Below are 63,042 nucleotides of genomic sequence, written 5' to 3'. Positions count from 1 at the left end.
GGTAACTGTGCGTGTCGGAAAAGTCAGACCAATTCTTCATTGCCTGTCTGGCACTTCCGGTCTCACAGCCAGGATAGAAGTCCAAGTGAAGAGTATTAACTAAGTGGTTTGGGATCGGTGGTGATGGAGAACAGCATCCAAATCACAACCCAGATTCTGGTGTTTTTTTGTTTTATCCCTCAAATTCTTTCCATTGTAAAAATAAGATTTTAACCACATTAAATAAAAAATTTTAAAGTTAAAGTTTACCCAGTCTCCATGTCCAAACAATGTAACCATACTGCAGACCTTAACTGCCTAAATGTCATACCCGTCCATTAAAAACCTACTACAGCTGTTTTTGCCCGGGTCACTAATGACCTCCTGATTGCCAAATCTGATAGATACTTGTAACTCCTCGTTGTTTGCCCTCACTCCTGTCTAGTCCTACTGTCTGGACGCTGGTTCAGTCCCTAATTGACGTTCAGCACGTTTGATTATTACGGGGCTCTCCCTGCCTCCTTGTCTTTAGTCCCTTCTCTCTAGCCTCTTCCCACCTTCACAGCAACGTGATCATATTATTCTGCAGTTTTAAATCCCTTCATTTCTCTGGAAGAATATTTTATGGGTAACATGGGCAATTTGGTGGTAGCCAATAAATCTTTTATTGCACATACCCTGTGACCCAGCAGTTTCTCTTCTTGGTATCTGCCCAGTGTACAGTGTGAAAGAGATGGAAAAACCACCATCCAAGAGACAAGAAAGCACCCACCCCCCAACAGCACGTTTTTCTGGGTACATTTCTACCTATGTAAATGCATAGAACAGGTCTGGAGTATTTCTCACCGAAACTTGTAATAGTCATTCCTCTGTTTGCGGGGGGTTGGGGAGGCAGGGGGCGGAGGAGGAAGAAGGAGCCAGGACTGGAAGAGTGGTCAGAGGGGAAGCTCACCTCGTCTGTGGTCATTTTATAAGAAGCAGGTGTAAATTAACTAAGTATTATATGAATAATAAAACTTGCTTCAGCATCCTTCATTCTCCCAGACAGATGTAAGCACTCCTTTCTGTCTACTTGGCACCTTGTAATACGTCTAACATAACACGTGACACAGTGTTTTCCATTTAGTCTCTTTGCCTCTCTCTTTTTCCTTCATAGGTTTCTGGAGGATGAGAGATTATTTTTTCACCTCTAACAGTCGGTGCTTAATAACTATGTGGTGAATGTGTGAATGATCAAATGTCTGAATGAATTAATAAATTAATGCTTCATCCAGTTACTATGCTGTAATTTACTGAACTCTTTATTCCCTTTTTTTTGGCATTTTTAATGTTTCCAGGTTTTGACTATTAAAAATAACCCCTATTACAAATACTTGGGTATGTAACTTTTTCTTCTTTTGAATTATATTCTTGTAATCTATTTTCAGGAATAGAAATACTGGCCCAAAGAGTAGGAACATGTTTTGGCTTGTGGTGTAAAGCCTTATTGCTTTCCTGTTCTTGATTTCAACTTAGAATCAAAGGCTTTAACTCGAGATGGGGCTTTATAGATCACCTAGTCCCAATAGTCTGCATACTCTTTTCAAATATCCTATATATTGCACCAATTTTTTTAAAAGATAAAAAGCTGAGCTGCTGTGTTTTAAGCAGGTGCTGGAGGGTCCAGGGCCTCTGCTTGTCCTGCCTCACCCTCACACCCCTGCCACTGTGAGGACCCCGAGGCACCTCTGTGGAATCCTGTGGCTCCATTTCAGTTTGAAAACCCCAGATCTAGGCCCACCCATGTTTTACAGCTGAGAATAGACTGATTTGCCCCAAGTCACCCAGATAATCTGTTGCAGTGGCAAGACGAGGATTTCGTGGTCTTTGAGAGGTAATACAAGTAGCAGTTACAGGTACATACTTTGGATTCAGAGAGAGAGCCTAGCTGTGTGACTTAGGAAGGTTGCTTAACTTTCCTGAACTTATGTTTTTCCATGTATAAAATGGGAATAAAACATCTCACAGATTGTGTGAGATAATATATGCATATCACAGGTTTCTTTTGGTTCATTTGTTAATCCCATAGCACCTAGCACTTGGAGATGCTTAATAAATATCTGTTTAAGGAATAAATGAAATTTTCAATTTGAGGAAAGAAGATTATTCAATGTGCTAGACTATGCTCGATTTCTCTTGTGGGAAGTATGATTTTGTGTCTAACATTCTCAAGGATAGAGATACATGGATATTTGCATACAGCTGGATTCGGAACATGTAAACTCACTAAGAATCCACTTGTAAAAATCGGCCTTTAGGCACCAGTGAATCTGAGAGGTGTTTCTCCTCTCACCTTCCTCTTGTGAATAGATTACCTGCTATGCTGTGGCCTGCACAGAAACTGCAAGAATTGCTCAGCTTGTGGCTCATCAGAGGAGTTCTAAAAGGAAAACTAGGTGGCAAGTTAATTGTCAGATGAGAGTTAAGAAAACAATGCCCTTTTTTCTAGAAGGTAAAGTCTTTTCACATGCTAAAGCTTTTAAACCCATCTATGAATACATTGTCATATAGAATTATGGAAATAGTGCTTATAATCATGATAAACATCTTTATTTGTTAACATTCATTTATCGAGCGAGAAATACTGAAGCTAGTATTTCCATTTGAAATTAAGTGAACATGATAAGTATGACTTACTGAGTGAAGTAATTACACTGTGAAATAACTCAGAGTAGATTTTAATTAAACTTATTATGGTGAAGTGTGGATTTATTCTTTTAGGTTATTTGGGGGAAAGCCTCATCCAGAATGTTGGATGAACCAAAAACTATGCTTTAATGTCTTATTTAGCAAACCATGTCTTTTAGTATAAATCCTTTATTTTCAGAAAAACATAAGTTATATAGTACACAAAGTTGTTATAGACAACTCGGCCTGCGTTTACTGAATGCTTACCTCAAGGAGCTTATAATAAGTTCTAAAACTAAATTCTTAAGAAATAGTTTAATGATAATATAAGAGCAGGTGCTCACTGTGGCCAGTGAGCATTTTAGACAAGGGAGCAATGATTGTGAGTGAGAATGGCAATGGAGAACTTTATGGCAAAGGGGAGACTTGAACCCAGAACTCAAACAATGGGAAGAATTTAAATGGATGGAGAAGACATGGGAGGACCGAGATGTGGCTGTGTGTGCTGCATTTGTAAGAATGGAAGGTGGCTGCCACTGAAGTGTTAGTTGGTGAGTAGAGGGAAGGTAACTGGCTAGTCCGGCAGATGAAGCCCACCTCTTGAAGAACCTCATCTGCTAAATACTCACCAATCTACTCTCTCCCTATTGACCAACCCTCTAGTGGCAGCCTCCTCATGTTCTTAGAAACTGTTCTGAGAATAGAGACCCACAGAAAACATCTGGACAGGGGAGTGACGTAGTGAAACTAGGGTTTCGGGAGGTTAATTGATTCCATTATGTATGCCTAACTTCATAGGAAAACCAAAAGCAACCCTCAGACAACCAGGATTTTCTTCAGACTTTTCTATCAGCAAAAAACCTAATCCAACACTGTTAAGAGACAAAGGAAACTCTCTTGGAGTTAAGTCTGATGCTGAAATGCCGCCTTACGCATTACACACAACTGCTGGAAGTGAAGTATTCAAAGATGCTCCAGTGCCGAGGCATGTGACCATGTCTGCCAACAACAGGTACTTGGGCTTTGTCTGGCTAAAAGGAGAAGTTTGGTGAACCTGGGATAATAAATGTTAAAAATGCATGTTCAGGGTAAGAAGGAAGTACTTTCTGTTTTGTCTAATGTAAGTTCACATGTAGTAGAGAAATGCATCATTACTAGTAAGTCCTCTTTTCCTAGGTGCCCGAACATCGTTCTCCAAACATATCTCCATTTTATATTTTCTCTGAATTGTTGGCAATCTCTGCTTATAAAATTCATTTTAAAAGCTCTCACAGGTTATTCTAAGATGCTATTTCAGCATAACTTACAACTTTTTCTGAAAACCTTTCTTATAATTAATTTTGTAAGTTTTAAGTAAAATCTGATTGATTTGAACATTCCACTATGCTCCAATGATCTTATTCATAATTATACAGTAGCATGATACATCCATGCATCAAAATACCGGACTCGCAGTAATAACACAATCTTAAAGTCTTAGTTTGGGTGCTGCCATTCACTAGCCGGGTAAAATAAGTGAAATTATTTAATCTTTTGGGGCTGTAGTTTCCTCATTTGTCCAATGAAAATGTTAAACTAGGTGATCTCAAAGTTCCTTTCTGGCTCTAAATTTATGGTTTCATAAGGTAACTCAGGTCTGAAAACTATGACCCATGGGCCAAATCTGGCCCATTGCCCATTTTTGTAAATAAAGTTTTATTGGAACCCAGCCACATCCCTTTATGTATTGTCTGTGGCTGCTTTTGCACAACTGGAGAGTTGAGTAGTTGTGCAGAGACCATATGGCCTGCAAAGCCTAAAATACGTGCTATTGGACCCTCTACGAAAAAGGTTTGCCAAGTCCTGATATAGAAGAATCAGTATCACATTCTTCCATCCTATTTGTGGTTTTACAAGACAAATTTTGTTATGTAATATCCCTTTAAATCAGTGTTCAAAAATTACATTTTGTGTAAAAGATAGTTTCTCCCAATACTAGAACATTTAGAAAGAATTTTTTTAAAAAGTGAGCTAAAAGGGTACTAACTTTATATATTTTGATTTTTTTTATAAAGTAACCCTAAAATATTTTTCATAATGGTATATATTTAATGTAGTTTATGGTTAGTTATTATAATTTTGATAAGGTCTAGAAAATACATAGTTAAAACTTGGATTTTGACCCAGAGCACTAGTTGGGTCCAGTATGTGACTGAGGTACCATTGTCTTCCCTGATTGTGTGTCTCAACTTCAAGATCCCGTTTTGAACTGAGTCTATAAAATGACAGCAAAATCAGCCATCCTGGATTGTGGGCCGAGGGGAGCATTCTCCACCCTGCAGTCTGATGTCTCCTCCCTCTCACCTAGTAGCACTGGGTGGCCCAAGTAAGTGCCTAACATCCCTGCAGGCAGCACCAGTAGGGACTGAGCGGGGGCCCTGCCAGCACCAAGTAGCCCAAAGAGCAGGTGCAAGGTGATGCTCTCTGACCTGAGCCTAGTGTGTTTCCACCTCACACCAAGCAGCACCAGGCCCAGGGCAGTGCATTCTGCTCCTGTGGGCAGCACCCGCAGAGATCAAGCAGTAGCCCCAGCAGCAATAGGTGAATGTGCCAAACCAGAATAACAGTGTAAGGGCTCTGAAAACTAAATTATCATTGGAACCACAGCCTACAAAAGTGGGCCAGAAGCTACGAGCTAAACATAAACAGGGCAACTGCCTGCTAACATAGGAAATTTATATAGGATCCAGGGTCTCCTAACTATGTCCAAATGTCCAGGATACAATAAAAAAAATCACTTGTTACACTAAGCACCAGGAAGATGACAACTTAAATGAAGAAAGACAATCAAGAGATGCCAACACCAAGATGAATCAGATGTTGGAATTATTTGACAAGCATTTTAAAGCAGCTGTCATAACAAAATGCTTCAATGAGCAATTGCAAATACTTTTAGAAAAAATTTTAAAAATGAGAAAATTTGCCAAAGAAATAGAACATACTTAAAGAACCAAATGAAAACTGTGGTACTGAAAAATGCAACAACCAAATAAAAAATGCACTGGATGGGCTCAATAACAGAATGAATATGACAGAGGAAAGAATCAGTGAACTTGAAGATAGAACAATAGAAATTACCCAATCTGAACAACAGAGTAAATAGACTTCAAAAACAAAACAAAACAAAACAACTAGCAGAACCTGAGGGGCCAATGGGAAAAAAACAACTAGCAGAGCCTTAGGGACCTGTGGGGAAAATACGAAAAGATGGAAAATCTGTATTATCCAGACTCAGAAGGAGAAGAGAAAGAGTGGGGCTGAACGAATATTTGAAGGCATAATGGCTTAAAACTTCTCAAATTTGTCTAAGGACATAAACTTACAAATTCAGGAAGCTGAGAAATTCCAAAAGAGGATGAATCTAAAGAAACCCACACCAAGACAAATCATAATTAAACTTCTGAAAACTAATAACAAAGAAGAAGTCTTGAAAACAGCCAGGGAGAAGTGACACATCACCTATAGGGGAACACCAGTTTTAATGACAGTGGATTTTTCATCTACAACCGTGGAGGATCCATGGAGGAAGGAAATGGCACATTTTTCTAGTGCTGGAAGAAAAAAATTATCGACCACAAATTCTATATCCAGCAAAAATGTACTTCAGGAATGAAAGGGAAATAAAGACATTCTCAGATGGAAGAAAACTAAGAGAATTTGTCACTAGCTGACCTACTCTTAAAGAGTGGCTAAAGGAAGTTCTCTTAATAGAAAAGAAATAATATAAGGTGGCTTGAAACTTCAGAAAGAAAAGAACAAAATGAGTAAAAAAAAAAAAACGGTGTAAATATAATAGATTACCCTTCTCATGAGTTTCTTAAATCATGTTTGGTTGAAGCAAAAATTGTAACACCATCTATGGGGTGTTCAACATATGTAGAGAAAGAACTTAAGACAATTATATTTATAAAGTGGAGAGGGTAAGGAGACCTAAATGAAAGTAAGGTTTCTACACTCACTTGAAGTGGTAAAACACTGATACCAGTAGAATTCATGTTACTATATATAATATTGAATGCATAGAGCAACCAATAGGAAAACTATACAAAGTGATATACTAAAAAACACTATAAATAAATTAGAATGGAATTCTCAAAAAAGTTTAAGTAACCCACAAGAATGCAAGAAGAGAGGAATAGTGGAATGAAAAACAGGGAACAAACAGAAAACAAATAATAAAATGGCAGGTGTAAGCCCTAACATAGCAATGATTACTTTATTTATTTATTTTTTATTTTTCCCCCAAAGCCCCAGTAGATAGTTGTATGTCATAGCTGCACATCCTTCTAGTTGCTGTATGTGGGACGCAGCCTCAGCATGGCCGGAGAAGCAGTGCGTCGGTGCGCGCCCAGGATCCGAACCCGGGCCGCCAGTAGCGGAGCGCGTGCACTTAACCACTAAGCCACGAGGCCGGCCCACAATGATTGCTTTAAATGTAAAAACTCGTGAAAAGATGTTCCACTTCATTAGTCATTAGGGAAATGAAGATTAAAACGAGTGAGGTATCACTGTAACACACCTATCAGAATGGCGAAAATAAAAAATAGTGATAATACTAAGTGCTGGCAAAGATGCAGAGAAACTGGATCACTCATACATTGCTGTTGGCAATGTAAAATTGAACAGCCACTCTAGAAAACAGGTTAGGAGTTTCTTAAAAAAAAAAAAAAAAAAGCTAAACATGTAACTACCGTATGACCCAGCACTTGCACTCCTGGGCATTTATCCCAGAGAAATGAAAACTTATGTTCACACAAAACCTGTATGCAAATGTTCATAGTAACTTTATTCATAATAGCCAAAAACTAGAAACAACTCAGACATCCTTTGGTAGGTGAATGGTTCAACAAACTGTAATACATCCTACCACAGAATACTCTCAGCAATAAAAAGGAGTGAACTACTAATACACACAACAACTTTGATGGATCTCAAGGGAATTATGCTGAGTGAAAGAAGCCAATCTCAAAAGTTACATACCCTCCGACTCTATCTATATGACATTCTTGAAATGACAAAATTATAGAGATGGAGAACAGATAAGTGGTTGCCAAGAGTTAGGGGTGGGGGAAGGGGGAATGGTGTGGCTATAAAGGGGTAGCAAGAGGGAGCCTTGAAGTGATGGGGCACTTCTGGATGTTGATTGCCGTGGTGGTTACATGGATTTGTATGTGTGGTCACATGGCACAGAGCTACACACACACACACGTACATGTAAAACTGGTGAAACCTGAATAAGCTCTGGATCGTACCAGTGTCAGTTGCCTGGTTTTGATATTGTGCTGTGCAAGACGTGACCATTGGGGGAAACTAGGTGAGGGGGACGTAGGACCTCTATGTCCATTTTTTGCAACTTCTCATGAATTTATATGTATTTCAAACTAAAAAGTTAAAAAATTGATAGCAAAAGCCTTATGTATCATTTTAGTTTTGAGGATTTTTGAGGATTAATGTAGTATATACTTTTGTCTTTTGCCTTTCACTGCAAGAATTTTAAATTCCATATGGTAGAATGTCTTATGTAGTTTCTAGAACTACAGACCTAGCTGTCTTCACCTGTCTTTATATGGACAGACTATTTTAATTATAGACTATTAAAGATATTATAAAACATCTTCATCAAATCTTTTTTTAAAGAGCATAATACAATTTGAAAGATACCTTTTAAGAGAAATCTAAATACCACCTGGTGGCACATGTTATGGGCAGCCTTTCTAGTTATAAAATCAAAAAAGTTACTCTTATCAAAATAAAATAGCAAAAAATTTTATTTCTACCTGTGAAATATTAAGCAGTAATCTTAAGTAGTAAAAGCTATTATGACCTTAAGCTTTTTGAGGTCCCCAAATCTTGTCAGGAGGATAAAAGCTATAAATGATCTTCCCAGAAAAATGTGTGCACGTATACACGCATCTTTGTATACTAACTGAGGAGATTCATGGGCCCCAGAAGCCTGTTCTTAAGAACTCTGGTTAAAAGCTCACGCCTACCAGTTAACAAACTGGCAGACTCTGGAAAAATGACATAACTGATATTCTCTGATATTGTAGATATCAATCTAAGTTTACCATGTATCTTCAGTAAAATAGAAAAAGGGGTCAGGAGTGCAGATATGTGATTAATTTGTAGTTTCTCTGGTTTATATGAGGGAAGGAAATGTTTATCTTTAGAATAATATGGTTCATGACCATTGTATTTTGTTAAAGTGTTAAGATTACTAAATGAGGTATTTAATATATTTATGCATAAAATATAGATGAGTATGGAGCTGGAGGCCCAGGTTCCCCTATTAGGCCTAGAAAAAGAGAAGAAATTGCTGTATGTTCATTGTAGTGAGTAAGATTGTGGACTTTGGATAGGAGTGACTGTCTGGCATTAGCCAACAGGGACATGATTGAAAAGGCATCTTTCAAGTATTAAGCTAAAGTAAATGAACATCAATTTATTGTTGATTTCTGAGTTTTTATATGATTAAAACATGTACTAAATATTTGTAGGCAGCACTTTCTAAAATATATTTATTGCTTTGTTCTGATTACAACAGTACTGTTTGTACGGTCTAGAAAATTTGCAAAGTATAAGAAAGTAAAAGGAAGAAAAAAATCACCTCTAATCCAGACATAAATGTAAACATTTAAAAGTATCTTTTTATTATTTTTATTTATGCATATGTAAGTTTTTTAAAATACAAATTGGGTCATGCTATATGTCACTATTTTATAACCTGTTTTAAAAGGCAATGTATTGTGAACATTTTCCACATGATTAAGTACACTTCTACATTATCATTTTGAATGTCAGGGTAGTCCATTGTCCAATTACCTATTGTTGAATATAAGTGATTTCCACTATTGTGAGCAATTCTATAATGAACATATTTGTAGAACAATCCTTACATATATTCACAACTAGTTCCTTAGAATAAATTGGTAGAAATAGAATATCTGGGTAAAAGGGTATACACACTAAGACTATTACTAATTTGTGCTCTAAACAGATTATACCAACTGTATTCTTCTAGAAGCATATGGGAGTGATTGTTTTCTTGTACCTGTGCCAACATTGGACATCAGTTTTTTATTTGATACCACAGAAGGTGAAAAAAATGTACCTAGGTTTTAATTTCTATTTCTTTTATTTTGATTCTTCTGGAAGTTATATTTTTGTCATATGTTTTTTAGCCCATTCATAGTTCTTTTTTTTTTTTTGTAAGGAAGACCAGCCCTGAGCTAACATCCATGCCAATCCTCCTCTTTTTGCTGAGGAAGACTGGCCCTGGGCTAACATCCGTGCCCATCTTTCTCTACTTTATATGGGACGCCGCCACAGCATGGCTTAACAAGCAGTGCGTCGGTGTGCGCCCGGGATCCGAACCAGCGAACCCCGGGCCGCTGCAGCGGAGTGCGTGCACTTAACCGCTTGCACCACTGGGCCAGCCCCCATTTATAGTTCTTTTATGAATTACATTTCTTTGTCCTTTGCACAATTTTTCTGGTGTTTTTCTCTTCCTAATTTGTAAAAGTGATATATAAATTAAAGATTTGACTATGTTGGCAGTATTTCCTCAGTTAGTTTAATTATGGTATTTTTGGTGTACAAAAACTTTAAAATTTTGTATAGTTACATCTATCAATCTCTTCCTTTCTGGCTTCTGCCTTTAGGTGTTATGCTTAGAAAAGCATTTCTACCTCCATATTATGTAATATGTCTTCTGTTTTCTTTTAGAATTTTTGTGGTTTCATTTTTTACATTTAATCTTTAATTCATCCGGAATTTATTTTGTTGTACAGAGTGAGAGTAGGAATCTTTTTCTTGTTAGCCAGATGTCCTAATATCAGTTATTACATAATCCTTCTTTCTCTGCTGGTTTGAAATGCTGTATTTACCCATGCTAAGTTGTTTATAAATATTTGACTCAGTTTCTGGGCTTTCCATTGGGAATCGTTGATTACCTGTCTGTTCTTTTGCAGAGCCAACGAATTCAGATTATTAGAACTTTATAATAAGTGTTAATAACCTCTACTCTCTCCTTCCTCCTCTCTCTACTTCCTAGTTTGGTTTGCTGGTTCTGTCAGTGCTGTTGTTACACCTACTGCCGCTATCACAGTACTTGGTAGACTTTGTTCTTACATAGAGATTTTTTTTGTGCATTTGTTGTCTATTGCTGTGTAACAGATTACGACAAATTTAGCCGCTTACAACACATATTTATTATCTCCTGATTTCTGTGGGTCAGGAATCTAGGCACCACCTAGCTAGGTCCTCTGCTTCACTTCCTTTTGAGTTGTTCCTTAGTTCTGTCTGGCTGTTGGCCAAAGACCACCTTCAGTTTCTTGCCACATAGGCCTCCCCAACATGGCCACTTGCTTCATCAAAGCCAGCAAGGGAGAGATTATGCTAAAAAAGTGGAAATTAGAGTCTTTTGTAATCTAATTATTTGTAATCCCCTCAACCTTGAAGTATTCTATTGGTTAGAAGCAAGTTACTCAAGGGGAGAGCATTACACAGACTGTGACTATCAGGAGGCAAGAATCTTTGGGGGCCATCTAATAGCTGCTTACCACAGTCAGTTTTCTCGACTATATGTATAGTCCATGAGAGGAGGGGTATGTTTCTATGATCATTACTGTCAGACACAGTGCCTGACACATAGTAGGTCCTTAAATAAATATTTGTGGGATAAGAGTGTGTCTCTAATAAATGGCATATGTTTAGATTTGGGTTTTTTTTGGGGACAGTCTAACTATTTGTCTTTTAAGAAACAAAATAAATCTTTTATACTTACTGTTATAAAATTGGTTGGACCTCTGTCATATTACCACATTTGTTTTTTGTGTCCCTGTGCTTTCCCTTGAATATCTTTCTCTTGCTCTGTTGACGGTTTTCTTTCCTTTCCGTTAGACCTACCAGTGCTTGAACCATAGCTGTCCCTGCCATAGTCTCCCTGTACTCTCACTCTTTGCTCATAACCCTCTGCTTCTACTAGAGCCCTCAAAACTGCCTCAAAGCAGGGGAAGGTTTCAGTTTACAGTTTTAGGGCTCTGGTGCAGGGGAAGGGAGTGCTGTCTCCCTGTCAGTTTAGTGAAAATAGGAGTTGGATATGTTTTGGCATCTTCTGTTATTTCCCAGATGCATTATATACAAATGTGATGCTCTTATAATTGCATAGCATCATACGCTAAGTAAGCGTTTATTAGTAGCCTACAATCTAATCATTTCTTTCAGAATTAAAATATTATGAGGAGATGTGCTTCATTTCAAAGAATTGATCTAATTTTTAGAGTATTCTATACCATGCAAAAATTGGGAAATGTGTGTACTGTGTCACTATCACCCACCCTTGTCCCATACCCACTGCCAGGCAAGACGTAGTCATTCATTCATTCAGTAATCCCATTTATTCTTACAACATTCACTCTCCCTTCATGTACCAGGCACTGGGAACACAGGTAATTAAGACATTGGGAGTCTGGTGAGGGAGACAGGCATGAATGCAAAGGATTTGTGCGTGTGTATGTGGGGTCGGGGGGTTATTTCTTTGTCCTCATATTTGGAAAAAATCGTCCTACATATATCCAGTGTAATTCATATAAAAATTATTTTGGTGAGGGTATGAGGTGAGGAATCTGTTTCTTCTTTTCCAAGTGGTTATTTGAGCAATCTCCTCTCTGGTTTGAAATGCCACTCTTTTTTTTTTTATTTTATTTTATCAGTGCAGTTTATTTTTTTATTTTATTTATTTATTTTTTTTGTGAGGACGATCAGCCCTGAGCTAACGTTCATGCTAATCCTCCTCTTTTTGCTGAGGAAGACCAGCTCTGAGGTAACATCTATTGCCAATCCTCCTCCTTTTTTTTCCCTAAAGCCCCAGTAGATAGTTGTATGTCATAGTTGCACATCCTTCTAGTTGCTGTATGTGGGACGCGGCCTCAGCATGGCCGGAGAAGCGGTGCGTTGGTGCACGCCCGGGATCCAAACCCGGGCAGCCAGCAGCGGAGTGCACACACTTAACCGCTAAGCCACGGGGCCGGCCCATGAAATGCCACTCTTATCATGTGCTAAGATACAGTGTAAATTGAGTGTTTCTAAGGTCTCTACCATTTTACTTAGCTGTCCAACAATTTTAAATGTTGTAACTTTATAACACATTTCAATATCTAGTGATGCAAGTCCATCATTTTTTAGTTATATTTCAAAATTTCCTTGTGTTCAGCCGTTTATTCTTTGCATGGTTTTCTTTGTTTTGTATTGCTGGTTCCTTAAAGGTGATTAATTGAAAATCTGACTTCCAAGTTCTTTAAAGTCCTAGTTTAAATTTAACTTTTATATTTCTTTTTTTGTGTGTGTGAAGAAGATCAGCCCTGAGCTAACATCCGATGCCAATCCTCCTCTTTATGCCGAGGAAGACTGGCCCTGGGCTAACATCCGTGCCCATCTTCCTCTACTTTATATGGGACACTGCCACAGCATGGCTTGACAAGCGGTGTGTCGGTGCATGCCCGGGATCCGAACCTGCGAACCCTCAGGCCACCCGGGATCCGAACCTGCGAACCCTCAGGCCACCGCAGCAGAGCACACGCACTTAACCGCTGTGCCACCAGGAGGGCCCTAAATTTAGCTTTTAATATACTTTTCTCTGGGTGAATATGAAACATGAAAGCTGATACCAGGTATCATTTTCATTTTTGCTCATTTTGAAATATTTTAGTGACTTCTTTTGCTGTTCAATACCACTGAGACTTTAACTGAAAAGTACAGTGTTTAAAAGTTGGTACAGACTTTGCTATTTGAAATTTTTTAATTTCTTTTTTTATTGCAGTAACATTGGTTTGTAACATTGTGTAAATTTCAAGCGTACTTCATTATACTTCTCTTTCTGCATAGATTACATAATGTTCACCACCCAAATAGTAATTACAGTCCATCACCACACATGCTATTTGAATTTTAATTTAGTTTTTTTTTTATACCTTAGGTTTAGCCCAAAGTCGTCTCTTCCACCACCTTTTCAGATGCATCTCTCAAGAACCTGTACTGAGGAAATGAGTGGTATGTTTTCTAAACATTATCTTCATGATACATTTTGGCTTCTGGAGCCTCAGAACCCTAAGAAAAATGTCTGCTGGTGGCTTTTGACATTTGCTATCACCTTCTCCTACTTGGAATATATCTCTCCTCCTCTCTGTCCTAATTTCTTTAAATTTTGAATTGAAGTGACTAAAGAGAAAATAATACCTCCAAGGATATCATTATTATATCCTGACTTGAGGCCTTCCTCACACCAAACCTATTCTGTTTTACTTCCATTGTCACTTGCAGAGATACTTGTGTCCCTTGTCACCCTCTCACTCATTAGAGGGTAGGATTTAAAGTACATAAATATGGGACATCAACTCATAAAATAGGTTCAGATACTCCGGCATTTAAAAGCTGGGACCCTAAACTGTGCAGTGACCACGAAACATCTAAGTGTGAATACAAATGATTCCTCAGGTTATAAAATCCCAAAGAGCTGTTAAGAAAATAACAGGAGACATAATAAAGTCAAAGAATCTGAAGATTAGAAATGTACCCACTTGCCATCTTGTCTCTCCAACCAAAGTGTAAATCCCCTGTTCATAGACCCACTGAGGGATACAGTGTTTTCAGAATTAGTATTTGTGTTGCATGAAATTTAAATGTGATTTTAGATAGCTTGCTGCTTTAAGTGTGATTCTTACTGAGTTGAAATCATTTTTTCTATAAAAACATATCTCCAATATTGCTTATGAAAATTAATTGAACAATATGATTTTTGTTTATATCAGTTACTTTTACATATGCTATTTCTGAAACATGACTACTCAGTAAAGTTGTGTACTTTTTAGAGGTCATAGATCCTTTTAAATTAGAATAAGCTTTTTCTGCAGAACCAAGAGGACTTGTTTCGGGAGGATTGCGCTTCACCTGGCAGCTGATATGCACACACTTATACACAACCTCCCCTACCTGCTGGCAGCCTAGATTACTTCCTTTATTTGTTTAACAAAAGGTACAGAAGCTTGGGTGACTCCAGTGGCCCCACAGAGCAGGTGTGTTTGCAAAGACTATGCATCAGCTGCTGACACTCTCTCTTTAAGGGGGTTCTGGCCAATTCTGAGAAACTCGTCTTTTCCTTCCTCCTGGTCCTTTTATATCATTATTTGGGAAGAACTTAAATAAATTAGTTATGCCTTTAATAGGAAGTATATATGGACATCCTGGACCCTTCTGTTCTCTGAGCCAAACTAACTCTTAGCAAGGCCAGGTCTCATTCTCTGTGGTGGGTAAAGCAGAGTCAGCATCCAGCCATCCTCAAGGAAGCTCACCCTTTGGCTTCCTGGCATCCTCAGAAGCCAGTGTTCCCAAACCAGCCTGTGAGTCTCTACCAGGCGGTTAAAAATAAAGTTGTTGAATCCCAGCAGAAATACTATCTGATTAAAATATGGACATATATTACTTGTAGATGGTAATTTTTAATATACTCTGATCTGTATCCCATTGAAATTAAGAAAAGGTTTGGAATGAATTTCATAGTTCTTAAAATTCCAGAACTGCTATAATGGACACTCAGATTTCTTTATTGTCTCAGGATATTAACTCAGGCATTCTAAGTTTTAAATAAAAAATAAATGTGAGTAAGAGAGCTAGCCAAACTCTCTAAATATTCACTTATGAAAGATAAATGATTTGGATTGGAGAAACAAAAACAAATCATTAATCTGTGGGCACCAAACTTTTTGTTTATGTTTATAACCCGAGGCTAGGATGATTATTGTAGGTGGATCAATTTTCGAACATCTGTGTATTACTAAATTATTTTTTCTCATTAATAAAGGGGAAAATTGATTACATTTTAAAACTTGAACAATTTTTTACTTTCTATAAAATGTTCTTTGATCTTACTATTAAGGCATTATCTTTATAATCTGTGGAATATAGCTTCAAATTCAGCATTGCATATATACCATTATTGTCTAAAATTTAACCTTTCTTTGTTGCAGTTAGAAAATGATTAATTATATAATGTTTCATTATTCTTTATGCAGCAAGATCATCCTGATGTTTAAATTAAACTGTGAGGCACCCTTGCAAAATAAAGGGGCTAGGTTTCCTCTGCTGTGGCTGTTGACCCTGCTCGTTATTTCAGGGTTAAAACTGAGACTGAAGCTGTCATGGTCCTGCTTTGCCTAATCCTGCTCCTTCTAAGTCCCTTGACTCCCCACAAGCCTGAAGTATAACAAAGCCTAAAGACACAAATACCAGGTAATGAGAATAATCTAAAATGTTAAGCATTTTGGTTAATTCTATCATTTTTTTAATTTAAAGATAATTTAAATCAGACTGTTGAAAAACCAAATGTCATGCCTCCTGCCTCTTAAACTTATAAAACGGATAAGGTTTAAAACCACAGAAAGGAAATACTAAACAAGCATAACAATGGCATTTGGATATCTAAGCTCCCACATTTTTACAGAGTTATATAAAGAAGAACTTAATCAAGGAATTTTACAGCAATTCAAACACTAGCCTCATCTTTGCACGATATGTTTCTCCTTATTTCTCTCTCCTGATGCCTCCTCCCTGCCTCACTTTCAGATTTTGAGTTATTAGTCATATTACCTTTTATCCAAGGAGCATGAAGCACTTTCTGTAATATTGCTTCATTAATTTTATCTCTAAGATTAACACATATTGGTTCTCATTTATAGGAGAAGTATGTCAGGGTTGAGGGCTGTGTGTGTTATAATTGCTGTTTTTATATATTTTGTTTTAAGTTACTTTTAAATGTGTTTAATGTGTATGCCATTTTGCATTAAACTGCTACCAACAGATACTGATAGCTTTGCCATTTTAATAACTTGAACTCACTGGTAATGAAACCTATTTTTTAGTCTCACATTTTCTGTGCTTGTTCCTGAGGATTTTTAAGGACTTTCAGCTGAACAGTTTTTAGTTATTTTGGCTAATTATAGAGTACCTGATTTTTGTTTTAAAATGAATATAGGGTTCAGATTTAAAATTTTTACAATCTTTGGAGAAAAAAATTGAAAAGTGAGCTGACATCAATTTCCATACCTGTTCCTACTTGAGAGTCTATTATTATAATAAAATGATGGATCAGAATAGTTTATTAGAAATCTTAATTCAGCTAGAGATAGAGACAACTAGATTCTTAAACCAAAGTAACTGACTTTTAGATGTTTCTTAATGTTTTTATTTATATAGTATATATTCAATGACATAACTATTTTAAATGGTAGCACTGGGGGCCGGCCCCATGGCTTAGCAGTTAAGTGCGTGCGTTCCGCTACTGGCGGCCTGGGTTCGGATCCCCGGCGCACACTGACGCACTGCTTGTCTGGCCACGCTGAGGCGGCATCCCACATATAGCAACTAGAAGGATGTGCATCTATGACATACAACTATCTACTGGGGCTTTGGGGAGAAAAAGGGGGGAAAAAAAAGGAGGAGGATTGGCAATAGATGTTAGCTCAGGGTCAGTCTTCCTCAGCAAAAAGAGGAAGATTGGCATGGATGTTAGCTCAGGGCTGATCTGCCTCGCAAAAATAAATAAATAAATAAATAAATAATAAATGGTAGCATTAACAGCTCTTGTTGCCTCTAAGCTTGTAGAATTAAATATGCATGATGATTATTGTTTGGTAGAGGGCTTTTATTTCTTTAATTTAATATATGTTTTGGCCCCAACCTTATTGGGCAAAGTGTAGGCTACTCCCTCTTTATAAGCACCTGGCCCAAAGACAGGTTCTATTTTTGTAACCACTTTTTCCTCCAGGCCATTGACACCCGCACAAGTCTCATGCACTTTCCAGACAAGAGTCATTCATTCATCCATCCATCCTACTTATTCATACAACATTCACTATGCACCTGCAGGTACCAGTCACTGCCTTAGCTGCTAAGAACATCTAGGGCTATGTGACGTGTTAGATTATACAGTGTGAAGTGGGAAAACAAGAAGAAATATCCAACTCTGGAAATATGGCTGTTTCCCTACTTATAAAGTCAGGAATGTTTAATGGTCACAGGAATGTTACCTGTGATTTATGTGGAATGTGGGGTTTGTTCTTATAATGGGGCTTCTAAGGTTGCTATTCAATTCATTCCACTTTTACTCATTTCTGGGAAGAATTTTCTCTCTGGATGCAAGTTTAGCAGCGTCGATGTTGGTGATGACCCCCTCAGACTTCTCTAATCTTGAGGGGACTTTTGACGTTTCACCAGACTGCTCAATTTGAAGGTTCAGGGCATCGAGCTCCTTCTTGGAATGCATATGCTTCTTTTATTTTTTAAATCAATAGACATTCTTGAACTAATATCATATCTTCAGTGAACATAGAGCCTTTTTTTGTTGTTGTCAAGATACATATATAACTCACTATTAAGCTTTGATAAAGAAGTCATCTTTGGAGTAAATATTTTAAAAATTAACTTCACAGATTCTTCTTAATGTATTATGTTGCTGGTTACCTTAATATTATACTCCATGATAATTACTGGTATTTGTGTAGCTTAATTTATAGCTTTTTGCAGGGAGAAATTTTCAACCTTGCTACTCTACATGTCTGCAAAGCCCCAAAATTTTTCTTGCTAGGATTGTAGGTGAGAGAGTATCTATCTCTTTGATGTTAAAACTTGACCTAAAATGAGTGGTTTCCTACTAAATTTCAGGTGCTGAAACAACTGACTTTTTATTTTCTGGTTGCTCAGATTCATCTTTGTTGCATGCTTATTTTCTATCCAGGCAGTGAAGGTGGAAGGTGAAGCAAAAATATAATAATACCTTTTTTATCTATCTGCTGTCTCTCTCAACTTTGGATGGGAATGTTTAGATGCAATCACTATCAATTATTAGGTATGAGAATTTGCTTAGTGAACATTGTATCTAGGATGCCAAAAACTGCCAGTCTTATTAATAGCCATTGATATTTTTCAAAACTGTTTTGAATAAAAACCTCTGAATATTTCTTAACAGCCTACTGCTAAACAGTTTTAAGCAGTTACACCATTGTTTATTTTCCCTTTCTTCTTACTTCTTGCCTTTTGCCTTGCTGAAAAGCAGAAACACTGATAGCATGCCCAGGGCTGATAACTACTACAAGCAGGGTCAGACAGTCTCAAACACAGTACAGAAAAGTTAGGGTAAGAAAGACTTGGTAATGTGTATCTCTCTATATGGCTTGTTGTGTAACTGAAGAAGAAATCCAAGTGCAATGTATTTCTTTCTCTAAAAAAAGAAGTGCTTTCTCTCCCAGTCATATAAACATTCTATATAAAAAACATTGAAAAATGAAGTTATAAAAGAAATAAAAGGCACCCATCATCCTATCACCCAGAGATAACCACTTGCAGGGATTTCCATTGGAATATAAGAATGGGCAGCATCAGCTTCAGGGACCAAATAGCAGCTCTGAAATTTTACCTCCATGGAGGTTCTAATCAGCTGCCACTTCACAAGGATGTTGGATGACATTTTGATGCAGGCAGAAGGATGCTTTGAGTCTGTTGTTCTTAATCTTCTGGATCTCTTCAACAATAAAATGTGGACTGAGAGTTCTGAAAGCTAAAGAGACTGTAGAGTCATATTAACAATGATGAACCAGTTCCATAGTGTTACTAGGCAACTTGTGAGGGAAATGGAAATTGTACAGAAGCTGTCTTGGAAAGGCAAAGAGCCCAAAATGGTAAGCCTCTAGACCAAGGATACTGGAATCTAAGGAGGCCCATTGGGTACAGTATTTACAAAATGCTTCTATGAGCCAGCCACCGACCTGGGTGCTAGGATAAGAGCAAATAAGACAGGGGGCTGGCCCCACGGCTTAGCGGTTAAGTGCGGCCGCTCCGCTACTGGCGGCCTGGGTTCGGACCCCGGGCGCGTACTGACGCACCACTTCTCCGGCCATGCTGAGGCGGCGTCCCACTTAGAGCAACTAGAAGGATGTGCAACTATGACATACAACTATCTACTGGGGCTTTGGGGAAAAAAAGGAGGACTGGCAATAGATGTTGGCTCAGAGCTGGTCTTCCTCAGCAAAAAAAAAAAAGAGGAGGATTGGCACAGATGTTAGCTCAGGGCTGATCTTCCTCAAAAAAAAAAAAAAAAGTAAACAAGACAGAATCACAGCCCTGTGAGGTAGGCACTATTATTATGTCTTCCATTCTGCATTAGGAAACTTGGACCCGGAGAGGTGAGTTCCATTGCCCAAGGTCACGTAGCTAGTCTGTAGCAGAGCCAGAATGGGAACCCGGACAGTTTGGTTGTTGAGGCTCTCTCTGAACCACTCACTGTTCTTTTTCTAATTCCTTGCAGTATAAAGCTAGGTTGTTTATTTGAGATCTTTCTTTTTTCTTAATGTTAGCATTTACTGCTGTAAACTTCCCTCTTACATATCTGCAATATATAAGATTTCATCTCATAGCATATGCAATTTACATATTCAATATATGTAGTGAAATTGATGACTATTGTGGAAAACTTATCACACTTGGCTGAAACATTTCAATACATACCATTGACGTATATTTCTTTAAATACTGCCAAATAAGAAATGAGCAAAAGAAACTCCTATTCATAAGAAGTAAAAACATTGGGTTTTGGAGTGTTTCATTCCTGAAACAATGTTTTGAACTACGAAGGGAAATCACCAAATCTCAAAGGGAAAAAGGACTTCACGAAAGAGTGCCTGTGCACTCAGTAAGCAGAAGAGTCACGGAAGGCCAGACCTCTGGCGTTTCATGAAAGCAAGTGCTTGGTGATCAGGAGACTGGACCCTGCCCCTCTCTTCAAGAAATGACAGATGTCTGGGAATGGCTCAATCCAAAAGAGCAAGTTTTACCCAAATTCCTGCCCTCTGTGATGACAGCCCCTCAGAGACCAAAACTCTAACAAGAATTGGTGAGCCGAAGCATAAACTTCTCTCTTTTCTCACAGGAAGAAAAGCCTTTCTTGGAAGTTCACCAGGCCGAGCATGTCAAAAGCTCCTGAGGAAGTTGCAGTGAGTTGAAGATGGATTTATTCACCCCTCGGTGTTTGCACCAAAACTGATGGGCCCTGATGGCGTGAGAGACCCTGAGATGACTGGAAGGGCACTTGTTTGCTAATCACAGAAACTCAGCTCAAACTGGATGAAAGACAAAAATGAAATGTATGGCCTTACATGATTTAAAACATGAGATAGTCAGTTTCAGACACAGATGGATCCAGGGGCTTAATTGATATCATCAGAACTGGATCTCTTTCCCTCACCTCTTCTCAGCTCTGCTTTTTTTTGGTGAGGAAGATTGGCCCTGAGCTAACATCTGTGCCCATCTTCCTCTATTTTGTGTATGGGACGCTGCCACAGTATGGCTTGATGAGCAGTGCGTAGGTCCATGCCCTGGATCCAAACCTGTGAACCCCAGGCCGCCAAAGCAGAGTGCTTAACTTAACTTAACTGCTACACCACTGGGCCAGCCTGTCAGTTCTGCTTTTATCTGTGTTAGCCTCATATTTAGGTGGGCTTCCTTCCTGTGGTGACCCCCAGAATCTCAACTTATACCCTCCTGGTTTAAGCTCACAGGAAGAAGAGAATTTCCTTTCTGATAATTCAAACAAAAGTCCCATGAATGTGTTTCATTGGATCAAATTGGACCACATGCCATCCCAGAACCAATTCCTGTGGCTGGGTGATTGGAGAAAACTGATTGTTAAGCATGGGTTACATGTTCACCACTAGAACCGGGAAGTGGTTCAGCCTCACTGAACCACAGGACTGATGGTGGGGAAGAGTAGATTCCCAGAGAAAAACTCATATGTTGTTACCAATAAAAGAGGGCATAGCTTGTGGCCAGGCAAAGGCACCTGGGTCTTCAGTGATCATACAGATCACCCCACCCCTGCCACTGCCACTATGTACAAGTGGATGTGCCTCAGAGTAGGGACTTATCTAGTCCAAGGTCACACAGTGGCAAAGCTAGTACTTTGGTTGGAACAACATTTGGCTACATATGGCAAAAAACACAAAATAATAGATTTATTTCTTTCTCATGTAAAAGAATTCTGGAGCCGGGCAGTCTATACTGACCCTAGATTGTTCACTACGGCAGTTTACCGACCACCTGTCTTTCTGCTCCAGTATTTTAGTGGTTTCCAATATGAAAGCTGTCCATGGTCACAGATAGATGCTGGGGCTGCAGCCTGAACCAGCCACCATGTCTGCATTTCAGATGGCAGGCAGGAGAAAAGAAGGAAGGGCAATGGGGTCCTTCTCAGCTGTGTTGGTTCCCTCTAAGCACCCTTCCACACCACACTTCTGATCACAGCTCATTGGCCTGTACTTCTTAGTCTTGGTCATTCTTAGCTGTAAGAGAGGTCAGGAACTACAGCCTTTTAGTTTGGTGAACTGCTGCACTGAATAAAACTGAGTCTCTGTTCTTAAGAATAAAGGGAGAATGAAAACTGTGGAATCTCCCAGTGTTCTTTCTATTCACTCAACTCTAAGACGAAGAGGAGGAGATGAGGTTATTTTCAGAAGAATCAGGCATTTGTTTACCAACCACAACCTGTTTTTTCTTGGTGTTTATTCACTCACAGGGAGAAAAAAGTCTTGGTTCCAAACCAGGATATATGAGTGGGACCCCTGCTTTCAGTTCCCAAGGAGAATGATCGGAAACACTGCATTGGCTTTTATCTGCCTGTACCTTGTAAGTAGATCTGAGCAGATCCTTTTCTGTTTTATAAATGAGGTGGGGCTAGGGCAGGTTCTTAAAAAGCTGGATCAAAATTGAATCTCTGTAAATCAAAGAAGTACAATCCTTGGACCCTACCATTTTGACTCCAAGGACACTTTAACCCACGTGGTGAATGTAACTAATAGATATAATCGAATTATTTATGGATACTTTCCAGTTGCCAGTTCCACACATAAAGTGCTTGAAAGACACCACTCCATCCTAACAACAAGTAAAACTCTGAACTGAAAAATCAACAACTCTTCTTGGATCTGTAAGAGAAATGAGGTCATGGGGCAAACCATTGCCCCTAAAATTGGAGAGACAGACAGGTGGATATAGAGAGTCACAACAGAATGGAGCAGAAACCCCTTGGGAACTAGTACCAAAGCAGGAAAAGCTGAACTGTAATTGACACCATCAATCAGTTGGATATTTTGGACATCCATAGACTACTACATCAACCACAGTGGAATATACATTCTTCTCAAGATTATATGGAAAATTCACCAAGATAGACCACACCCTGGATCATAAAACACACCTTAACAAATTTAAAAGAATAGAAATCATACAGTGTCTGCTCTCAGACCACAATGGAATTAAACTAGAAATCAGTAACAGCAAGATAATTGGAAAATCCCAAAATAGTATAAATTAAACAACATGCTTTTAAGTAACATATGAGTCAAAGAAAAAATCTCAAGAGAAATTAAAAATGAATGAAAATGAAAACACAACTTATCAAAATTTGTGGGAGGCAGCAAAAGCAGTGCTTAGAGGGAAATTTATAGCACTGAATGTGTCTGTTAGAAATGAAGAGGGGCCAGCCCCGTGGCTTAGCAGTTAAGTGCGCACACTCCGCTACTGGTGGCCCAGGTTTGGATCCAGGCGTATACCGATGCACCACTTGTCTGGCCATGCTGAGGCCGCACACAGCAACTAGAAGGATGTGCAACTATGACATACAACTATCTACTGGGGCTTTTGGGAGAAAAAGGGGGAAAAAAAAGGAGGAGGATTGGCAATAGATGTTAGCTTAGGGTCGGTCTTCCTCAGCAAAAAGAGGAGGATTGGCATGGATGTTAGCTCAGGGCTGATCTTCCTCACAAAAAATAAAATTAAATTAAATTAAAAAAAAAAAAGAAATGAAGAAAGATCTGAAATCAATCATCTAAGCTTCCACCTCAGGAAACAAAAAAAGAGCAATTTAAATACAAAGTAAGCAGAAGAATAGATATAATAAAAATTAGAGCATAAACCTATGAAACTGAAAACAGGAAATGAGTAAAGAAAATCAATGAAACCAAAAGCTGGTTCTTTAAAACAATCAATAAAATCAATAAGCTTCTAGCCAAAATAACTGAGAAAAAAAGAGAGAGGACACAAATTACTCATGTCAGAAAAGAAAGAGGGAACATCACTACAGATTCCCTAAGCATTAAAATAATAATAATAGTATGAAGAACTCTGTGCCCACAAATATGATAACTTAGATGAAATGGACCAATTTCTTGAAAGACACAATCAGCCACAACTCACACAAGAAGAAATAGACAATCTGAATAGGCCTATGTCTATTAAAGAAATTGAATCAGTAAGTAATGACCTTTAAAACAGAAAGCACCAGGGGCCGTCCCCGTGGCTTAGCGATTAAGTGCATGCGCTCCGCTGCTGGCGGCCCGGGTTCGGATCCCAGGCACGCACCAACACACCGCTTCTCCGGCCATGCTGAGGCCGCGTCCCACATACAGAAACTGGAAGGATGTGCAGCTATGACATACCACTATCTACTGGGGCTTTGGGGGAAAAAAATAAATAAATAAAAAAAATAAAAAAAAAAACAACAACAGAAAGCACCAGGCCCAGGTGGGTTCACTGGTGAGTTCTACAAAACATTTATGGAATAAATTGTACTGATTCTCTATAATCTCTTTCAGAAGATAAATGCAGAGAAAATACATCCTAACTCATTCTGTGGCCAGCATTATCCTAATACCAAAACCAGGCAAAGACATTATAAGAAAACTTCAGCCCAATATCTCTCATGAGCAGAGATGCAAAAATCCTAAATAAAATATTACCAAATCCAATCCAACAATGTGTAAAAAGAATTATATACCACAACCAAGTGGGATTTATCCTAGATGTGCAAAGCTGGCCCAATATTTTAAAAAATCAGTTAATGTAATCAATCACATCAACAGTCTAAAGAAGAAAAATCACATGATTATACCAATAGAAGCAGAAAAAACATTTAACAAAATCCAACACCACTTTATCATAAAAATTTCCAGTAAGCTAGGAATAGAGGGGAATTTCCTCAATCTGATAAAAATCTACAGCTAACATCATACTTTATAGTGAGAAATTAGAAACTTTCCCACTAAGATCAGGAAGAAGGCAAGGATGTTCCCTCTCACCACTCTTTTTCAACATTTACTGGAAATCCTAGCTAATGCAATAAGACAACAAAAGGAAATAAAAGGTATACTGATTGGGAAGGAAGAAGTAAAAAGGTATTTTTCACAGATAACTTGATGGTATATGTATAAAATCTAAGAGAATCACCAAAACTCCTCCTGAAACTAATAATCAATTATAGCAAGGTTGTGTGGTACAAGGTCAACATACAGAAGTCAATTGGTTATCTGTATATCAGCAATGAGCAAGTGGAATTTGAAATTAAAAACACAATACCATTTACATTAGTACGTCCCCAAAAGAAATACTTAGGTGTAAATCTAACAAAATATGTACAAGATCTATATAAGGAAAACTACAAAACTCTATTGAAAGAAATCAAAGAACTAAATAAATGGAGAGATATTACATATTCATGGATAGAAAGACTCAATATTCTCAAGATATCAGTTCTTACTAACTTGATCTATATATATTGTGATTGATCTGTACTGGGATTCAATGCAATTCCAATCAAAATCCCAGGAAGTTATTTTGTGGATATTGACCAACTGGTTCTAAGGTTTGTATGGAGAGGCAAAAGACTCATAGTAGCCAACACAATATTAAAGGAGAAGGAAAACGTTGAAGGACTGACACTACTTGATTTCAAGACTTACTATAAAGTTGCACTAATCAAGACAGTGTGGTGTTGACAAAAGAATAGACAAATGAATCAGTGGACAGAATAGAGAGCCAAACACCAACATAAATACAGTCAACTTATCTTTGACAAAGGAGCAAAGGCAATACAATGGAGCAAAGATTTTCTTTTCTTTTTTTTTTTTGGTGAGGAAGATTGTCCATGAGGTAACATCTGTGCCACTCTTTCTCTGCTTTGTATATGGAACGCCAGCAGAGCGTGGCTTGATGGTCAGTGTGTAGGTCTGTGCCAAGGATCCAAACCTACAAACCCTGGGGTGCTGAAGCAGAGCATGCGAACTTAACCACTTCTTTTTAACAAATGGTGCTGGGACAACTGTACATCACATGCAAAAAAATGAATCTAGACACAGGCTTTGCACCTTTTATAAATATTAACTTAAAATGGATAGATCTGAATGTCAAATGAAAAACTGTAAAACTCCTGGAAGATAACATAGGAGAAAATCTAGATGACCTTGGGATTGGTGATGACTTTTTAGATACAACACCAAAGACACAATACATGAAAGAAAGAATTGATAAGCTGGACTTTATTAAAATAAAAAATTTCTGCTCTGTGAAAGACACTGTCAAGAGAATGAAAAGACAAGCCACACATTGGAAGAAAATGTTTGCAAAAGACACATCTGATAAAGACTGTTACCCCAAATAGACAAAGAACCCTTAAAATCAACAATAAGAAAAAAACCCGATTGAAAAAGGACCAAAGACCTCAATAGACACTTCACAGAGAAGATATACAGATGGCAAATAAGCATATGAAAAGATGCTCCACAGCATAGGTCATCAGGGAAATGCAAACTAAACAACGAGACTGAAAATTTATGTCCCCACAAAAACGTGTACGTGGATGTTTATAGCAGCTTTATATGTAATTGCAAAACTGTGGAAGCAACCAAGAGTCTTTCAGTAGGTGAATGGATAAATAATGTGTGGTACATCCAGACAATGAAATATAATTCAGTGCTAAAAAGCAATGAACTATCAAGCCATGAAAAGACATGGAGGAAATTTCAATGCATATTAGTAAGTGAAAGTTGCCAGTCTGAAAAGGCTACATACTATAGGATTCCAACTATATGACATTTTGAAAAAGGCAAAATTATGGAGACAGTAAAAGATCAGTGGTTGCAGGAGTTGCGGGGAGGGAGGGGTGAATAGGCAGAGCACAGAAGAGTTTTAGGGCAATGAAAATACTTTGTATGATACTGTAATGGTGAATACATGTCATTAGACATTTGTCCAAATCCATAGGCTGCACAAGACCAAGAGTGAACCCTGATGGTGACCTATGGACTTTGGGTGATAATGATGTTTCAGTATAGGTGCATTAATTGTAACATATGTACCACTCTGGTGGGGGATATTTATTGATAATGCAGGATGCTTTACAAGTGTGGGGGCAGTTAGGACTGTAGGATATCTCTGACCCTTCCTCTCAATTTTGCTGTGAATCTAAAACTCCTCTAAAAAAATAAAATCTTTAATAAAAAAAAGTAATCCACACAAAATCAAACTGATAATGGTTAAAGCTGCACATGGTAAAATTTATCTAAATTAACTAAAAATTGACGGGAGAGAAATATATTTTAAAACATTTTGATATGCAAAATTTGACCCAGGAACGTTGACTTGGTAGAGATAATGATACCTAAAGGAAACTTACAATAGCAGAATCTATAGTCAGCAAATTATGCCATGAACAAAAGTCATGTCATTTAAACATAAAATAATTGATCCTAACAAATAATTTCATTGGATAATAAAAATAAAAGGGGAAAAACTAGAATTTGTCTACTGTACTATATTTCAAAAAATGGATCAAAAATTAAAATGCTTTATTTTATTTTGCTCTTATTTAAGTTTGCTTTCTCAACAAGAAATTTTAAATGTTGGCATAATTCTGACTTCAGTATTTTATTAAGCACAGATTCAAAACATTTCATGTGGTCCAAGTTATGTGAGGTAAAATGTCTGCGTCAAAATGGAGGCATAAAAATAGCAAGGCCAAATTGTCTTGTGCTCATTTTAAATGTACTAGGATGATGCCTATATAAACTAATCCTGTGATTAAGTTTTAGTTGAATATATTACTTAGGTTATGCTGAAGTACCACATAAACCCCCAAATTTCAGTGACTTAACACCACATATATTTTTGCCCACATAGCAATGTTGAGTGGTGGTCAGGTTGGGAGGCAGCAGTTCTCCATGTGCTATTCCATAACCCAGATTCTTCCATCATGTGCCTTCATCATCCCCAAGAACCCTCACCATCTGCAGCCAGTGAGCAGAAGGGGAAAGTGTGTGGAGAAATGCATGTGGGAGGTTTTCAAAGGCCGTGTGGAAACAGCACACATTCCTCCCATTCCTCTTCCTTTGGCAAGAACCTTGACACGTGGCCACATCTAACTCAAGGGAGGCTGGAAAATGTAGTCCAGCTTTGTGCCCAAAGTAAGGGTGAATGGATTTTAATGGACAACTAGAATTCTTTGCAACAATAAATAACTCACTTGGAGTTATTGTGTTTCTTAAATTTTATTGGTTATCTACTCTATGGCAAGCACTATGCTAAGAGCTGGAAGAGAGAGTCTTGGCCTGGGAGAAGCCCATGGTCTAAGAGAAGGAGAGAAGATGGTATGAAGTACCTGTCATCTAAAGAGAGAAAAAGGAAAGGTGAAAGTGTTCTGGAAGGTTAGTGAATTATGAAGCTACCTGAAGACAACAGCATTTGAGCTCCACATTCAGAGATAAATAAGATTCGGTTGGTGAAGTAAAATGGCAGCAGGAACTCTAGAAGCATTGGCATGATGATAGAAGGCATGAGGACAGGATGGTGGGAGTGAGCAAGCATGATATGTGTACAGGAAGTGGTACCTTCTCCAATTTGGTTACCACGAAGATGCAAGAGGGGGAACAGTGAGAGATATGGCTGGAATTGTCCCCAATGTCACCCATTATTCAAAGTGAGCCATTCACTTCACTCTGATTTCACTAATGTTTGAAAAGTTCCTTGAGCCCTTGTGAGGCGTGGTCTTGTGTGCTGTAGGGTGAAGAACAGAGTGTGGAGTGACTCCTGTCTCCAAAGAAATCACAATCCTATTCATCTCAGTATAGCCAATCTAGAGTCTATTTCAGATGAGTTACAAATTTTGAAGAGTTTTGGCCTCAAAATCAGAGACCCATATGTTGTTCACATACTGAGCTGGACTCAGGTGAGACCTTGAAACGTTTACTCTGTGTCCCCAGTTCATTGCCGTTGAGTTCTGCATGTTCGTGTATGTGAGAGATGAGCTGGACATGTTTGAAGGTGAATTGGAGAGCTACCTCACCTCCGTGAACCAGACGGGGACCCTGACCCCAGTCATCCTGCAGGTGAAGGAGCTGATGAGCGTTGCTGAAGGTAAAACCATCATACCACCTTTGTTCCTGCCACCTGTGTGGGAAACAGAGGGACTTGCAACTGCTGGCAGGTGCACACCTGTAGTGATTATTGCTGCTAGCATTGCTATTACCTGCATGAGTGACTGGTCTTGGAGAAAAATGTGTTACAACTGATAATTGCCTGCCTGCATTGACTAGAAGGTCAGTGGGGTCAGGACACAGGCCATTTTGTAAAACCTATTTGGGGCTGAATTGAACATGCTCTGAGAATTTTCTCATCTTAAATAGCCTATTTTGTTTTGATGCCACTGGGAAGAAGTAAAATCGTGATATATTTTTCACTTTGGAAAAAATAAAACATGAAGTCTTGACTTTTCTTTAAGATTATATGAAAAGTTTATTTGTATCTTTCAAATTTTATTTCTTAGTTCAGGCTGCTATAACAAATAGACTGGGTGGTATAAACAACAAATGTTTATTTCTCAGAGTTCTGGAGGCTGCGAAGTTCAAGATCAAGGTGCTGGCAGATCTGGTGTGTGGAGAGGGCCTGCTTCCTGGTTTGCAGGTGGCCATCTTGTCTTTGTATCCTCACATGCTGGAGAACAAGGAGAGGAAGGAGGCTCTCTCATGTCTCTTCTTATAAGGGCACTAATCCCATCATGAGGGCTCCATCCTCATGACTTAATTACCTCACAAAGGCCCCATCTCCAAATACCATCACATTGGGGATTGGGGTTTCAACATATGAATTTGGGGGAGACAAAAACATTCCATCCCTAGCAACCACTTCACCTTTCTTTGAAAATGACATATTCTAATTACATGTCCCTTGCCCATGGAGGGGGGAGAGTTCTTCACTATTCCCTGAGGAAAAAGGACCCTGGACAAGATGTCAGGATAAACTCACTCTGTGTCATTTGACTAGCCAGGTCCCCTCTCCTGGCCTCAGTTTCTCATCTTTAAAATGGGCTTGGATAGGGGTACTAAATGGTTTCCGCAAGCCTTTGAGCTCTGATATTTGATAGCTATAAATTACTAAATGTTCCTTAAACCATGAAACAAGTGATGCAAATGATATTTTTACTTAAGATTCATAAGCTAGTAGAATATCAAAACCAGAGGGGAATAGATCTACTATGAATTATTTGAGGACAATTCCCTTACATATATGTGATATGGAAAGTTACCTTTTACGTGAATGCTGAGGCAGGTACTGCTTCTTTCATGTTACCATATTTTATTGTTGCCCTTGAGCATTTTTATTCATCTTTAATGTGGATTTATGTTCAGCCTGATGAATCCTTGAATATAACACTCAGCGAGCATATTCTAATTTTAAATTTCAGTAACACTCATGCCAAGTCATACTTTTAAAAATTCACATTTCCAGGTGACATCAGCATCATGGTGGAGTGAGCTCTCCTCTTAGACTCTCCCCGACTAAGATACAACAAAAAAGACATTCATATACCAACAGAGGACACTCACACAACACAAAAGATGTCTGAGAGACCCAAGCAGCCATACATCTGAAGGCGGAGGTGCTGGAACCCCTGATGGAAGTGGAAGGAGGTAAGAAGAACTGCTCTCCATCCCCAACAGCAGTGAACCCGGGACCAGGACCGCACTGCTCTCAGGGGGAGGGGCAGCCCTCCATGGGAAAACTGTCGGTCTCCAACTTTCCTCATGGCCCGTGGGAAACTCCCACACGGAGGTGACCGAACTGTTGAGGGGGTGTCTTCATCAAGCCACACCCCAGGAGAGCAGATAGCAAGGGAAAAGCAAGAACCCCCCAGGATCGGGCAGGGGAAGGAAAGCGCCCTTCCTCCCGCTTGGAGCTTCAGCTCATCCATAGGCCAGAGCACCCACAGATCGCAGAGGGCTCAAAATGCACAGTTCTTGACCCCCACCCAGTGGCAGCAGATGGAAACTGTGATCAGATATTATCATTATGAGGAAAAACAAACCCATACCATCAAACAGTATGCAAAAATATATTAAATCTCCAGACCAGAAGAAAATGACAAGCACCCAGAAATCAATCCTGAAGGCACGGAAATTTATAATTTAATGACAGAGAATTCAAAATAGCTATCATAAAAAAGCTCAACGAGTTACAAGAAAAATGCAGATAGACAGTTCAATGAAAGCAGGAACTTCTTCACAAAAGAGATTGAAACTATAAAGAAAAACCAATTGGGGCTGGCCCGGTGGTGCAAGTGGTTAAGTGCACGTGCTCCACTGCAGCGGCCCAGAGTTCACTGGTTCAGATCCCGGGCGCGGACCGATGCACCACTTGTTAAGCCATGCTGTGGCGGCGTCCCATGTAGAGTAGAGGAAGAGGGACACTGATGTTGGCCCAGGGCCAGTCTTCCTCAGCAAAAAAGAGGAGGATTGGCAGATGTTAGCACAGGGCTGATCTCCTCACAAAAATAAAAAATAAAAACCAATCAGAAATCTTAGAGATGAAAAACACAATAGAGGAGACAAAGACAAATCTGGAGGCCCTAAGCATCACACCTGACAATGTGGAGGAAAGAATTAGCAATATTGAGGACAGCAATACAGAAATGCTCCAGATGGAGGAGGAAAGAGAACTAAGACTAAAAAGAAATGAAGAAACTCTCCAAGAAATATCCCACTCAATCAGGAAATCCAACATAAGGATTATAGGTATTCCAGAGGGAGAAGAGAAGGAAAAAAGGAGCAGAGAACTTGTTCAAAGAAATAATAGCTGAGAACTTCCCAAACCTGGGGAAGGAGCTGGAAATACCAGTGAATGAAATCAATAGATCACCTAAATATATCAATATAAAAAGACTCTCTCCAAGGCATATAGTAGTAAAGCTGGCAAAAGTCAACAACAACAACAAAATATTAAGGGCAGCAAGAGAAAAAAAAAACGTACAAAGCAATTCCTATCAGGGCCTCAGCCGGTTTCTTGACAGAAACTTTACAGGCTAGGAGAGAGTGGAATGATATATTCAAAATTGTGAAAGACAAAAACTTTCAGCCAAGAATCTTCTACCCAGTGAAAATGTCCTTCAGATGTGATGGATAAATAATAACTATCCCAGATAAACAAAAGCCAAGGGAGTTCATTGCCACAAGACCCCAAGTACAAGAAGTGGTCAAGAAGGCCCTCATGCCTGAGGAAAAAAAGAGAAAGGAGATACAAAGTTTTGAACAAGGAAGAAAATAGGTCGACAAAACCAGAAAAATTGCAGCTCTCTATCAGAATAGATTAGCAAACACTTAATTATAAAACCAAAGATCAAGGGAAGGAAAACACCAAAAATAAATATAACATCATCACTTTAAACACAATCACAACACAAGATGGAATAAGCTGTGATAACAATAACTTAGAAGGGGAAGAGGAAATGGATGGAATTGACTTAATCTAAGGAAATAAGAGGCCACCAAAAAATGGACTATCACATATATGGGATTTTTTTATACAAAACTCGTGGACACCACTAACCAAATAATCAGAACAAAGTCACACAGGATAAATAAAAACTAAGAGAACCTCCATACAGAGCTACCAAACTGAATTGGTAGTCCAAAACACACGGAATGAGAAACAGAAGAAATGTAAAAGAACAGGAAAATAAGCGATAAAATAGCAATAATAAGCCCTCATATATCAATAATTACCCTAAATGTAAATGGACTGAACTCTCCAATCAAAAGACACAGAGTGGTGGGATGGATTAAAAAACATGACCCAAGAATATACTGCCTCCAGGATACACAGCTCTAAAGACAAACACAGGTTCAGAGTGAAAGGATGGAAGACAGTACTCCAAGCTAATGGCAAACAGAAAGCAGGTGTTGCCATACTTATATCAGACAGAGTAGACTTCAAGATAAAACAAGTGATGAGAGACAAAGAGGGGCAATATATAATGACAAAAGGGACACTCCACCAAGAAGACATATCACTTATATATATATATGCACCCAACACAGGAGCACCAAAGTACCTAAAGCCACTATTAACAAACCTAAAAGGAGATATTAACAACAACACAATAATAGTGGGGGATCTTCACACCCCACTTACGTCAATGGATAGATCATCCAGACAGAAAGTCAATAAGGAAATAATGGACTTCAGTGAAAAACTAGATGAGATGACTTAATAAATATATAGAGAGCACTCCATTCAAACACAGCAGATTACACATTCTTCTCAAGTACACATGGAACATTCTCAAGAATAGACCATGTGTTGGCAAACAAGGCAAGCCTTTATAAATTTAAGAAGACTGAAATCATAACAAGCATCTTTTCTAACCATAACACCATGAAGCTAGAAATCAACTACAAGAAAAAAAACTGGGAAAGTGACAAAAATGTGGAGACTAAACAACATGCTACTGAACAACCAATGGATCATTGATGAAAGTAAAGGAGAAATCAAATCATATCTGGAGACAAATGAAAATGAAAATACACCGTACCAACTCATATGGGATGCAGCAATAGCAATCCTGAGAGGTAAACTCATAGCAATACAGGCCCACCTTAACAAACAAGAAAAAGCCCAAATGAGAAACCTCAAACTATGCCTAACAGAATTAGAAAAAGAAGAACAAACAAAACCCAAAGTCAGCAGAAGGAGGGAAATAATAAAATCAGAGCAGAAATAAATAAAATCAAAACCAAAAAAACAGTAGAAAGGATCAATGAAACAAAGAGCTAGTTCTTTGAGATGATAAAATTGACACACCCTTAGCCAGACTCACCAAGAAAAAAAGGAATAAGGCTCAAATAAGTAAAATTAGTAATGAGAAAAGAGAAATTACAATGGATACCACAGAAATACAGAAGATTATAAGAGAATACTATGAAAAACTAGATGCCAATAAATTAGACAATCTGGAAGAAACAGATAAATTCTTAGACTCATACAACCTCCCAAAACTGAGTCAAGAAGAAATAAAGGACCTGAATAGACCAATCACAAGTAAAGAGATTGAAACAGTAATCAAAAACCTCCCCAAAAATAAAAGTCCAGGACCAGATGGCTTCTCTGGAGAATTTTACCAAACATTCAAAGAGGATTTAACACCCATCCTTCTCAAAGTATTTCAAAAAATAGAAGAAGATGGAACACTTCCCAGCACATTCTACGAGGCCAACATCACCCTGATACGAAAGTCAGACAAAGACAATACTAAGAAGGAAAACTACAGACTAATATCCCTGATGAACATAGATGCAAAAATCCTCAACAAAACATTGGCAAATTGAATACAGCAATACATTAAATAGATCATACACCATGATCAAGTGGGATTTATACCAGGGACACGGATGGTTCAATATCCGCAAATCAGTCAGTGTGTTACACCACATTAACAAAACGAGGAATAAAAACCATATGATCATCTCAATAGATGCAGAGAAGGCATCTGACAAGATTCAATATCTGTTTATGATAAAAACTGTCAAAAAACGGGTATAAAAGGAGAGTACTTTCACATAATAAAGGCCATATATGACAAACCCACAGCCAACATCATACTCAATGGGGAAGAACTGAAAGCCCTCTCTCTGAAAACAGGAACAAGACAGGGAAGGGTGCCCACTCTCACCACTCTTATTTGACATAACACTGGAGGTTCTGGCCAGAGCAATTAGGCAAGAAAAAAGAATAAAAGGAATACAAATAGGCAACGAAGAAGTGAAACTCTCGCTGTTTGTAGGTGACATGATCTTATATATAGAAAACCCTAAAGAATCCATTGGAAAACTATCAGAAATAATCAACAACTACAGCAAAGTTGCAGGGTACAAAATCAACTTACAGCAATCGGGTGCGTTGCTATATGCCAACAACGAACTAACAGAAAGAGAACTCAAGAAGACAATCCCAATTACAACTGCAACAAAAAGAATAAAATATCTAGGAATAAATTTAACCAAGGAAGTGAAAGACCTGTACAAAGAAAACTATAAGACATTATTGAGTGAAATCAATGATGACATAAAGAAATGGAAAAATATTCCATGCACATGGATTGGAAGAATAAATGTAGTTAAAATGTCCATACTACCTAAAGCAATATACAGATTCAATGCAATCCCAATCAGAATCCCAAGGACATTCTTCACGGAAATAGAACAAAGAATGCTAAAATTCATATGGGACAATAAAAGACCCCAAATAGCTAAAGCAATCCTGAGAAAAAAGAACAAAGCTGGAGGCATCACAATCCCTGACTTCAAAACATACTGCAAAGTGATAGTAATTAAAACAGCATGGTACTGGTACAAAAACAGACACACAGATCAATGGAAGAATTGAAAGCCCAGAAATAAAACCTCATATATACAGGCACGTAATTTTCAACAAAGGAGCTGAGAACATACAATGGAGAAAGGAAAGCATCTTCAATAAATGGTGCTGGGAAGACTGGACAGCCACTTGGAAAAGAATGAAAGTAGATCATCCTCTTTCTCCATTCACAAAAATCAAAATGGATCAAAGACCTGAAGGTGAGACCTGAAACCACAAAACTCCTGGAAGAAAATAGAGGCAGTATACCATTCATCATCAGTTATAAAGTGATCTTTTCAATTCCATGTCTACTTGGACAAGGGAAACAAAAGAAAAAATAAACAAGTGGGACTTCATCAAATTAAAGAGCTTCTAGAAGGCAAATGAAACCAGGATGAAAATGAATAGGCAACCCACCACCTGGGAAAAAATATTTGCAAATCATATATCCAAGAAGGGATTAATCTCCACAATATATAAAGAACTCACACAACTGAACAACAAAAAAACTTGTTCAAAAAATGGGCAGAGGAAATGAACAGACACTTCTCCAAAGAAGATATATAGATGGCCAATAGGCACATGAAAAGATGTTCAACATCACTAATCATCAGGGAAATGCATCAAAACCACACTAAGATATCATCTTACACCCGTTAGAATGGCTATAATCACCAAGACAAAAAACAACAATTGCTGGAGAGGCTGTGGAGAAATGAGAACCCTAATTCACTGCTGGCGGGAATGTAAATTGGCGTAGCCTCTATGTAAAACAGTATGGAGAGTCCTCAAAAAATTAAAAATAGAAATACTTTATGATCCAGCTATCCCACTACTGGGTATCTACCCGCCGAACCTTAAATCCACAATCCAAAAAGGTTTATGCACCCGTAAGTTCATTGCAGCATTATTCACCATAGCTAAGACATGGAAGTAACCCAAGTCCCTTGACTGATGATTGGATAAAGAAGATGCGGTATATATATACAATGGAATACTACTCAGCCATAAAATAACACAAAATCGTCCCATTTGCAACAACATGGATGGACCTTGATGGTATTATGTTGAGTGAAATAAACCAGACAAAGACAAACACTGTATGATTTCACTCATATGTGGAAGATAAACTAACACACAGACAGAACAGTTTGGTGGTTACCAGGGGGAAGGGAGTTTGGGGATGGGCACAAGAGGTGAAGGGGCGCATTTATATGGCGACTGACAAACAATAACGTACAACTAAAATTTCACAATGTTATAAACTTTTATGACATTGATAAAAAACACTCTCATGAGAACCTGTTACATAAAAGGCCCCACAATTATTCTTTTTCCTAATTCTTGATGGTGAGCAAATTCATAAAACCACTAGTTATCCCTCATCTGATCCTTATTTTATTGGAACCATGGCAAACACTATAAATAGACCTTCAAAAATAATCCTCAACTGAATAAAACATTTGGATATTAAAAAAAAAATCACATTTCCATCCCTTGCTCTGGGCAAGTTTTTAATACCAACCTGCTTCTTGGTCTGGGTGAATTGTAGTAAAAATATCACCGTATTCACTCAATGTTTTATTCCCTCTTTGACATATTTCTCACATTTAAGCACTTTGAGGGTCAAAGCATAAAATTTTCACTCTATCTCGATCTCCTCCAGCTTTAAAGAGCTACCCTCTTGCCGAGAGAGACTTTTAAGGTGAACGTGCTTCCCCTTGGGGAAGATGAAGGCACTAAATTAAAGGTATTCACTCATGTTCTTGATGCTGGCTGGAGCAAGTCTGCACTCACTCTTCCCGTGGCCAGACTCTTCCTATCCTTCCCTTCTAAGGACGGCTCCCCTGCATCCCCAGAAGGTTGATTTATGGCCTTTTACCCACATCCTTTGTGTTGGTTGAGGTTTGGGATATAGCAGTTGTCTAATCCTGGTGATGATGGAACAAAGACACATTTGAAACTTGAAAGGAATGGCAGTCAGCTTTCTTTTTTCCTTCTTTTTAAAACACCTTTATGAAGATACAATTCACATACCATACAATTCACCCATTTAAAGTATACAATGCACTGATTTTCAGCACATTCTCAAGGTTGGGCAACCATCACCACAATCAAATTTAGAACATTTTCATCACCCAAAAAGCAATCATGACCATTTTCAATCACTCCCCATTTCTCCTCCACTCTCTCAGCCCTAGATAACCACTATTTTCTGGCTCTATGGATTTGCCTACTCTGGACATTTTATAGAAATGGAATCATACAATATGTGGCCCTTTCTGATTGGCTTCTTTCACATAGCAAAATGTTTAAAGGTTCAACTATGTCACAGCATGTGTCTGAACTTCATTCTTTTTTATTGCTGAATTTTATCTTATTGTATGAATATACCACATTGTATTTATCCATTCATCAGTTGATGGAAATTTGGGTGGTTTCAACTTTTTGGCTTTTATGAGTAATACTGCTTTGAACATTCATCTGCAAATTTTCATATGTTTTCATATATGTTGGTTATGTACCTAGGAGTGGAATTCTGGATCATAAGGTAACTATGTTTAACCTTTCAGGGAATTGCCAGACTGTTTTCAAAAGCAGCTGCATCACTGTGTATTTCCACCAGTTATGTAAGAGGAGTCCAATTTCTCCATATTTTCACCAACACTTGTTAGTATCTGCCTTTTTTATTATAGCCATCTAGTAAGTGTGAAGTGGTATCTCATTGTGGTTTTGATTTGCATTTCCCTGATGGCTAACGATGTTGAGCATCTTCTCATGTACTTATTGGCCATTTGTACATGTTCCTTGAGTAACGTCTATCGAAATTCTTTGCCCATTTTTAAATTGGGTCATTTGTTGACTTATTATTGAGCTGTAAGAGTTCTTTATATATTCAATACACAAATCCCTTCGAGAGATATAATTTGCAAGTATTTTCCCCCATTCTGTGAGTTGCTTTTTCACTTTTTTGATGGTGTCTTTTTTTTAATTTTTTGTTTATTGCAGTAACATTGGTTTATAACATTGTATAAATTTCAGGTGTACATCATTATACTTCTATTTCTGCATAGATTACATCATGTTCACCACCAAAATACTAATTATAACCCATCACCACACACATGTACCGAATTATCCCTTTCACCCTCCTCCCTCCCCACTTCCCCTCTGGTAACCACCAATCCAATCGCTGTCTCTATGTGTTTGTTTATTGTTGTTATTATCTACTACTTAATGAAGGAAATCATACGGTATTTGACCTTCTCCCTCTGACTTATTTCACTTTGCATTATACCCTCAATGTCCATCCATGTTGTCACAAATGGCTGGATTTCATCGTTTCTTATGGCTGAGTAGTATTCCATTGTGTATATATACCACATCTTCTTTATCCATTCGTCCCTTGATGGGCACTTAGGTTGCTTCCAAGTCTTGGTTATTGTGAATAACGCTGCAATGAACACAGGGGTGCATGTACCTTTACAAATTGGTGTTTTCAAGTTCTTTGGATAAATACCCAACAGTGGAATGGCTGGATCATATGGTAGTTCTATCCTTGATTTTTTGAGGAGTCTCCATACTGTTTTCCATAGTGGCTGCACCAGTTTGCACTCCCACCAGCAGTGTATGAGGGTTCCCTTCTCTCCACATCCTCTCCAACACATGTTGTTTCCTGTCTTGTTAATTATAGCCATTCTGACGGGGGTGAGGTGATATCTCATTGTAGTTTTGATTTGCATTTCCCTGATAGTGATTTTGAACATCTTTTCATGTGTCTGTTGGCCATCTGTATATCTTCTTGGGAGAAATGTCTGTTCAGGTCTTTTGCCCATTTTTTAATTGGGTTGGTAGTTTTTTTGTTGTTGAGATGCACGAGTTCTTTATATATTTTGGAGATTAAGCCCTTATCAGAAGTATGGTTTGCAAATATCTTCTCCCAATTGTTAGGTTGTCTTTTCATTTTGTTCATGGTTTCCTTTGCTGTGCAGAAGCTTTTTAGTTTGATGTAGTCCCATTTGTTTATTTTTTCTATTGTTTCTCTTGCCCGGTCAGACGTGGTGTTTGAAAAGATGTTGCTAAGACCGATGTCGAAGAGTATACTGCCTATGTTTTCTTCTAGAAGTTTCACAGTTTCAGGTCTTACATTCAAGTCTTTAATGTATTTGGAGTTAATTTTTGTGTATGGTATAAGGTAAGGGTCTACTTTCATTTTTTTGCATGTGGCTATTCAGTTTTCCCAACACCATTTGTTGAAGAGACTTTCTTTTCCCCATTGTATGTTCTTGGCTCCTTTGTCAAAGATTAGCTGTCCATAGATGTGTGGGTTTATTTCTGGGCTTTCGATTCTATTCCATTGATCTGTGTGTCTGTTTTTGTGCCAGTACCATGCTGTTTTGGTTACTATAGCTTTGTAGTATATTTTGAAATCAGGGAGTATGATACCTCCAGCTTTGTTCTTTTTTCTCAGGATTCCTTTAGCTATTCGGGGTCTTTTGTTGTTCCATATAAATTTTAGTATTCTTTGTTCTATTTCTGTGAAAAGTGTTGTTGGAACTTTGATAGGGATTGCATTGAATCTATAGATTGCTTTAGGAAGTATGGACATCTTAACTATGTTAATTCTTCCAATCCAAGAGCACAGAATATCTTTCCATTTCTTTGTGTCTTCTTCAATTTCTTTCAGAAATGTTTTACAGTTTTCGGTGTACAGATCTTTCACCTCTTTAGTTAAGTTTATTCCTGGGTATTTTATTCTTTTTGTTGCAATTGTAAATGGGATGGTATTCTTAATTTCTCTTTCTGCCGCTTTGTTGTTAGTGTACAGAAATGCAACTGATTTTTGTATGTTGATTTTGTATCCTGCAACTTTACCATATTTGTTTATTACTTCTAAAAGTTTTCTGGTGGATTCTTTAGGGTTTTCTATATATAAAGTCATGTCATCTGCAAATAGTGACAGTTTCACTTCTTCCTTTCCAATTTGGATCCCTTTTCTTTCTTTCTCTTGCCTGATTGCTCTGGCTAGGACTTCCAGTACTATGTTAAATAGGAGTGGTGACAGTGGGCATCCTTGTCTGGTTCCTGTTCTTAGAGGGATAGCTTTCAGTTTTTCACCATTGAGGATGATATTAGCTATGGGTTTGTCATATATGGTCTTTATTATGTTGAGGTACTTTCCTTCTATACCCATTTTATTCAGAGTTTTTATCATAAATGGATGCTGTATCTTGTCAAATGCTTTCTCTGCATGTATTAAGATGATCATGTGATTTTTATTCTTCATTTTATTAATGCGGTGTATCACGTTGATTGATTTGTGAATGTTAAACCTTGATGGTGTCTTTTGAAACACAAATGTTTTTAGTTTTGATGAAGTCCAACATATCCAACATATCTAAGAAACCATATCCTAACCCAAGATCACAAAGATTTACTTTCATATTTTCTTCTGAGACTTTTATAATTTTAGGTCTTACAATTTAAGCCTACGATCCATTTTGAGTTAATTTTTGTAGATGGTGTAAGGGTCTAACTTCAGTGTTTTGCATGTGAGTATCAGTTGTCCCAGCAGCATTTGTTGAAAAGCATATTCTTTCCCATTGAATTGTCTTCTCATCCTTGTTGAAAATACATTGACAATGAGGGTTTACTTCTGGATTTGCAGTTTATTCCATTGAACTATTTTTCTATCCTTATGGCGTACCACACTGTTTTCATTACTGTCAATTTGTAGTAAGACTGAAATCAAGAAATGTGAGTCCTGCAATTTTGTTCTTTTTCAAGATTGTGTTGCCTATTCTGGGTCCCTTCATTTTAATATGAATTTTAATATTAGCTCATCAATTTATGCAAAAATAGCATTGAAATGTGATAGGGATTGGGTTGAATCTGTAGACAATTTAGGGAGTATTGCCATGTTAACAAAGAACATCCAGCACACGAAAGTGGGATGTCTTTCCATTAACTTAGGTCTTTGTTAATTTCTTTCAATAATCTTTGCAGTTTTCAGTGTACAAGTTGTATACTTCTTTTACTAAATTTATTCTTAAGTATTTTATTCTTTTTAATACTATTGCAAATGCAGTGTTTTCTTACTTCATTTTCAGATCATTCATTGCTAGTGTACAGAAATACAAGTGATTTTTATGTATTGGTCTTGTGTCCTGCAAGCTTGCTGAACTCATTTATGTCAATTTTTTTTATTCCCTAGGATTTTCTATATATTCATATATATCAGTATTCATATATATATTCTATATATTCATATATATCATTTTATATTTATGTATATAGTCATTGGTGAATAGAGATAGCTTTATTTTCTTTCTTTGTAGTCAGGATGCATTTTCTTGCCTAATTGCCCTGGCTAGACCCTCCAGTACAATGCTGGATAGAATTGGTGAGAGCAGACATTGATTTTCTCATTCCTGAACTTAGGGGGAAAACCGTCAGACTTTTGCCCTTAAGTATGATGTTAGCTGTGGGTTTTTTTGCAGACGCTTTTTATCAGGTTGAAGAAATTGCCTTCTATTTCTAGTTTGTGGAGTGTTTTTAATTATAAGAGGTGTTGGATTTTTTAAAATGCTTTCTCTGCACGTATTGAGAATCAGCTTGTATGGAAGCTTTTACACCCACAAATCTTCCTTCCCTGTTTCTCCATCCCTCCCTCTCTAATACACAGAATCCCTCTAAAAGCAAATTAGATACAAAATATTAAAAACTTGTTGAAAGAAGATGAATGAATAGTCAAGACCTCTCGATTCCAGTTATCCTTGCACATGGTTGATATTTAACTGGGGGTGGGTCACCACCCAGAAGTTCAACTATTAATGGTTTTACAAGGATGGAAGCAACCTGTGATGTGTATACCCCATAATTTTCTCTTCCTGTTACTCACTGTAGATTGAAAATATTAATACCAAAGGAAGGACTGTGCAGGAAATAAATTATATCAAGGGTGTGTGTGGCTAAAATGAAACAGAAATATGAGCAAAACTTTATTTACACAAGAAATGTGTTAAAGAAAGTACAATATTTTTTGCCCAGGCCTTTCTGATGTGTTTCTGCATTTTGAAAATACTGTTTCTGGTTCATCTTCTGAAGCCTCTCATATCACTTTTTCTATTTCAGGAGTCTAGGTGGTGACCATTTTGCCTGCCTCCCTCACGTGTGTGAGCTACCTGTTTCACATTTTGGCCTGTTACAGGTGAGAGGGCTCTGCGAGTCATTTGTGTCTTCAGCCAGGAAAGCATCTGACAGACTTTCCTAAGAATTCCCAAGCAGTGCCAGCAGTGGCCGCAGCGGAACCAGGAGTGTATGCAAGGTGTAGGACAACCACATCGATTGGTAGTAAGAAAAAAACCAAACAACTACTGATTTGAGCTTCTACTATCATCTAGACATTGTGCTAGAATCTTTTGATTGTCCCACAACCCTGAGGGGTACTTTCATCTCCATTTTTACAGCTCAGAAAGCTGAGACTCAACAACGTAACCCAAGCCATTAGCAGCCGATCATGTCTTCTGACCCCACAGACTTTGTCATTTCTTGTACACTCTGGCATCTCTGTTGGCTATCACATCTGCCCTGCTCTCCAGAACCAATCACACTGGGCTCCCAGCAGATGAATCTGGCTCAAGGGGACCTCATAGGAGATTGGGTCAAGGGGACCAGGTGCAGGAGGTGCGAGAACAGCAGTGCAGGAGGAGGGGACGGCCTTCAGCATGTAACCAGCATTTGCGTGCAGACAGCAGTTGAATTTTAGGTATCTACTGCTCCCTTTTCTGTCTCTCTGCCTTTGTCTCTGCCCCTCTCTCTTTCTGGCTCAGTCTCTACTCACACTCACTCACAGGAAGCACAGGGCCAATCCCCACTGCCCCGGAGCATCCTGCCTTTACATGCTCTCCATCTGGTTCTCCAAAGGGTAGGTCTCTTGCAGATGGCATCCAAGAGAAGACTCTCCTGGCACAAAGAGGCCCCGGCTCTCCATCCCCACCCTAGCTTGCTCCCTCTCTGCTTTCTTCTCCCTGGACCCCATGGGTGGCCTGCACACTGCTGCTCTCCCCACCCTGTCTGATGTAGGGATATGTCTGCTCCTTCTTTCATTAGTCTGCAAGTGTCTGGGAGATTTTCAGTGAGGCATTTGACCACAACCAGGGACAACGACCCTGCAGAACTGGCTGTGTGGACGTGGGTGGAGGGCAACTGAGGTACAGGGAAGAGAGGGCACCTGTGGTGCGGAGGCCTCATTCCTGTCCAGGCTGGCCTCTCCCTCCCACAGCTGTTGCCTGGGAGTGATGATCCCTGCCCTGTCCCTTTACAGGACCATGGGGTAAATGAGATATTGGAGGGGAAAGCACCCTACAAACTGGGAAGCACTAGCAGTGTGCCACTATTTTTATTTTTCTTAGCATTATTCCAACCTACACACAGGCCTTTTTTTTTTTAAATGTTACAAAAAACATAGTGTAAACTAAGTCTTCCTCCCATTCAGACCCCACTTTGTTGCCCCAAAGCTAAATATTGGTATTAATTCTCTGAGCATCCTTCCAGACATTTTCTATGCAAATATATCTATATGTGTGTTCATATTCCTGGTAGCACACTCTACTCCAGTGCTGCTGAACAGAAACACAATGAAAGCCACAGATGCAATTCTGAATTTTCTAGTAGACACTATTAAAAAGGCAAAAGGGGGAGGTGAAAACAATTTAATAATATATTTTATTTAACCCAACATAACCCAGATATCATCATTTCAACATGTAATAAATATACATCCCGTATTTCATACTAAGTCTTCCCAATTAAGTGGTCATGAGATTTCAAAACAACCTGGAAAATGCTGGAGATAAGATGTTAAGAAAAAAGGAGAACACAGAGGTGAATGTGGACTATGATCATAAGTATGCCAACCTAATCTTTATGCAAAGAGCCAGACTAGCACATGGGATTTCCTGGGGTGTGGGATTGTGAGGGGTGGTGGTCCCTTTTCATTTCCCTTTATGTTGTTATAAGGTGGGGCTATCATTAAAAATGGTTTTCTGTTTTTATCTATTTTAAAATATTGTTACATAAGTAATACATATTCATCACAGAAAAAATCAGAAAATAGAGCAAAATGAAGAAGATAAAAGACACAGCCTCAACAGTGACAATCAGTCTCCATTAAGACAGGAAACTATGTTATTTTTACAAAATATATTAAATTTAAGAGTTTTAAGGCTGATCAGAACCGTCCTGCGAGCTGTGGTCAATTCAGGGGGCCTGAGCTGCCCACCATCTCCCTCCAAAGGCCTTTTGGTTTATTAACCATTATCTATTGAGCTCTAAGTGCAGAAAGTGCCATAATTATGGACATTACTAATTTCCCACTTTTTCTCTAGAAAGCACATGAGAGGTTGTGGGCAGGAGATAAACACTTTCTCCCTTTGAAGTTCCACAATCCTTCCTCGTCGGAAAGTGTGGTAAGCCTGCAGAGGTCTTTCTCTGCTGCGACACTAAGCGATTTGCCAAAACCTGCTCTCCTGCATCTCGGACAGGGGCAGGAGCTGGGGGAGGAAGAGCCCCGGACTGGGAGTCCAGTGTCCTCCATTCTAGTATGCTCTGCTGCTGAGTGACTCGGAACAAGTCACTACGCCATCCCGCCCTCCATTTCCTCATCTGTAAAATGAGGATGATCATATCACATGCCTCAGTGGGTTGGTGGGTGAACCTCAAATGAGACAGGGATGCTGGACACGTGTGTCACAGGCAATCAAGGTTTTCTCCCCTCTGAGAGAGACCCCCCCTTTTTTTTTTTAAATCTCAGGTGGCCATTGCAAGGTACTCTGGCTGGCAAATAGCCTACATTCTGTGGGGTAAGGGCCGTCACGTGACCCATTCAATTCAACACGCATTCCCTGGGCACCTGTGGAGTCCAGGTGTGGGCAGGGAGGAGAGAGGTGAGGCAGAAGCAGCCCCAGCTCCTCCACGAGGGACCTTCAGGAAGGAGGGAGAAGCACACACTCATATAGATCATCATCACCATCTGTCCTGAGCCCACAGGGCATATATGCTAAGGGTGGTGGTGACCCAGAGCGGGAAGTGACTATCCACACCCAGGGTAGGGCACAAATGCTTTCTGGTGAGTTGACATTTGAACTGCACCTGGCAGGATGAGCAGGAGATCAGCAGGAAGAGAGGGGAAGTGGTGTCAGGCAGAAGAAACAGCATAAGCAAAAGTGCCAGGGCCCTCGATGAGAGGAGGATGGAGGGAGGAATGCAGGGAGGAACACGCAGGACTGGAACATAAGGGGCTTGACTGACCACTGCCTCCCTTGGCCCACAGGCTACCTCATCATCCACGTGGTGCAGAGCCTGTGTGGCCTGGCCATCATGTATGGCCTGGTGTTGCCCATCATCCACAAGCAGGGCCTGGAGATGCTCCGAGGACTGGGCATCGGGACGTAAGTGCTGGGGCTTTCTGTCATTACCCAGGGCCTGGGGCTGGTGGGCTCTTGCAGCTGCTCTCCAAAATGCCCCTTCCCTGTGGGCTGTCACCAACCTGTGGCCCCATGCTCTCAACCCTGATGCAGGGATGAACCATCATAGTAACTCACAGTGGTGGGAGCCTTACAGTTTACAAAATGGTTCCACTCTCACTGTTGAATGGAGTCCTCACATTGGTGTGTGTGTGTGGCGGGGGCGGGGGGGGGTGGATACAAGTATGTCCATTTTATAGCTGGGAAGATTGAGGTTCAGAGAGGTCAAGTGAGAGACAAGACAGTATAGTGGAAGGAGAGAGGGAATCTGAGCTTAGATTTTAGATCACCTGTGTGACTTTGGGTAAGTTGCTTCTCTGAGCCTCAGTTAACCCATATGGAAGATAAAGGTGAATGCTGACATTACTGAGAATTTACTATGCGTCTTTTCTCTTAAGAAACCTTTGAGATTGGGGCTTACGTTAGCCCCATTTTTTCAGATGAGGAAACAGAGGCACAGAGAGGCTAAGCAATTTGTCCAAGGAGGGGGAGGAGGCAGGATTGGGAGCTAGGCAATGGAAACCAAAGCCTCATTTAACCCCACCCCACATTGGTGCTCGGAGGATGCAAAGACGGGATGTGGTACTGTCTGGGGACCTCCCTGCTCTGAGCTCCTTGGTTCCATCCTCCTCTAGAGCTCCCTGTGAGTCTGAGGCAGAGCCTGCCCTGTCCACTGTCCCATGGCTTTTGTGAGCTCTTCTAAAAACTCCATTCCTTTCTTGGATTCCCATGCTGTGAAACCACTCATCCCAGCTGCCCCCTCTGGACAAAAGGACATCAATTAAATCCTGGAGTTCTGCTCTGGAGCCAGAAGACCTGACTCTGTAGCTTTGGGAAAATCATCTCCCCTTTGTGAGCCTCAATTTTCGTATCTGCACAATGGGCATGAAAATGCTCTGTAGGCAGAAAGCATAAAGCTCATGCTACTGTTGGTGTGGCGGGCTGTCAGCATCTCTCTCCTCTTTATCACCCGGCATTCAAGAAGGGCTTGGGAAGAGTGGACAAGCCCACCTCAGGATGGTCTCACCCTATGTTTCAGCATCACCATAGCCATCATCCTGGGTCTCATGATCCTGCAGGTATGGATCGCTGCCAGCTTTTTCCTGCAACCAAAGATGGGCACAGCCGACAAGCAGAAGCCCTTGGCTCTCAACAACAGGTGAGGGCAGAGAAGGGAATGGGCACTGCAGGGCTTTGGCTTCAGCAGTCTCTCGTGCCTTCCTCTCCACCCGTGGCAGGGTCCTGGGCGGACTCGGCACTCTCTGAGAAGGTGAGGGGCAGTGTCAGGAGTGGGCGCTGGAGCCAAACTGCCTGGCTCCAAATCCTGGCTCCATCCTTTATGAGCTATGTGACCTTGTGTGACCTTACTAAACATCTATGAACCTCAGCTTCCTCATTTTACAAATAATTGTGCATACCTCCATGAGGTGTTCAGAGGATGAAATGTTAAGATACGAATTTAGAACAATAGTGCTGGCCCATGGTAATCCTTTCCAATTCATTCATTCAAAGCCGTTCACTAGTGAAGGAAACAACATGGGCATTGAGGATACAGAGATATCCCTACATCACCTGCCTGTGAGGAGCTCACAGTCCACTGGAGCTGACAGACACAGACACACAGGGACAGTAGACTCCAGAGGGTGTGGAAGAATTACTAGAGAAACATGAATAATGGAGGAGGAGAGGCAGGAGTGTTAACCCAAGTGCAGGTGGTTCATTTGAGCTGAGATGGGTAGGCTGGACATATTCCTGCAGGCAGAGATGAGGAGAGGGCATGGCTGGCAGCCCCCACTGCATGAATGTGGGCAGGAAGCCATGAAAGGGCAGGACATGTTGGGAGGAGAATGAGAATCCAATACGGTGGCCGTGCAGTGGCCTTAGATGGTGAGGGGCAGGGAGGGGGCACAAAGTGACAATGCCAGAAAGGCCCCTCTCAGAGAGGGCCCAGAAATTCAGCATGCAGAGTTGGGGCTTTATCCCAGAGGCAACAGGAAACCACGTGATCAGGTGGTCATGTGGGAAGTTTCATCTGGAGGACTGGGAGCAGTTCCAGCTGGGGGGAGGTCACTGTCACAACAGACAGTGGGAAAGCCACAACCTCTGCTAGAACCACAAAACCAGCTGTAGCCACATGAGATTTCTTATCATACAGGAAAGCTCAAAACCCAAGGATTCCATGAAACTTGACAGTTCTCAGTAACATTTGTCCAGCACTGGCTCAGTGCCCCCTACACTGCTTCTGAGCCAGTCCTCACAGTAGTGCTGTGAGGTGGGGACAGTCAGCTCCTGCTTACAGCACGAGGTCACACAGCTAGGAGACAGGAGATGTAGGATTTGACACAGGTCTGGGGGGCCCCTAGCCCGCCTGCCTAGCCACCTTCTCATACTGAAAGGGTGCTGCCCTCTGCCTGCTTCCGTTTGCAGGAAAGCGTTCCACAACTTCAACTACTTTCTGTTCTTCTACAACGTGCTGCTGGGCCTGGGCGCCTGCCTCTCCAGGCTGCTCATCAGCTGCATCCTGGGCACGTGGCTGATCGCCCGCATCGACAGGACCATCGTGCAGAGTGGCTATGAGGGAGCAGACATGGGTAAGTGGCCAGCCCCCGAGGGCCATGCATCTGGGGAGGGCTGGCCTTGCACCTTTGTAGAAGTTGCCTGGAGGTCGGGTATCAGAGGCCCACAGGTCACACTCTTCACTTATATTTAGAGCTTGTCTTCCCACGGAGGCTATGAAGCTGAGTAGGAAAAACACACTCATTCAGAAGGGAATTCAGGCTATTATCAACACCTCACATTTGACAGACCTTTGAGGTATCATGGAGGGCAGTGAGAGGTAGCGGAATTCTATCCAAACAGAAGGTAATGTATGAATGCACAGCTCTAAAATTTCTGAGAAAGAACACATCTCAGAATTATTGGTATTCTTAGTTGGAAACAAACTTAGTTAAGAAAACGGTCTGTTCGGTTGCAATACTCAAAAATCAGCCACTTCTGTGGAGCAGAAATGGTTTTTGCTCTGTTTCTGGCCCGTGTCCATTCACTCACTCATCCATTCATTATATGACCGATGCCTTCTCCTATTAGCCACAGAGGCTCCTGGCCCCTTTGAGCTTCAAATTCCCCATGGAATGGATAGATTAGGATGTGATCTCTAAGCACTCTTCCAGCTCTTTCTACCTTATTTTCTAGATTCTCAGCAAAGACACGGGCACCATTTAGGAACAAAGTGATGCTGCAGTTATGTTATAAAAAGCAAGAACTGGGCCATCCTGGGCTGTACTGCCTGGCCTGACTTGTCTTCTGGCTTTCAGGGTACAGTGCATGGATTGGCATGCTCTATGTGGATCATTATCATACCAACCCTGTGCTTGTCAGCTTTTGCCACATCCTGATCACAGGCCACAGGGAGAGAAGGCTGTAGCAGGCCATCAAATACTGGTACCTAAATCAGTCAGCAGGTAAGTCTCCTGTCTGAATCTACACTGGGGTTGGATGAGAGGAAAAAGTACCCTAAGCCTTCTCTGGGATTCCTGAGATGTCCCAGGTTACCCTTCCCCACCCCCCTTCCTCCACACTCCATGCCCTGGGAAACCTTCTACCCAGGAGATCAGGAGGCTTAGCCCCCAGTCAGCCTGGCTATGGGACCCCTGAGGCCTTGTGTCCTTGTCTTTCTGACTGGGTTCCTCCCTTTTTCTGGGAAATGAGCTCTAGTTCTGCTAGCTGAGTCCTTCATTCCCCCATTTGAGACCCCACCCATATCCCAGGATGCAGGCCAGATGCCCTCCAAGATAGCACTCAGTTTTGCTCACCACAAGCTCTCCCGGCCACCAACTCCTGCCCCCTCAAGGCTCTAGTGTCTCCTCCCACCCCTGTTATTCTGCTCTGCCTTCTGCTCGGAAGCCCATCAGTTAGCCATGTCTTGTCAGCAGCGATCTGGACTGTGTTCATCACTGTTCCCAACACTGCAGATACTCAGCTCTGTGGGACAAACTCGCACCCCTCCAGCCGCCCTCATGTCCCCAGGAGTCCTGGTCCAGCTCCTTCTCCTACTCCTCACATCTACTGGGCAGCTTTTCCTACAGCCTCTGAGGAGGACAGAGACAAGCTGCCCCCTCATTCCAATTCGTCTACTCTGAGTCTATCCTAGGTCCCCGCATCTCAGCCAGGTCCAGGACGAGGTGGCTCCTGCTGCAGACCCTCATCAACAACCCCAGACTGGTCATGCTCAGAAAATCGAGAGCAGGTTATGGTTCCCAGGAGTTTACCCCGATTCCAGTGATGTGCTTGGAATGCTGACGCTGACCTGCAACTGTGCCACCAGGCCATTCCAGGATCACTGCCGCTGAGAGAAGGCCCAGGCCCCCCAGCAGCTGTCCCCTGCAGTGTGATGGGATGCACAGCTACTGTCCATGCAAGTGGCACATAGCACTGGCCAGGATGGCACCTGGGCTGAACAAGGAAGTCTCAGGTCTAATTCACTCCCTTGGCAAAAAGATCAAGAACTAAAGAGAATTTCTGTTGAACAGACTTTGCCCAATAATGAGCTCCACTATCCATGGTTAGGAGGCAGCCTGGGGACTTCCATGGCGAGAAGCAGTTAGTTTGACCACAGGACAGAACTTTGTGCCACTGAAGAAGGTGGTAAAATTTCTATATGAGGAGAGTTTAACCGTTTGACGCAGTTTTTCTTGGGAAGAAAGTGTGGCCTTAATCCAACGGGGTCCTCATTGCTTCCTCCTTTCCAGGCCCTACGGTGGTGGGAGAGAAGGAAATCCATGATCCCAGCCTCCAATCTGGGAGAGTGAGCCGGCACACAGTGAGCTCTCCCTGCCAGGGCCACTGGGAAGAGGGACAGATCCAAACTGACCAGGGTCTTGGTCACAAAGAAGATGCACAGATTCCCTCTGACAAGGGAGGATCACCTGGGACAGCTGCCTGTCTGAGGAGGCAGAGATGGGGTGGGCAGGCATTCTAGGTGGGGGACAACAAGAGCAGAGGTGTGGGAGCCGGAAAGGTCCACGCCTGTTTGAGGAGGATGAGCCCTCTGGTGTTTGCAGTGCAGGGCACTGGGGGCTGCTTAGACCATTCCTCCTTAGGCCCCGATGCCAGGCTGGGAGGCCTGGACATCTCTTGTTGTACAGAGGGCCCAGTACTGACCCAAATTCTTCACAGCTAAGCCTCAAGTCTCTGAGGGCCTGGAACCTGTACAAAATCTGATCATTCCAAGTCACTCATGAAGCCTGTGCAAGAGCCAGGAGGCTCCACCAACAGGGTGAGAGAAATCCCTGTCCACCTCACAAGTCCCAGAGCCACTGCAACTCAGTAATCGTTACTGAGTACCTCCTGTAAACCAGTCGTGTTGCTAGGTGTGTCTGCCATACTTATCTCTCTTAACACTCCACAACTAAGCTTTGTCATTCTGCTTTTAGAAACTGAGAAAACTAGGAGAGGTGGCCATGAGGGCAGGGTCTGCACCTGCCCCCACCCAGCTCCTGCCTGGCCTCACCTCTCATTCTTGCTGAGCTGCTCCATGTCCTGGACCAGGCCCCAAGTCCCTCCTCGGGCTTGGATGCAATGATTTGCAGCCACCTGGAGCAGCAGAATCTCTCTCACGACTTTGTATTCCCGGGGCAGAGGGAAGGACAGAAAATGCAGACAGGACCTGGGTGGGGGATGCTGCAGGGGCCTTGTTGGGGTAAGGAGTGAGGAAGGGCTCGGTCCTGGGTCGTTGCTCAGATGAGAACCCTCCTTCCCTCCAATTCCATCCAGGTCCAACCTGTTCTCACGGATGGGTGTAACTAGCCCCTCCTCCAGGAAGCTGTCCTTGATGCCAGCCCCTTTCCCTCACCCGCCAATCCAGTGCGTTTCCCACTTCTCTGTCACCAAACTCTCCCAATAAATGTAAGACATAGGGGATGGAGCAGGGAGGGTCCTGCCCAGCGGGTCTCTGATTTCCACTGCCCTACCCTCCCCTGCAGTGAGTGCCACAGCTGCTCACCTTAGTCCTTTTCTGGAGGTTGATCCGATTCTCCTGAGAGGCAGGCAGCCAAAGTCCTTCAGAAAGAGCCCCCAGCCCATAACTAGCCCCTCATCCTCAGGTCTTCTCATGTTGCACTACCACCAGATCCCTCAAGGGGGCAGCACACACAGAAAACAGGCTTGGACCTAGGCCAGGCTCTGGGCTTCAGAGCTGGGGGGACATGGGAGCTGAGGCTCAGGGATCTTCCAGCCCAACCCTCTCTGATGACAGATGGGGAGACTGAGGCCTCAGGCAGGAAGAGACTGCTCGGCCACTTCTGTGCTGTCTGACTTGAAGCAAGCCAACGTCTCTCCTCTCCATGGGTACCGTCTGGGGGAGAGGCTGACTCCAGCCCCAACAAAACCTCCTGCAGCTTTGCAGTCAGGCGGCTCTGCTGCTTCACCAGCCTGGGGAACTGGGACGGGTGTCTTATGCAGAGCCTCCTTTCACTCACAGGGTGGCTGAGAGGCTCTCAGGACAGGAGGTTTGCCAAGTGCTGAGAGCTCAGGGCTCAGTACGGGAGCTCTCTCCTCCCAAGCCTCAGGATCCTGGCCCCCCTGCTCTACCCCCAGGCTCACTCACCTCCAGATAATCCTGCATCACAGTGTCCAGCATCACTAGGTCAGTGAGGAATGTGCCAAGGAAAAGGACAACACCCTGTGCCATCGGGGTGGGAGCGGTGATGAGCCCCCACTCTCAGGTGCCTCCACGGACCCTCCCCTGAAAACTCCTCACCCTCAGCCTCGTGGCCCACCCCAGGATTCCCACATGGAGCAGCCTAGGACCCTTAGCAGCCTCCCCTCAATTCCCCCCCACCCCCCCCACCCTCTAAGAACAGCAGACTCCTAATCACCTCCCAGGGCCTGCAAATCAGAGGGTATGTGGTCTCTGGCCTCTCCCCACCCCCAAATCCATCCTGCACCCAGCTCTTCCAGGCCCTCCTCCTGGTCACTTCTAATGGAAGATTTCAGGCACTGTGGAAACAGGAGGCAGGGCTGGAGGAGGAAGGGCCCTCCTCTCTTGGTTTGGAGAGCTGCAGCTGGGAGGGGGAAGCCCCCTCGCCTCTGACCCTAGAGCCCCTCCCCCACAGCCACACTCACCTGCGCCTGCTGCCACTTCTTGTGGGCTCTCTGGGGTAGCATCTCCCGGATGGCAGACTTGGAAGGCCCCTCCTGCCAGGGTCAAGGACAGGGTCAGTGAGGCCATACCCCCATCACCCCATTTCCCCCCATTTCCCCCCAGGACCCCTAACCTCGGACCCTGGACATCTGATCCCAGTCAGCTGGTACCAACTTCTCTGCCCTTCAGCGTCCTCTGATTCTAGAACAGTCCCAGCTTCAACACCCACCGGTGTGTGGTCATAGGCCTGTGGCCTGGCCTCCCTGGGCCTATTTCCTCATCTGGAAAGTGTGAGAACTCCACCTACCTCACAGGGCCTCCTGAGGACTCAATGCCATATTACTATCATCACTGTTCTCCCCTCACACCTCCAGCACATTCCTTTCTTCCCTTGTACCTCATCACCACCCTGTGAGGCCTGCACCACAGGATCATCACCCTTCATTTTCCAGATGAGGAGACAGACGCCCAAAGAGGGGCAGTGACTTGCTCAGAGGCCACAGAGGAGGCTGCTCCCCGCTCTAGCCAGAGGCCCTATCCCAGCTGCCTTCACCCCACCCCAGCCCCACCACTGACCAGAGTCCTGTCCTCTGGGCTCTCAGTGAGTGTCCAAGCCCCCAGTCTGGCTGAGCCATGGATGGAGAGGGATGGGGTGTCTCGGGAGGTTGATTGAGAGGCTCCTGCTGTCCCAGCCCCATGGGAGTCTCTGCCCCCCCCAGGCTGGGCCCGAGGCCATGCCAAAGGCTTCACCTCCCCAAGGTGCCCCTCAGGACGTTCCCCTGAATAGCACTTTCTTCATGTACTCAGGAAGGGGACTCCTGAGAGCCATCACGACTGACAGGGTAGGGGGTGACCAGGGCACAGGCTGCGAACACTTTGTTTCCTCTTGCACACGAAGCTTCTGACTTCATTCAGAAAGGACCCACTAAGAATCCATCAGTTCCCCAGACTCATAAAATCTAGGGCGTGTGTCATTGCCAACTAGACACCCAGGTGAGAATCCCAACTGCGACTGATCAGCAGTGACTGCTACAGGGGCAGAGTAGGAAGTTCCAGAACGCACACATACCTGTCCCCGGTCCAGCCATTTGGACCCAAGCCGAGGCAGCCCCTTTGTCCACCTCGCCTGTGGGATTCCCCTACAGTGCCCATCCCTAGGGCAGGCAGGGTGCCCTCCCCTTGGAGATGCAGTGAAGATAGGAGGAGCAGCAGGGGCCTGGACTCCTGGGGACAGGCTGGACTGATTGAGGAAAGAAAGGAACCCCTACCCACCCCAACAGCCTGCAGGAAGCTAAGTGCTAGCAGGATGGACCAGCATGGAAGCCAGACACCTGCTGATTCTGCCAGCTCAGCAACCCTTCCTGGAACAGCCCAGGCACCACCACTCTATCCAATTACCAGGGCCTCCCCCCTTCAACTGCCCCTCAACCTCCCCTTTCACCTGCTCATGGATCAAACAGATCCCTCTTCCTGTTCATCTAGACAAGACTGGAATTTCTCAAAGATACTTAATGAGAAACAAAACCACATCTTGCCTATTCGCCCTTCCCCTCCCACCCCTCCTCTCTTTCCAGACCTCCAGTCTCCACTCTACCTTGATGAGCAGCTCCCTGCTCAGTGAACTGTCTTTGCTGCACAGCTTTTGACACTTTCGGGAGCACTTCCTGAGGGGAGGGGAAAGGAAAGAAGGAAGGAGAAATTTTGGAATTATGGGAGGGGTGTGAGTACAAATTCCTTTTATTTGAGAACCCAAAAGATCCAAACTGTTCGGATGAGGGTTTCCACTGGGTTCCTCAAAGGGCTCCGTGGGCCTGGGGAAGGGAGCCTTCATGTTGGTCACTTGGGGCCTCCATTTGCATTTCTTCTGAGCAGCTCTGTTTGACCAGTTTGGGTTTCAACTGGACACAGAGTTTGTTGCTATAAAGTAAACACTTGAAACTCTCCAATTTGGCTCAACCCAGTCTCTGATGCTTAAGGAAACTGATTCCTGAAGCAGAACTGGTGGCCTAAGGTCCTAGGGAGGCTTAGAGACCCCAGCCCAGTCCCTGTCCCCAGGGTTCACTGCCTCCAGAGAGATCCCAGCTGAAAGAGGGGGCAATGCCAGCCCTATGGCAGATTTCTCATCCACCCTGGTGCTCCAATGGAAAGAGGACTACCCACCTGGAAACTTCTCCTCGTGTCTTTTTCAGACAGTGAATGGAGGTGCTCTGCAGAGCAGAGAGGATGGTGTGTAGTGAGAAGTTCCTGAGGATTCAGCACTCCTGCAGAAGGGAAGACGATGAGCTGTGAGGTGGGGAGCTGGAGCCTCATCTGCTCTGGCTGAGCCTCGCCTCGCTGTGCACGCGTGTGCACTGGATCAACGGCTCTGCTCAGGATGTGAGTTCTTTGCCATCCTCTCCACCTTCCACCTCTGAGTGCCCAAGTCCTCTGGAGCCCTGCGGGCACCGCCAATGCAATCAGGCGGGTCCACAGGGCACTGGATATGGTGGGCCTGAAGAGTCTAGAGAGGAGGAAATCACTTTTATTTCTCCCCCAGCTTTAGAATGTATTGTCAAACTTTTAAATTTCACAATTTTGTCATATTATGACTGAGGTTGAGCATATTTTCCTATATTTAAGGCTATTCATATATCTTTTTCTGTGAACTGTGAGTTCATGTCTTTTGCCAATTTTTCTACTGTGTTCTTTTTCTTATCAATTTCTAGGAGCTCTTTATATATCGGGGATGTGAGCCCCTTTGTAAGGGATTGCAAATATTTATTCTCAGTATATCATTTCTTTCTTTTTTATGTTTTGTTTTGCTTTTTAGGTGTTTGTGTTTGTTTGTTTTGCTAGGTATTGTTAAGATATCACTTCTCCCCAAATTGATCTATAGATTCATATAATCACAATAAAATATTGTGCAGATATAAGCTTATAAAATATAAGCAGATATCTGGTGGACACTATCTGATTTCAAAATTTCCGTAGAAATACAAATGGCATAATGACGTTTCAGTCAATGATGGACGGCATATATGACAGTGGTCCCACGTGATCAGTATCATATAGCCTAGGTGTGTTTTAGGCTATACCATCTAGGTTTGTGTAAGTACACGCTATGATGTTTGCACAATGACAAAATTGCCTAATGACACGTTTTTCAAAGCATATACCAGTTGCTAGGCAACACATGACTATAGTTGTTTCTCAGCTTTATAACTGACATAAAACATTGTATAAGTTTATGATATATGACATGAAGATTTGATACACATATCTATTATGAAATGCTTACAAAGTAAGGTTCGTTAGCACATCCCTCGCCTCACATAATTACCATTTTTTTGTTGTTATGGTGAGAACATTAAAGCCCTATTCTCATAGTAACTTCCAAGTCTACGGTACAGTTTTGTTAACTATGGTCACCATGCTGTACCTTAGATCCCCAGAACTTATTCATCTTATAACTGAACGTTTGTCCCCTTTAACCAACATCTCCCCACTTTCCCCACCCCTCAGCACCTGGCAACCATCATTCTAACTCTGTTTCTATGAGTTCAATGTTTTCAGATTCCACATATAAGTGAAATCATACAGTATTTCCTTCAGTCTTTCTCTGACTTATTGAGAGGGCAGTTCTAAATCGATTAACTAGAAGAATGGTAGTGCCATTTACAGGAATTGGGAAATAAGAAAGAGGGACAATGAAATTGGGTTTTGTACATGTTGAATTAAAGATGTCTCTGGGACATTCAGGTGTTACGTTATCCCCTGCTTACAACTCTTCAATGGCTTTCTACAGCTTTCAGCATAAAGTCCTCCAAATCAGTCTGTTTACCACAGCCTGTGAGGCCCTGCTGGCCTGGCCTCCCTTCTTTACTCTGTGTTCCAACCACAATGGCCTCCTTTCAGTCTTTGTCTGCCATGCTTCCTCTATTTTGGGGACCTTTGAACATTCCTTCCCATGGGATTAGTGCCTATTCATCTGTCAGAGCTCAGCTCAAGGACCGATTCCTCGGGGAAGTCACTGCTGACTCCCCAGTGCAACTCGGAGTGCTCACAGCACGATGTTCTTCTGCTCCAGAGCACTTACCTTTGTCATTACATATTTGATAGGATGATTATCTGATCAATGTCAGTTTCCTCCATTAGATTGTTTTTACCCTGGACAGTGCCTATCTGCACTGCCTAGCAATGTGTCTGGAAGAGAACAGACAAGTAATAAACATTTCCCAATTAATTAATTGTGGAGAAGTCTTTTTGATTTTTCAATAAAGCTTTAATACACATAATATCTGATGATAGCCACATCATCTTTCCAGAAACAGCTCTTGTATGCACTACAGTGCTGCAAATTCCTACACTGCCTGGGTGCTTGCCCTGCTATCAATTGTTACCACAGAAACCCAATCCATATTTTTGAATTTAAAAACTGATAAGAAAGGAAAGATCCCCTCTCCCCATTTGTAAAATTAAAGTATATGACTAAGGAATATTCACTTTGAATAAGTAACTGTCTTTTAAAGAGCAATGGCAAAGGAGATTTATTGAGGAAAGGTTTATTGATCAAATTCGGGAAATCACTTAAGGTGTTCATAACCCAGTGGACGAATAATAATAAACTGTGATTAAAAAGTCCTTTTTATCCCTGATTGCAAACAAATATTGGACAACTGGGGAATGGTTAAATTATGGTGCGATGGAAGACCAAACAATATGAAAAATATTGAGGTAGAAGTCTACTTATTGATATGAAAAGATGTTCAAAATATATGAACATATTAATGAAAAAAGCAAGTCACAAAAATGCTCGTTATGATCTAATTTTTCTAAGAACGCATACATATTTTTCCATCTTTTTGTTGATCTGTATTTTCTAATTTTTTTACATTGCACATTAATTACGTAATAAAAAAATCCTAGAGCTGGCAACCTGGTGACTTGTTTTAGTTCTGGATCTGCTGTGACCCAGAACATGTTGCTTTACTGCTTTAGGCTTCAGGCTTCAGTTGTCTATCTGTTAATGAGTGTGCCTGGAGTATGTAGTCTTAAGCATTTAGAATGCTCATGTTCTTTTAAAAGTCCATGTGACCTAAGGAAGGTATGCAGCCTGGGTCGGGGTGGGGCTGGGGTGGAGAGGACAGAGTGTGTATGTTTGAGCTTTTGCTGAGGCTGTGGACCCAGGGGGCTCTTGAAGACGCTGAGCCTATAGTCCCCAGACAGTGCCCACACGCCTCAAGAGCACCAGCTGTGCTCTATGGTTAGGTGGGAAAACAAGTCCACAGCTTAGTGAGAGGAACAGGCACAGCAAGAGGGAAAATGCAAAACCAACACACAACCCTTCACTGCGGACCTTCCTCACGATCAATTACTATTTCCAAGGCCACAGTGTTTTCCTCAGAAACCTTCCGTGGTAAGTTTTTCAGATTTCTTGACTGTGACCCATAAGAAACAGTTTACGACGTGACCCTGTCACACAGTAATAAACACGTGTTCATAGATCTATAACTGAACCCAACGTTTTGGGAAACAATCCTACATTTACTACATGTGATGCTCCCTGATATTTCCTATCCTCTCTCTCCTGTTTCATTAGAACAATCCTGACAGTGACTCCCTAAAATGATTTCAGGACTTCCTTGTGGGTCTGGACCTGCAATTTGAAAAACACAGCCTTAGGATCATTTTACATTTTTGATTAGAGAACTACATCTTGTCTTTTGATTTAAAGATGGTTACCTCTAAAAGACAAGGACAGCATTGCAGGGTATAAGGTAAGCTTTCCCCTTGACTGGAGTGATGCAAGAATGGAATTCTCAAGCTTCTCTTAGAGTCTGTGTGGTTGGAAGGTCTAGCAGAGATGGACAGCTACTAATATACCTTTGACTGAAGAAAACCCTCCTCTATATGAGAGGCTGATCCTCTTTGACTTGTGGGCATATGTAAAAATATATTTATCGGAGCATTTCTTTACAGTGATAAAAAGGTGGAAATAACCTCAAAAGGAGAATTATTGAATAACTTGTGATATATTCATGCTATAATAAAAAGAGAAAAAAACTTTTAGTGCAATAGGAACACAAAGATCAGAGCAATCAGGTGGATCCTGGGGCAGGTGGCAAGGTATGAATCAGAACTCCAGGAGGAGGAGAGAAATAGTGGACTGAAAAAGCATATCAATTATAACATACATTTATATCTGGAAAGCAAATATTAAAAGCCATCACCTTTTTTTTGTAACATGGACTACAAAACAGCACAGTTTGACAGTATCCTCGAGGTTCCTAGGTATATACAGAAGGTGCCAGCTCTCCAAATAGTTGGGGCACCCCCTCCCACAAGTTGTATTAGAAGTTTTAGGGAGCACTTATAAGACATTTATGTTTATCAGCAAGAAGGCATGGGTTGGGGAAAAACGTTGAGAAACACTTATTTGGAGACCTGGAATAACCATACAAAATTCACTTTTTCAAGAATGATTCACTGGAGGAAAATCAATGGCATACATTTGGTTCTTATTGGCTTTTTTCAGATAATGTAATAAGAGTTCTGAACAAAGGCCAGCCAACTAGGAGGGTTACTCTGTAAGTGAACTGATTCATTAATAGTGTATCAGCAAACTAACCACAGGCATCTCCCAACACACTGTAGTCCTGCCACAACCATCAGCCTCTGAAGGATAACCAGAATCACTACTAAGCTATCTCAGTTGTCAGTCATGTCATTGCAGTGGTTTTGGGAGTTCATCCTTAAAGGAAGTTCCATGAAGACTGAAGATGACATCCACTAGCAAAACAAACAAACATAAACAAATAAAAAACCACTTTCCAGTCCTGACCACTGGATCTTGGAGTATTGCTATTCCTTTTACCTGAGATGGTTAATTTTCTAGGCTACTTTATGCCCATAAGGGCAGAAAATGTAGAGAAGAACCATTAAAAAGAAACTATCAAAATCCAAAGAAGACCACAAGTCATTTAGAATCAACATGGCTTTGCTGTTGATATAAACTGTGAGGACACAACAGAAGTAGGTTTCAAGAGTGAGGCTAAAACCCTTAATGCTTAATGGAGAGGATCAAACCTGGATATAAAGGACACCTTGATTAAAAGCAAGTGTCCTGAAATATCCAGGATGTGCACGTGGGGTATTAGAAAAATTAACAAAATCAGCTATAATTTCTAGAGAAACAAGTGGTAGTGATTAGTAATGGGCAAAAACAAGTGCCTAGAGAGAAAAACCTGGCCTCTCCTCTGCTGGGAGAAGTCCTAGGAAGAAGAGTGAGTTAAAAGGAAATCAAGATGCAAAGATCCCACAAAATATGCCTAATGACTACTTCTTTGGCTGTTGGGTGGAATTGGGGTTTTCTGCCGCCCTAACAAGGATGAAGGAGGGATAAAAAGACATTGTCCCAAGAATAATGTGACTGTCAGAGACTTTGTGGCATCTAGGGAACACGGTAAAAACCTCAGAGGGCAGGAGCAGGTGGCGGTGAATAAGAGAGGGACAAGCAGCTAGAATAGGACCGTCCGACTATATGAGCTGGAGGAAATGAAAACACATGACAACCAGAATCTCCCTTCGGGTAAGAGAAGCCTGTCTAGATGTGTTTGTCAGGCAGTAAGACATATGTGGGCAGCTTGGAATGTGTGTGTGCAAGACACCCATTCTCTGCAGAGTACATGCTTACAACACAGTGAGATTATGTATAAGGGCAAAGCAGTGGAAGTAAGAGGAGGGGTTGCTCCACAGCAGGAGCTGGTGGAGAAAGAAGGAAGGGGAAGGCAGCTAGGGAACCTCTTCCCAAGCTCTCTATAAGGATTCATAGCTGCGATGAGCATGGGGAGCACCCCTCCTAACAGGCAGGAGTCTCCTCATTCGGCATGCTAAATGTGAAGTACATTTACTTGCTTTCATCTGACTTTTGACGTGGGAATGGCAGCTGTGTCGAAAAGGCTCCAAAGCAACTAAAGTGATTGCTTGGAGGTTATGAGCTTCCCTAGGCAGGATTAAGGCAAAGAAAACCTCTGAGGTGGGGAACAGAGGAAAACAACCAGAGACTGGGATGAGCAGGTGGAAAAATGAATCCCAGTATTTCACTGAGATCAAGAGGGAGAAAAACCTAGATGGTTCCCACTGCCTTCCACAGAGCATGTGTTCTATAGATCTTTGTTGAAGGAATGTTGCAGAGATTACTGGGAAATAAAAAGTTTGAGATCATGGTGTCAGTACCCTTCTTCTTCCTCAAAGTTGGGCAGAGAGACTGATCAGACCAAATCTTCATAACTCATTTCTAGAAACTACACAGTCACCAGCTCATCTCATCACATCTACTCTGTTTCCCCAGAGGTGGACCCTGACTGGTAATTCAGGGCTAGCAGGGATGAGAACAGGTAACCAGACAGCAGTTATGGGTGATTCCTTCGACCACAGGGGAGAGCTACAGAATTCCGGAATTTAGCCAGTTTCCACAACCACAAGGATAAGAAAAGAGAGACTAATATTACCAAAGTCAATAGTCCCTGCATTTATGACAGGTCCTGTGGCACTGTGGCCTGGCCCACAGGAGGGCAACTGCCCTAAGGGCATGTGTGGGAAGCTTGAAAATGTATCCTCTCCTTCCTGGGTTTGGGCTGCAGAAATTTAGCACAAGCAGCATCTGCACCTACGGGTGAAAAATTTCAAGGTGGTTGACAATTGGCTTCAGAAAGCATGTGCCTGAAAGACTGTCTGAGAGCCTCAAAGAAAGCCACACACCTAACATAGAAGGTGATCAGCCACAAGGATATGGAAAACCAGCAGAACCAGGGTCTAAAAAACGCAGAATGCTCAGCATAGATCCTAAGCTGACTGTGCACATCAACATCAATCATGAGACTTTAAACAAAAACCATCAAAAGGAGTCTCCTTACCCTCTGCTGGTCCATGAGGAAATTCAAGCCCAAAATGGTCCAGCTGTTCTCCAGTGACTGGTGTTCCTTTAGGAATCCAGTTCCTCACCACAGTGCTCTTGGAGCTTGTTCCTTGTCAGTTCTGTTGCCCGGCAGTAGCCTACAGACTACTCTTAGTCTTTAATGTCTACAGACCCTGAAGGGGGTTTACCTGGCACCTCCCTGTCTTCCTCCATTCTCTGCTGTTTATCCAGCACGGCAGCACTGGCTTCTGTCAGCCCAGGAAGACATAGTCACACCAACTGCACTGGGCTCTTTTGGGGTTTCCAAGGAGCAGAAGGGCTAAAGACTGCGTAAAACGGTCTTCCTGGACTCAGCTCAAGAGAATGAGCCAAGAGGAAGGTGCTGCTGTTGTTTAATATTTACTGGAAGCTCACAAAGCTCTAATATACATGAGGACAAAACTATGGAATGACCTTTAGCCTCAGAGGCCCTGCAATGAGTCTTCATGAAAAGCTACAGTGCTAACCTCCCACAGAAGCAGAGCGACAGTTAAGGAACACCATCAGCAACTGGCTGGTGTGACCGCACTGAGCAAGCAGAGCTTTTCAGCAAGATGGACAGGCACCCCCGGTTCTCCGCTCTGCGCCGCAGAAGCAGATTCACCCCCATTTAATGCACTTATTATACCATAATTATCGCGACTTGCTTGTTGATTCTACAAACATTTGCTGAGTGCAGCCTACTATGTATCAGGCACAAATCACGTGCTTAATAACTGTTGGTAGAATGAACAAATGGAACCTCACTCAGCCTGTAAGAATGCAGTGTATGTGTGTGTGTAGGGGGCATAAGTGTAGGATCAAAAAAAAAAAAGGTGTTGCTTGGGCTAAATTTTGAAATATGAGTGGGAGTTACCCCAGTGGATAAGGAAAAAAAAGAGGCATTCCAGGAAGAGGTTAAAGAACAGGCCAAGGCATGGAGCTTTCTGGGGACTCCATCATGGCTTAGATGGTATGAAGCCAGCTAGGTGCAGGGAAGAAACAGGCAGGGAACTCGTGCCTTCACATAAGAATCAGCCCAAAGAACTGTTTTGAGATGGTACGCTAAAAATATTTGCTTAGAAGGGAATATGTCTTTGGATTTCAGGGAGAAAAAAAAATAGCCCAGAGAATTCGATTTCTGAGTCCCGGTAGCAGGATAGCCCTCACAAGGCCCTGGGCTGACCAGTGAGTACACTCCTTGGTCTTTCGACTAAGAC

The 63,042-nt window shown here is 41.4% G+C and overlaps 1 protein-coding gene, 1 long non-coding RNA gene and 1 pseudogene across 3 annotated transcripts; 2 read left to right on the top strand and 1 right to left on the bottom strand.

Annotated features, from left to right (window-relative positions):
- Positions 1–20,507: 20,507 nt before the first annotated feature.
- On the top strand, positions 20,508–29,624 carry LOC131393106 (uncharacterized). Its single transcript, XR_009215864.1, has 4 exons — positions 20,508–20,723; positions 22,301–22,410; positions 28,815–28,968; positions 29,436–29,624. It is a non-coding gene; the product is annotated as an uncharacterized LOC131393106 (long non-coding RNA).
- Positions 29,625–43,280: 13,656 nt separating this feature from the next.
- LOC131393772 (stimulated by retinoic acid gene 6 protein-like) lies at positions 43,281–50,066 on the top strand (annotated as a pseudogene).
- Positions 49,931–55,225, bottom strand: LOC131393103 (ral guanine nucleotide dissociation stimulator-like). Of its 2 annotated transcripts, none has more exons than XM_058523538.1 (4): positions 55,069–55,225; positions 54,503–54,572; positions 52,890–52,961; positions 49,931–50,518 (listed from the first exon to the last, which is right to left on the bottom strand). In XM_058523538.1, exons 1-4 carry the CDS (start codon positions 55,216–55,218, stop codon positions 50,478–50,480), a joined length of 333 nt encoding a protein of 110 aa, XP_058379521.1. In that variant the 5' UTR covers positions 55,219–55,225; the 3' UTR covers positions 49,931–50,477. The 2 variants fall into 2 exon arrangements, with proteins under 2 accessions (XP_058379521.1, XP_058379522.1); XM_058523539.1 differs by lacking the exon at positions 54,503–54,572 and adding an exon at positions 52,372–52,446 and having other exon boundaries at positions 50,169–50,518.
- Between the last annotated feature and the right edge of the window lie 7,817 nt (positions 55,226–63,042).

This window comes from Diceros bicornis, chromosome 28 (genome assembly GCF_020826845.1).
Source record: "Diceros bicornis minor isolate mBicDic1 chromosome 28, mDicBic1.mat.cur, whole genome shotgun sequence".
Classification (NCBI taxonomy): Eukaryota; Metazoa; Chordata; class Mammalia; order Perissodactyla; family Rhinocerotidae; genus Diceros; species Diceros bicornis.
The sequence above is the reverse complement of the archived record's forward strand: the minus strand, read 5'-3'. Positions and strand labels throughout refer to the sequence as shown.

Excerpts from the sequence above, each read along its gene's own strand:
- LOC131393103 (XM_058523538.1), bottom strand. The coding sequence starts at position 55,218 with ATGAGGCTCCAGCTCCCCACCTCACAGCTCATCGTCTTCCCTTCTGCA. Across the intron at positions 52,962-54,502 it reads GCAGGGAGCTGCTCATCAAG|GAGGGGCCTTCCAAGTCTGC; the intron begins GTAGAGTGGAGA and ends TGACCCTGGCAG. Across the intron at positions 50,519-52,889 it reads AGAAGTGGCAGCAGGCGCAG|GGCCTGGAAAGGAGGAAGCA; the intron begins GTGAGTGTGGCT and ends CCACCACCGTAG.